The following is a 72,089-nucleotide window of genomic DNA, read 5'->3' on the forward strand; positions in this document are numbered from 1 at the left end:
ACGCAACACGCGGGTGGAGGCAAGTTAGATACATCCACACGCGGCACGCGAGTGGAGGCAAAGTTAGAAACGTCCAAACGCGGCACGCGAGTGGAGAAAAGGTAGATGCATCCACACGCGGCACGCGAGTGGAGGCAAGGTTAGAAACGTCCACGCGCGGCATGTGAGTGGAGAAAAGTTAGATGCATCCAAACGCGGCACGTGAGTGGAGAAAAGGTTAGAAACGTCCACGCGCGGCACACGAGTGGAGAAAAGGTAGATGCATCCACACGCAGCACGCGAGTGGAGGCAAGGTTAGAAACGTCCACGCGCGGTACGCAAGTGGAGACAAGTTAGATGCATCCACACACAGGACGCAAGTGGAGAAAAGGTTAGAAACGTCCACGCGCGGCACGCGAGTGGAGGCAAGGTAGATGCATCCACACGCGGCACGTGAGTGGAGGCAAGGTAGATGTATCCACACGCGGCACGCGAGTGGAGGCAAGTTAGATACGTCCACACGCGGCACGCGAGTGGAGGCAAAGTTAGAAACGTCCACACGCAGCACGCGAGTGGAGAAAAGTTAGATGCATCCACATGCAGGACGCGAGTGGAGGCAAGTTAGATACATCCACACGCGGCACGCGAGTGGAGGCAAAGTTAGAAACGTCCACACGCGGCACGCGAGTGGAGAAAAGGTAGATGCATCCGCACGCGGCACGCGAGTGGAGGCAAGGTTAGAAACGTCCACGCATGGCACGCGAGTGGAGACAAGTTAGATGTGTCCACACGCGGCACACGAGTGGAGAAAAGGTTAGAAACGGCCACGCGTGGCACACGAGTGGAGAAAAGGTAGATGCATCCACACGCGGCACGCGAGTAGAGGAAAGGTTAATACATCCACACGCGGCACGCGAGCGGAGGCAAGGTAGATGCATCCACACGTGGCACACGAGTGGAGGCAAAGTTAGATGCATCCACACGCGGCACGCGAGTAGAGGCAAGGTTTGTACATCCACACGTGGCACGCGAGTGGAGGCAAGTTAGATACGTCCACACACAGCACGCGAGTGGAGGCAAAGGTTAGATGCATCCACACGCGGCACGCTAGTGGAGGCAAGGTAAAATGCATCCACACGCGGCACGCAAGTGGAGGCAAGGTTAATACATCCACATACGGCACGCGAGTGGAGGCAAGGTTAATACATCCATACGTGGCACGCGAGTGGAGGCAAGGTAGATACGTCCACACGCGGCACGCGAGTGGAGGCAAAGTTAGAAACGTCCACTCGCAGCACGCGAGTGGAGAGAAGGTAGATGCATCACACGTGGCACGCGAGTGGAGAAAAGGTTAGAAACATCCACGCGCAGCACGCGAGTGAAGAAAAGGTAGATGCATCCACACGCGGCACGCGAGTGGAGGCAAGGTTAATACATCCACATGCGGCACGCGAGTGGAGGCAAGGTAGATGCATCCACACGCGGCACGCGAGTGGTGGCGAAGTTAGATGCATCCACACGCGGCACGCGAGTGGAGGCAAAGTTAATACATCCACATACGGTACGCGAGTGGAGGCAAGTTAAATATGTCTACATGCGGCACGCGAGTGGAGGCAAGTTAAATACGTCCACACGCGGCACGCGAGTGGAAGCAAAGTTAGAAACGTCCACATGTGGCATACGAGTGGAGAAAAGGTAGATGCATCCACACGCGGCACGCGAGTGGAGGCAAGGTTAATACATCCACACGCGGCACGCGAGTGGAGGCAAGTTAGATACGTCCACACGCGGCACGCGAGTGGAGGAAAAGTTAGATGCATCCACACGCGACACGCGAGTGGAGGCAAGGTTAGATGCATCCACACGCGGCACGCGAGTGGAGGCAAAGTTAGAAACGTCCACGCGCGGCACGCGAGTGGTGAGAAGGTAGATGCATCCACACGCGGCACGCGAGTGGAGGCAAGGTTAGATGCATCCACACGCGGCACACGAGTGGAGGCAAGGTTAGATGTATGACAATGTGAAGTATTGAAATGTATAACAATGCAAATGAGACACGCATGACAATGCATGAACTGAAATGCCTGATAATGCAGATGAGGTGAGCGTGACAATGCGTGATAAGGAAATGCATGACAATGCATATGAGGTGCGCATGACAGTGCGTGAAATATGAAAGATGCATGACAATGCAAATGAGGCATGCATAACAATGCATGAACTGAAATGTAGATGAAGGATGCATGACAATGCGTGTAATTGAAATGTAGATGAAAGATGCATGACAATGCGTGTAATTGAAATGCATGACAATGCATGTTTGTTTTTTTTTTTTTTTTTGCTTCTTTTTTTGAAATTTTTGACAATGCAAATGAACTCAAATGCGTGACAACGTACGTTTTTTGAAATGCATGACAATGCAAATGAACTCGAATGCGTGACAACGCATGTCTTTTGAAATGCATGTCAATGCAAATGAACTTAAATGCACGACAACGCACATCTTTTTTGAAATGCATGATAATGCAAATGAACTTAAATGCTCGACAACGCACGTTTTTTTTTTTGAAATGCATGATAATGCAAATGAACTTAAATGTGCGACAACGCACGTCTTTTTTGAAATGCATGACAAATGCAAATGAACTCAAATGCGCGACAACGCATGTCTTTTTTGAAATGCATGATAATGCAAATGAACTTAAATGTGCGACAACGCACGTTTTTTGAAATGTATGACAATGCAAATAAAGAAATGCACGACAATGCATGTTTAAGGAAATGCATGACAATGCAAATGAAATGCGCATGACAATGCGAGATAAGGAGAATGCATGACAATGCGAAATAAGGAAGATGCACGACAATGCATGTAAGGTGCACATGACAACGCATGACAAGGATCATGCATGACAATGCATGTGAGGTGCGCATGACAATGCTACCTAAAGAAGATGCATAACAATACAAGTATGGCGTGCGCGACAACGCACGAGGTGTGTGCATAACAATGCGAGTGAAATGACGTATAACCAACGCGCGCTTACGACAAAACGTTGTAATGTAACGCATGTAAAGTAATTTTTGGGTCTCTCAAGAGACAAAAGGATACGAAAAGGATACACCTTGCACGTATTCGAGGATCGCACACAGAAGACACGGTCCGAGGTCAAAACGGAGACCGGTTAAGCTTCAAAAATGCATTCGCTTGCACTGTGTTGAGCAAAGAAGGTCCCAAACCATATATATGACCCAAACAAGCGTGTAAGAGATGCACCGGCCACTAGGGAAGATCACCGGCCATCCACCCGGCCATCCACCGGCCGCGAAAAAAAGTCATCGGCCATATATTTGGCCGACCGGCCAACAATGTGGCCGACTGGCCAAAAATGCCAGTATCAGGGCAGTTTTGACAATTTGCTACGGGTCTTTAAATATAGGGCTTCAAGCCCTATATTTCCACTTCTCACAAGCTCGAAAAACACTTCCCATTCTCTCTAGGTTATTTTCCAACCCTCATTCCTCGTTTTTGCCACGTTTTCGACACTTTTTCGTCGTTCGATTTGCGAAACCCTCCTCGTTTTGCACGTTTTGAACTGAACAAAACTTGTTTTCGATGTACTTTTCTCGATTTCCACCACCTAGGGTTCGTTTCCCCCAAGTTTACCTTGATTCTCGTGCCTCTTTCGGGCTTCGACCTTTTCGTCCATTTTTGAACCTCTCGGGGTTGACTTTTCACATTCTTGCCCGGTTTTCACACTTCTGGCCATTTTCACACCATTCTTGAGATGGCGGACGATATTCCAGGTGGTGGGGTTCCTCCGGAGATGGACGTGGACCCCGAGGTTGAGCTCCTATCTCTCCACATCCGACCATTCGATTCAGCCGCCTACAGGCCGACGATACACATGCTTCCTTCTGAGGGACTTCGCCAATTCAGGAGTTTTGCTAGGGCTGTGCCACCAGAGCTTCTGCTGTGCAAGCTAGAGTCACATCTGTCCTATGGCGCTTCTGAGGTACACTCTTCCCTGCTTCGATTTTCGCAAAGTAGAATACATAACTGCAATAGTCGATTCTGTTCTTTAACTGCTTGGCCCGGATACACCGATACACCACATGCTGTAGTTCACTGTGAACACACCTGCACCCGATATCTGTTTGAATCTGAAAACGTGCACACACACTGTATTTTCACTGAACCACTCAAACACACTGATACCTCATATGCAGTAGTTCACTGCGAGCACACCCGCACCCGATATTTATTTAAATCTGAACACGTGCACACACGCTGTATTTTAATCTATTCTGAGCTCATCCAAACATGTGCACCCACACTGCACTTTCAACTGAAATGACCCAAACAAACTGTTACATCATATGCTCAGCTCGTCAAAGTCTATGTACTCTCGAACATATGCACCCTTACTGCATTTTCACCAATTCTGAGCACACCCAAACACATGCACACACGCTGCATTTTGCAAATTCTAAAGGCATCCGAACACTGTATATCTAACACAGCTTTGCATCTGTTTGCTTTGAAAACATGGAGATTCCTATGCCTTCCGTGGGTATGGGAATGTTGTCGCTCGAGGATGGTACATGGAGTTACCTAAGGCGGTTCGCCGTATTATCGACCAGGCCGGCTTTGGCACTTTCTGCATGGGACTCTCGCACCTCACTGTGAGCAGGCCCCTTCTTGCTGCTTTGGTGGAGAGGTGGTGGGATACCATTAACTCCTTCCACCTTTCGGCCACGAGAGACATGACGATGACTTCCTTTGACTTCTCCATGCTTACAAGCATCGGAGTAGGGGGTGATCCGATCCCCTTCGATACAGATATGGATGAGTGGGAGGCCGCTCAGATGTACCTGCTTGGTGACCTACCGCCTCTTGCTCGGTCAGGATTTGTGAGGTACTCGTGGTTCAAGGACCACTTCAAGATCCAGGCACCTACGACTCGGGATGAGGAGGAGCAGTATGCATGCGGCTTTCTTATGCTCCTGCTGGGAACCACTCTCTTCGCCGACCGGACGAACACTGTGCCCCTTTGTTTGTTGAGCGCATTGGTGGATGTGACCAGGATCCGCGGCTACGACTGGGGTGGCACCGGCCTGGCCACACTTTATGGATATATGAGCTCATCCTCCCGCTGCAGTGGACAGTTGCTCGGAGGCTACTAGCAAGCTTGGGAGGTACATCTTCCTCTCTTTTTTTTACATTGCTGCTTTATATTATCTGTACTCTGTATATTGCACACACTGCAGCCTGCTTCACACTGGTCATATACTGCACATACGGTACACATATAATCTGCTTTACTTACTGTACACATTGCACAATGCACCTTATATACTGCACAATCTGCTGCCAACTGACTGTACACTACACACACTGCAAACTTGCAATTTGCTTTACACTAACTGTATACTGCATGGACTGTACACTCTGGACAATGCACTGCACAATACACGGTTCTGCGATTTCTGCTTTATTCTACATTCTGCTTTATCTGATAAGCATATTGATATTTGCTCTGTTACACTCTGTAATTGTGGGTATATGCCTACTTCCTGAGGCTTGCCCCTATGCCAGACGAGGAGGTCCCCCTCGGCGTTCCATTCTCTCACCGCTTTGACGTGAGATGCGAGCGAAGACCATGGGAGTCTTTCATATTCTTCCACCGATATTTCGATACCATCACCGCCGCAGAGGTATTTTACAATTTGCAGTTCATTTAAGCCTCGCTTTACGCTGTTCTTTCGATAACAGTAGATAACAAACTGTATCTCATTTACAGATCACCTGGCAGCCCTGGGCTCCATTGCCAGCCGTGGTGAGAGATCGGTATGGGGGCGCTGAGGAGACCGCCCGATTCAGGATTCTATTGGAGGGCCCGGTCTGTCGGGGTTGGTATTTGGGCGAGTGCTTCCTGCGCCAGACCTTGGGTTTACCGGAGCAGATAGTCCCAGGTCCGCCTCCTACCCACATGAGGCATACTGAGAGGTTCTCCCTTGAGCATATGAGGGACTACACGATTGGCTGGGACTCGGAGCGTTTCAGAGGCGAGGGTGACTATGCGGAGTACGTTTGGACCTACATTATGCGGCCTTTGAGTAGTGCTCGCCGAGCTGAGAGGGAGAGGCCTGCGGCGCCAACGGCTGGAGTAGGAGCAGGAGCGGGAGCAGGAGCAGGAGCAGCGAGGATGGCTCGGGCCCGTGGCAGGAGTGTGCCCCGGAGAGGGCAGAGAGCTGGGTGGCCATCGCTACCTACGATGATGACATGCCAAGGGCAGGGTGGGAAGACTTATCAGATCCCCATCGCTCCCCCTCTGGCTGATCATGAGCTAGTCGGGTTCTACGACTTGCCCCCGGTATGTACTACTGCATTTTGTATTTTGCACCATCATTTCATTTCATTCCGTTTGATATTCCGTAGAATACTGATACTTCTAACTCTTTTGCAGGCTTCCTCCGAGTATACTCGCCAGTCCATAGAGTTGACCGCCTCTGTGATGGGGATGCTACAGCGGAGCCTCGACCTGTTGGCTATTTACAGTATCCCGCTAAACTCTTTCAACCACAATCTCAAACTGTGCATAATCCGTTTCACACAAAATCTGATGCATCGCATTATCAACACAGTACTTGATACACGGCCCTCACAGCATCTGGTACACTGTAACTCATAGACTGCTCACAGCATTTTTTCACGGTATTCATACACTGCACTCAGTCACTGCATTCTGTAGTAATACATTGCTCACATCATTCATACACTGTACCCAGTCACTGCATTCTGTATTGATACACTGTTCACAGTATTCATGCTCTGCTTTGCGTAGCATACTGATGCATTACCATTTGCCCTTTTCAGGCCCCATTCCAGATACCGACTGCAGGGGGTGCTCCAGCAGGACCATCTGCACCTGCCCGAGGAGCAGGGAGAGCAGGGAGGGGGACCACAGTATACCCTCGCACTAAAGTGGGGCGTACTCATGTTAGGAGTAGCTCATGAGCACCGGTTCCCGATGATGAGTCCGAGTCCGAGGCAGAGGCAGAGGCAGAGGCAGAGTCATCTAAGGAGGGGACTGGAGATGACTCGGGCTCGGGCTCTGATGGTGGAGCTGGCAACGATGCTCCTGGACCTTCGTCCAGGAAGAGGATGAGGACAGACTCTCAGGCCTGAGACCAGTTGGCGTGGATCTAGACTTTTGTTGCCTTTCTTTTTTTTTTGTTCAGACATTCTGTTGTTTTTTCTTTTTCTTTTGTTTTACTTTTTTCTTTGTTGGTAGCTTGAGCACACTGTACTGCCACAGGTAGGTTTTATTTTCTTCAAAACTATGTACTTGAAAAGATGGTGGAATGAAACAAACTTTTTGTTTGAAAAAGTGTTGCATTTGTACATCACATTGCATCGCATCCTATTACAGAACACTGTAAATGAGATTGAGCTTTTGTCTGAAAATCAAACACTTGTATTGTAATAACCAGGTAGTGAACCAGCTAACGACAAAACAACTTATACAACCTGCTGCTCATTCTGAACACACAGCCCATTCTGAACACTGCTCATTCTGAACTCATAGCCCATAGCACAACATTCTGTTTATTCTGCACACGGCGGATTCTGAACAAACAATTCAATCTTGAAAAGACGGGATGCAAAAAATGGAATTGGCAGAAGTTAAAACACCCTCAGTCGCAATCCGGAGCCCGTATGTTCACTGTTTCAAGTGACCTGGGTTAAACCCCTGTGGTTTTATGGAAGAAAGAAACATATTTTGCACAAATGTGGAGAATGGCATAGCACTCTGAGCACAAAACAAAAACACATTTCTCTTTTTGAATTTGAGAATGAATTTTTGACCGGGTATTGAGCCTACGACTGGACACAGTGCATTAGACTCAACAACGGAAAACAAAAGGTAAACAACCTAAACATATCGAGTAACACTCGAAAAAGACTCAAAACAAGAGTTGGGGCAAATAAAACAAAAGACACGATACACAGACGTGTTACAAAAATGAGAGACCTCATATCATGAGGAGCCAGTTTCTCTTGTTTCCTACCCTCTTTCATTTGTGATTCTCACATCACTCGGCCCTCAGGCTCTGTCTTTCTGAAAAAGCCCTTTTCTCACTTTTTCTCTCAACGCACATCTCTCTATTCTTTAATCTCTCATTTTTTTATCCGTCCCCTAGGTGATCGATGGATAAACAGAAAGTTGTGGGTTCATGCCTAACACTGTTAGCTCGTAGCTATTTCCTCTGGTGGCGTCTAGCCGATGCCTCAGATGAGGGAGTGGAGTGTCTTGATCCATTCCAATTCGTGCTTCGCACTCGGTTTGATGCCTCGTTGCTTGGAGGATGAGAGAGCTTTCAGCCTCTTTACTAACAGCCTCAGTTGTGCCCTTTTTTCTGGCGAATACGGTGCCCTTCCCAACAAGTAGAGTGCCCTTTCTGGCAAGTATGTTAACAACGGGGAAAAGACAGAACACCTGACTCAACTGTGCCCCTAGTTCATCATTTTGACCATTTTTTGGTTTTGGCTTTCTACTAAAATAATTTTGACCAATATGAGAGTTAGATTAACATACTTGTTCAATTTTCTGCTTTAAAATCATGCAAGTCAGGCTATGAGCACTGAAAATTTTCCTTTTTTGGGTCCAAGAAATGGTCTAGTTTTGGAAAAGATGGAATAATTTTCGAGAGAATTAGTCAACCTCAGTAAAAATTCTCAAAAACCATTTTTACAAACGGCCACTGCTCAACGAGCACGGAACTTACTCTTGAGATGCACAACCTCAGATTCGAAGGAAAATTGCCCCTTGCTTGAAGGGAGCTTCCTGACAACGGAAAGTTGCCCCTTATTTGAATAGCACCGCAGCACATTATATAGCAACGGAAAGTTGCCCCTTGTCTGAATGGCACCACAGCACATTGTAATCAATCCTCAGAGTGACGATCACAGCCGAATCCTCGGATACAGAGAAGGCAAAGATGATCCAAAACCATTACATGGACACACTTGATTTGAAAGTGTTTGTGGCTGGACTTCGGAATGAAGTTGCCTACATATCCTGAACATGGGAATCAAGCCTTACGTAGTTCTGGGGTTAAGGTACACTCAGGTATTAACCTCTTCTTTTGAGCTCTAACTTTTGCCAAGGCCGCCCTTTCGGGTTTTCAACCTTGCGAGCTATGTTCTTTTTTTTTTTTTTTTTCTTTTCATTTCTTTTCTACTTTTTCCTTTTTCATCTTTTCCTTTCTTTTTCTTCATTTTTCTTCTTTTTCTTTTTTTCATTCTTTGTATTTTTTCTTTTTTCTTTTTTTCTTTTTTTTTCTTTTTCTTGCTTTAACTTTTGCCGGGGTCGCCCTTCCGGGTTTTCGGCCCAGCGAGCCTCTCAAGGATAAAAGTGTAGCTTTGTCCATGTCAAATGGTTTTGAGATCCTGAAGTCATCTGAATCCAGGAGAATGGCTATTGTTCGCTGACAATGCAGGAGTCCATCCAATGGGGGGCTGAATTTGTCCCCTAGTGTTGTGGATAGGAACTCAGTTATCCTTCAGCAGTAAATTCTTCTTTCCTCCCTTTTGGGATTTGGCATTCTTGCCGATCTTCATTAGCTTGAGAAACATCCCAATTTTTTTTTGACTCTTCGAGCACATCTGACATTTTTGCCCCTAGTGTGAGGGCTTTTGATCTAGCTTCACAAGCTTCCCTTGACTTTATTGCCCCTGGTTCGTGGGCTGCTTCAAATCTGGCCACACAGGCCTCGCATTGTGGTTGACTGTTGAACATTCTAAATCCAAGTTCAAGGTTTGAAAGAAAAGGGGTCCAGTCTCGAGGATGAGAGCGATCCTAAGTTGCACAATCTCAAGAGCGATTTCACACAGGTCTTCGCAGGACTGCGCAAAATATTTTTTTGAAATCTTTTAAGAAAGTGACTAATCGCTCGCGCTGAAGACAGTTGTAGACAAGCCCGCGGGGGACCTCGCCACAGCTCGGACTCGACTTTCGTCAGTCATGGTTCTAAATCTGAACCAAAGAGTCCAAATCCGGCAAATCGTTTTTGAGAAAACAGATTTTTTGAAAGAAGTGCCAAACATGCACTGCTTTTCCAGATACAGAGTCGCCACCTAAATATTTTATTTTGGGAAATTTAGGAAACCCTGACTCGGTGCCAAAAGGCCACGTGTCCGTCATCACCAAAGTTGCCTCGGCTCGGGAACTTGGGTACGATTGGGGAAGGTCACTTCGTGAGCACCCCCGCTCGCCCGATCAAAGATCGGCCTCTACTAATCATGATATCTATTTTTGAAAACATTGTGAGTTCTTATTCCGGTTATTAGCCTAGGTTACTATGTGATGCGCACAGCATACAAGTATAGACTGGATCGCCTGAATTGGAACAAAACATTTCATGTTTAATTTTGGAAGAGGTTTTGCTACCCGCAGGTAGGCTTGAAACATTTGATGATTTATTCCAATTCGGATAACCCAGCCTTCACCCACAGGCATTCAGGCAGTTATATCATATAAGCACATAGCCTCATGGTAAGCATGCTATTCATGGCAATCACCCACACACATGCAAGGATACTGAAGCATAAAACTTACCGAGTACTCCAAGCCAAAATAGAAACCTCATTAGAAATCATGCATGATCCTAATTATACAAAGATGCCTAATGCAACACATGCAAAGATGCAACTTATAGCAGGCTCGGCTATTCTAAACATGGTATGTGAAATGCTACAACTAACATGTATTCAACTTTGAAATTGAAAGACAAATGCAGTTAGTATGATGCGCCGAGCCCGGTGCATACAAAACAGATGAATGATGCAAACATGCTGTCATACTGTATGCTAAATGAAATATGCCCTAATCTAACCATCATAAACGGATAAATAAAAGGGAGAAAGACGTGGGGTTGGAAGACATACATCACACTCACGCACACTTATTACAGTTGTGCCCTCGCGCAGAGGGTCCGAATAAATAATACAGTCCAAATATTACAGTCCCGAATAAAAGAATATTACAGTCCAAAATATAGTCCAAATAATGTACAAATTCCTAATTAATTTACAAATTAACTAAGAAAGCTATAAACTGGCATGCAAGCCAGGGACTGCCTTGCTTCTGATGGATGATGCATGTCCGGGTCGTCTTGCACGGAAATCCACCGGAATGCCCCAATTAGCCTCTGTTTACATCTGTTCTTGAAATGCGTGCCAATCCCCAAAAGGTTGCTGATTCTTTGTTTTGCTGCAATAGAGAGCAGGAAAGGGGCATAGCAATGTATTTGCACAGATATATGCATGTCCCGATCCTCATGCCACTAATCACGCATACCGAGGCATGATGGCCGAGGAGTCGAAATGCACAACTCAATATAGAATGAATACACATGAAACTACAGCTAAAACCTAACTCCATCATGGATAATCCGGAGTGTCGGTGACTGGGGAATTGAGACACATTCCGTCACTCGGAGTACGAAATGTACCTCATTTCCCGTGCCCGGGCTAACTCCTATTCTGGACACGATGCAATATGCATGATATGCATGAAATGCAACTAAGATATAATCCTAACATACACAATGCTATGGAAATGATATGCCTCGAAGTGCGTGCACACGGGCACGCAAACCGAGAAAATGACAGAATGCAATCTAAGATACAACCTAGTATGCACTATGCTATGAAGATGATATGCCTCGAAATGCGTGCACACGGGCACGCAAACCGAGACGATGACAGAATGCAATCTAAGATACAACCTAGTATGCACTATGCTATGAAAATGATATGCCTCGAAATGCGTGCACACGGGCACGCAAACCGAGACGATGGTATACGCAATGTAAATGACATGGAAATATGATATGGGCTTATACCAACATGAGTGAGCCTCAGCCACACTCACATAGGATGCCGACGGATAAAAATGAAGTGCCTCGAAATGCGTGCACACGGGCACGCAAACCGAGGCGATGGCGGAATGCGATGTAATGACATGAAAACATGATATGGGCTTATACCAACATGAGTGAGCCTCAGCCACACTCACATAGGATGCCTATGCTATGAAAATGATATGCCTCGAAATGCGTGCACACAGGCACGCAAATCGAGGCAATGACAGAATGCGATGTAATGATATGGAAACATGATATGGGCTTATACCAACATGAGTGAGCCTCAGCCACACTCATATAGGATGCCGATGGCAGAAAAATGAGGTGCCTCGAAATGCGTGCACACGGGCACGTAAACCGAGGCAATGACAGAATGTGATGTAATGATATGGAAACATGATATGGGCTTATACCAACATGAGTGAGCCTCAGCCACACTCACATAGGATGCCGATGGCAGAAAAATGAGGTGCCTCGAAATGCGTACACACGGGCACGCTAACCGAGGCAATGACAGAATGTGATGTAATGATATGAAAACATGATATGGCCTTATACCAACATGAGTGAGCCTCAGCCACACTCACATAGGATGCCGATGGTTAAAAAAAGAGGTGCCTCGAAATGCGTGCACACGGGCACGCAAACCGAGGCAATGGCAAAATGCAATGCAAATGACATGATAACATGATATGGACTTATACCAACATGAGTGAGCCTCAGCCACACTCACATAGGATGCCGATGGCTGAAAAATGAGGTGCCTCGAAATGCGTGCACAAGGGCACGCAAACTGAGGCAATGACAGAATGCGATGTAATGATATGGAAACATGATATGGGCTTATACCAACATGAGTGAGCCTTAGCCACACTGTCATAGGATGCCGATGGCAGAAAAATGAGGTGCCTCGAAATGCGTGCACACGGGCACGCAAACCGAGGCAATGGCAAAATGCAATGCAAATGACATGATAACATGATATGGACTTATACCAACATGAGTGAGCCTCAGCCAAACTCACATAGGATGCCGATGGCTGAAAAATGAGGTGCCTCGAAATGCGTGCACACGGGCACGCAAACCGAGACAATGACAGAATGCGATGTAATGATATGGAAACATGATATGGGCTTATACCAACATGAGTGAGCCTCAGCCACACTCACATAGGATGCCGATGGCTGAAAAAAGAGGTGCCTCGAAATGCGTGCACACGGGCACGCAAACCGAGACAATGACAGAATGCGATGTAATGATATGGAAATGGCATGCAATCATTCTAATGGAATTTCAGCACTAAAATATGGGGGAAAACAGTCCCGAAATGAGGCGAAATGATATGAAATGCAAGGAATTGTCCCGAAATGCGAATTTAGGCACCCGAAATGGCTTATAGCTATGCCAAACATGCACAATATGGACATGCAATGCAAAGACAGAAGCTAGGCAGTCCCAAAAAAGGCACTTTCACAGTTATAAACATGGCCAAACAGCAAGCATAGGTATGGCAAAAATGGCATGCAAGAATAGGGGCCAAAAGAGGGGTAATGAAGCAAGTGATATAAGCAAAACCCAAACTGAAAAATTTCCTTCTACAACACTGAAGAGGGACCAAAAATATGAATATTTACAGTATATGACAGCCTCAAAATCAGTATACAAACATGATAGAAATGTGATGCAAAATGAGGCTCAAAAGTGGCTACAACATGAAGTATGCAAGATATTCACCAAACAGCCAAAGACCCTTAATAAAACATGTAGAATGGGCCAAAATAGGACTATTTCCAGAACTGTAAAATGGCCAAAAACAAAAGCATGATAGGCTAACTAAACATGCAAGAATGGGGAATAAAAGAGAGATATAACATGAAGTGGCATATGGAGGTCCCAAATCATGAAAGGACCTAAATGAAACATGAAACATGGACCAAAATAAGCACTTTTTCAGAACTGTAAAATGGCCAAAAACAAAAGCATGGTAGGCTGCCATTGCATGCAAGAATGGGGAAGAAAAGAGGAGTATAAAGGTAGGTACAACATGGAAGTCCCAAATGGTATTGAGCCCTTCTTCAATGTTGAAGAGGGGCTCAAAATAAGCCTAATATCAGTTTACAACATGCTCGAAAACAGATTACTCACGGGCCAAAAATAGCATGCAAGATTATGACATATAAGAGGATCAATGAAGCAAGTGTATCATGGAGGGCTCAAACAGGGTTGAGCCCTTAATGAAAAGTGAAGATGAGCTCAAAAGAGGGCCCTTTTCAGTTAGGGCCGGAGCTTGAAACAAAAAGCAAGTGGGGCTTACAAATGGATCAAGAAAAAGGGTCAAAGTGAAGAAATGTTACTTACCCTTGAAGACTAAGACTTTTGTTGCTTCTTGGATCAATTTGCAGCTCCTTTGGCCTTTGAGAAGCCTTCCTTGTTGCTGGAAATGAGGTGGTGGTGGTAGAGCTTGGTGGTGTAGAAGAAATGGTGCTTAGGGACTTAGAGATTTTCAAGGAAATGAGAGGTATAGAGATGGAGTTGTGTATGGAAGCTTGAAGGTGAAGTTTTCTAACCCCAACAAATGATCTAGCTTGCTTGCTATATAGGCCAACAAGGGGGTGTAAAGGTGGGGGAAAAGGAGAGCAACTTTCCCCCACAAAATATCCCCCGGATAAAGATCTTTTCTGGGGGATAAAGCTCCACAGCTGTAAAGTGCACAGTGCCAAGATCTCGGCCGGCCAGTTACTTTTGCTCCAGGTGGCCGGCCTGCCACACCCCCTAGCCGGCCGGCTAGGGGTCAAAAGGGTCAATCAGATTTTCTGGCCGGCCACCAACTGATGGTGTCCTCCTATGTGTGTACAACACAACCCTGTGGTTAGAATTCCAAGAAAGTGGGTCCAAGGGGTTCAACATTAGCTCGGAAAGAGGGGGTCAAAAGGGTCAAGTAACATTAATGGCCAGCCACCAACTTTTAGGGTCCTCCCATGTGTGTACATCACAAATATGTGGTTCAAAGTTTGAGAATGTGGGTCCAAGGGGTTCAACATTAGCCCGGAAGGAGGGGGTCAAAAGGGTCAAGTAACATTAATGGCCGGCCACCAACTTTTAGGGTCCTCCCATGTGTGTACATCACAAATATGTGGTTCAAAGTTTGAGAAAATGGGCCCAAGGTGTTCAACATTAGCCCGGAAGTGCGAAAAACGGGCGCCGGAGGGCGTCGGAGGATGTATAACTGGTTGCTGCAACAATTGCTGGCCTCCCACCCTTCAGTGACCTCCCCGGTGATAAAACAGAGGTACCTGCCAAAAATGAACGAAAACCGTTGCAAAACGAATGCTCGGGGACCAAAACGCGTAGTTCGGGGTCCCGAAAATGGGCTGTTAAGCACCGAAAGTGGCGTTCGGCCACGAAGTGGGTTTCTCAGACCCCAGTGTCTCTCAAAAGGGAGCAAATAAGGAGTATGCCAAAAATCGGAGCAATAGGAGATGGTTAAGCGGTCCCGAACCGAGGCACACGGCCTGACGGCTCCGAAAACCGGAAACCGGACTCCGAAATGGGAAAAATGGCCTACGGCCACCAAATGTAGCCTACGGCCACTGAGAGATGGTCTACGGGACCTCTCCCTTCCCTCAGGAAAAGAAACAAAGAAAACTGAGCCTGGTTCGCAAACCGAGGCAAAGTACAGAAGAGGGTTCGGAAGTCCGGAGGCAGGGCTCACGGCCGCGACTCTGAAACTTCTGAACAAGCACATTATGCAACATCACCAAGCGCTCAATCGGTGATGTCTGAGTCTTAAGGTCGGTCAAAAATGGGGTGTCTACAGTTGCCCCTCTTTGACATAACTCGGAAGTCACAAGTGACGGGAGTGAATGTCAAAGCCCAGAGACGACCCATTTTTGACAAGGCCGAAGACTTAGACAAACGTACAAGATAAACAGAAATGTGCCCGCAGGCATGCCCGCAGGCAGGGGGCAAAATGCAAATGATATGCAAAGAGCCGGAGGTAACCCAATGATCATGCAAATGCAGCAAGCTGTAATGAAGCAAGTATTCGCAAATAGATGCAACAGTTTTAAGCAAGAATGCAAAGCAACAACTACATTTCATGCAGTTAAGAATGCGGAGGATTATTCAACCCCCGCCACGTCTCACACGGAGAAGATACGATACCTGCGCGATTCGTCTGGTCGCACCAGCCTCAATTGAACCGTACATACAATATCGTGCCTGCAAAAGAGAGAAATTGCAACAAGTACAATATGCTACCAACATATATCCAATGTGATTTTGGAAGTTCGACACACGCAGTGCCGGTGAGTGAATGCATCGCAATGCAAGAGTGGAACATGCGTGACAACGTATGCTCAAACATAGAGGTATGCCAATATCAAGAAATGTGCATAAAAATGTGAGTATGCTCATGAGAATGCAAGTTATGTGCACGATAGTACAAAATGAGCATGAATCAGGGTGCCCGTTTGTCATGAAATAACGAGTACGGAAACGCGTGTTTCGGCGAAGGTAACTCGATCACGGCCTCCGATCCGCTTCCCGGAAAGGCTACAACTCATTCAAAAAGGATATACTTCGATTTCGATGAATGATGATGAGACATATGTCAGAACTTGAAGCTGAAGTCCCGGCGGAGCTAATTCGCGACCGGAAGTGTACTTTTCTTGAACTTTTTCAGGTCCCGGGAACTCCGATCTTCCTCAAAATTTGCAGGGAGTTAGGTGAGCATGTGGGGGACATGGCTGGCCGGTTATAGGGAAAGGGGGAGGTGGCCAACCGGTTTTCCATAAAGTAGATAGCTGGCCGGCCAGTTATCCAAAAAGCAGATAGCTGGCCGGCTAGAAAAGGGGGCCGGCCGGCCATGTGCCAGACCCGAGGGCAGTTTGGTCTTTTTCACCTCCTTTTTGCATGCTTCTTCAACCAAGACCTTGAGCCTATATAAGGCAGCCGAGGCCCCTTCCTTTCTTGCCTCCTATACCACTTTCTTCTTCAGATCTGAGTTTCACACGCGTTTTCCAACGCCCCGTGCAAATTGTTTTCGCAAAAACATTCAGTTCCAAGCACTTTGAAGCGATTAAATTTCGGTTTCGGAGCTTCTTTTTGCATTTTCGCCACTTGAGGTAAGTTTGTCTCAATTTTTGGAAGATTTTCTCGGGAGTTGACTTTTGTTGACTTTTCATTTCCCGAGAGTTGACTTTTGTTGACTTTTTCCAATTTTGGCTCGTTTTGCTCATTTTTGCTCCCTTTTGCAGATCTTCTGAAAAATGGCGGGTAATTCTCCCCACGGCGGAGGTTTTCCAGGTGCCGGAAATGATTTTGATCCCATGACTTTACCCCCGAGGACCCGACCTTTTATTCCCGGGAGGTACCGTCCGCCAGCACATGTTCTCCCTCGTGCTGTCTTCCGTCACTTTACTAGCTTTGACGAGCGAGCACCCGGGGATCTGCTTCTCCGAGAGCCGGAGCATCACCTCTCTCATGAGGCCTGAGAGGTATTTACTTCATTTTCTGTATTTTTCGTACATTTCGCATCTTTGCCATGCTTGAACACGCAGTTTAGCTTATGACATAGTACTTTGCTTGCATCCTGAACATGTAGTTTCAACACTCGAATTTCTGAACACTCGGCTCATTAATTAATTGCGAACGCACAGCACACATTAGTTAAGAGGCGAACACACGGCTCAAACACTGATTCGTCGAACACACAGCCCGAATCCGAAAGTGAACACACAGCCCACACTTTACATTTTCTGAACACGCAGCCCAGATTAGATAGTGAACACGCAGCCCACACTAGTTGAAATTTGAACACGCAGCCCAAACTTTAAATTTTCTGAACACGCAGCCCAGATAGATAGTGAACACGCAGCCCACAATTTAACTGAAAGTTGAACACGCAGCCCAAACTTCAAATTTTTCTGAACACGCAGCCTAGATAGATAGTGAACACGCAGCCCACAATTTAACTGAAAGTTGAACACGCAGCCCAAACTTCAAATTTTTCTGAACACGCAGCCCAGATTAGATAGTGAACACGCAGCCCACAATTTAACTGAAAGTTGAACACGCAGCCCAAACTTCAAATTTTCTGAACACGCAGCCCAGATAGATAGTGAACACACAGCCCACAATTTAACTGAAAGTTGAACACGCAGCCCAAACTTCAAATTTTCTGAACACGCAGCCCAGATAGATAGTGAACACGCAGCCCACAATTTAATTGAAAGTTGAACACGCAGCCCAAACTTCAAATTTTCTGAACACGCAGCCCAGATAGATAGTGAACACGCAGCCCACAATTTAACTGAAAGTTGAACACGCAGCCCAAACTTCAAATTTTCTGAACACGCAGCCCAGATAGATAGTGAACACGCAGCCCACAATTTAACTGAAAGTTGAACACGCAGCCCAAACTTCAAATTTTCTGAACACGCAGCCCAGATAGATAGTGAACACGCAGCCCACAATTTAACTGAAAGTTGAACACGCAGCCCAAACTTCAAATTTTCTGAACACGCAGCCCAGATAGATAGTGAACACGCAGCCTACAATTTAACTGAAAGTTGAACACGCAGCCCAAACTTCAAATTTTCTGAACACGCAGCCCAAACTTCAAATTCTCTGAACACGCAGCCCAGATAGATAGTGAACACGCAGCCCACAATTTAACTGAAAGTTGAACACGCAGCCCAAACTTCAAATTCTCTGAACACGCAGCCCAGATAGATAGTGAACACGCAGCCCACAATTTAACTGAAAGTTGAACACGCAGCCCAAACTTCAAATTTTCTGAATACGCAGCCCAGATTGGAATTTGCATGTAGCTTATTTCACTTCATCGGCACACAGCCCATTTCATTCCATTGGCACACAGCCAAGTTTATCTCATTGGCACACAGCCCAGTTCATTTCATTGGCACACAGCCCATTTCATTTCATTGGCACACAGCCCATTTATTTCATTGGCACACAGCCCATATTATTTCATTATTGACATATGTATTCATTCTGAATGCAGGTTGGTTCCCGCAGTGTGCGGGGGTATGGTTCTACCATCGCGCGAGACTGGTATGCTGAGCTCCCGGAGGGTGTCCGAGACTTAGTGGACTTGGCAGGATTCGGGCCCTTCTGCGTCGGGTTGTCACGTTGTCCTGCCAGGAGGACACTGATGGCAGCCTTGGTAGAGAGATGGTGGGACACCACTAACTCCTTTCATTTCTCTGCCACTGGAGATATGACCATGACGCCCCTAGACTTCGCTGTGTTGACTGGCTTAGACATAGGAGGTTGGTCCATCCCCTATGATGAGGATATGGGCGAGTGGGAGGCCGCTTGGATGTACCTATTGGGGGCTCGCCCGCCTGTTGACAGGGTTTCTGGGAGAGTCCGATACACTTGGTTCTCTTCCCACTTCCGGCGGGCGGAGATGGTGCCTGAGACTCCCGAGGAGATGGAGCAGTATGCCCGTGGTTTCCTTATGTTCCTCTTTGGGACTACCCTGTTCGCCGACAGAGGGAACACAGTTGGGTTATATCTGCTGAGCGCTCTGGTTGACCTATCACAGGTCCATCGATATGACTGGGGTGGCGCCGGCCTGACTACCCTTTACTTTTATATGAGCGCGACCTCCCGCGGGCGGGGCGATTTACTTGGCGGCTACTGGAGAGCCTGGGAGGTACTTTTCTGTCCCCTTGATTTACATTTCTGCTCTTCATTACTTGTACATTGCACACACAGCGCACTTTTACAGTCTGTATTTTGCTCTCAGCATTTCGTACTTACATTCTGCACTGCTTTTCTCAGCTATGGGTCTATGTATACTTCCCATCATTAGCCCCAGAGCTGGAGGTGGCAGGGATTCCCATGACCCCATATTCATTGGTGTTCGAGGGCCCGCACCGGCCGAGGCCTCGAGAGACCCTCCTTTACCTGCGACAGTACTTTGACATTGTGCGACATTCAGAGGTACCTCAGAACTTTCAGTTCCTTTCATTCTCATCTTTGATTTGCTCTGTATATTCTCGATTTCTGATTGGTTTATGCATTTATCATCCGCAGATCGCATGGCAGCCCTGGGCGCCCCTGGGTGATGGTCTCCGACTTCAGTATACCGGAGGGTCGGACATCTCCCAGTATAGGGTCCTGCTCGAAGGGCCGGTCGGCAGGGTATGGTTCCTGGGGGAACGCTTTCTGCGCCAGGTATGGGGGTATCTTTCTCAGGATCTTCCCGCAGTACCCCCAGCCAGTATGCGGACTGCTGACAGGCTCTCTTACTCGGAGGTGGTCGGCGCCATGCTGGGTAGTGATGCTTTACTACATATTGAGGAGGGGGACTACGCCACTTACCGTCACATATACTTGATGCCTCCATTGATGGGAGCTCGTATTCCGATGATGAGGCCTGCCAGTATGTCATCCTCGGGCCAGGCTCAGGCTCGGGCTGCAGACGCCCCTTCTACTAGCAGGGCTGGTACATCTAGAGGTGGGAGTAGACCGGTTCCTCCGACTCCGTCGATTTATCCTCATCCTGGATGGCCAGATATGCCCACTGAGTTGATGGCATGGCAGTATGGGGCTATCTCTCCGACCCCGATCCCACTAGAGCCTCCGATGCCCAGTGATCGATACGCCATTGATCCTGACTCACCGCTGGTATGCTCCACTGTTTTTCATTCATCATTCAGATGTTTAGATATTCTTTGTTTACCGATGATTATGAATTCATTTTTGCAGCCACTACGAGGGTACATGGAGGAGGTGGTTGGACTGGTGGCCACACTCGAGGGCATGGTCCTGCGTAGGGAGGCACAGTTGTCTGTCGCGGGCATTCAGGTACCCTTCAGTTTTCTGGCATTTATCATACTTCTGATGACATGCTGATTTCTACTGCATCGATAGACTACTTGTGTAGAGCACATCTGACACACACCCCACTTGTACACTACATTTACATGCACCCACTTCACGTAGCCTTTGCTTGTATCTGCATATGATGTATATATTTGGACTGATGTATTTGAATTGAACTCTTTGTTTTCAGATGCCTTCATGGTCCGGTCAACCGCAGGCCAGGCCACCTGGGCCTCCTTGGGGAGCTGGGCCATCTGGGCCTTTTCAGGGAGTTGGGTCACCCGGGCCTTTTCAGGGGGCGGGGCCATCCCGGCCTTCCCGAGGATCTGGGCCATCTAGGCCTTTTCGAGGAGCTCGAGGAGGGCATGTCCGCAGACGCAGGGCTCACGTTGTAGAGGTGGAGCCTGATGAGGAGGAGGAGGATGCTGAGGAGGAGGAGGAGGCTACCGATCGTCAGTCAGAGACATCTGCTGAGGAGGGGGCTCCGGTTTTGGCTCGGGGAATAGAGGCGGGGCTGAGGGGGATCCTGAGGATGACAGCTCCGACTCAGATGATGATGATGGTGCGGAGGTTGTCCCGCAGAAGAGGATGAGGAGTGCTTCTCGTTCCCGCTCCCGAGGACATTGATGCCGCTGTTTCCTGCTTTATTTTTCTTTTTGCTAGTAGTTTGTAGCACTTTGCACATTGTTAGGCAGTTTTATTTTTTGTAAAACTTGTACCTTTGTTTGTTGTAAAGCATGATGGAATGAAATAGCTTTTGAAAAGGTGTTTGTATTTTAAACTTTTAGCATCGTATCGCATCAATTTATTTCGCACAAAGATGGAATTGAATGGAAATGTGCATTGTGTAATCACCAAGTCAGGTAGTGAACCGACGCAACAAACTAAGTAACTCAACCTACTAAGATATAACAGAACCTTAGGAAGTTTACAACTCGATAAGCAAAATGCAACAATGTTGACAACGCAAATAAACAAGACTTTAACAAAGATTGCTTAAACAGAGCGCAATGACTCAAAAACACGAAACACGTCCGCTCGACAAACAACTCGATAAGCAAGACAACAACTCGATAATCAAAACTACAACTCGATAATCAAAGCTTAGCAATAACAGAGTGTACTTCGGACGATCTGGGCATCGGAACGCATCCGAAACGGAGGCCTTTGACTCTCCCGTTGCATGGAAATGCTTGAAACTTCCCCTCGAAGAGTAAAACAGGGCCAAGGAGATACACTGCAGCATTGCCGGCCACCTTTGGGAGCCGGCCGGCCATTTTTGTGGAGAGAGACAGCTGGCCGGCCATTCCTGAAAAAGTAAATGGCTGGCCAGCCAAAAAAAGTGGCCGGCCGGCCACTCAGTCCTGCAGCCTCCTGGTTTTTGACACGTGTCCCCGTGAATAGTGTTTTTCCTTCTATAAAAGCCTCAACTTCGGGAACATTCATTTCATCTTAGTTTTAGCCAAAGATGGAGGCGTTTCTCGCAGAAAATGTCACATCTTGGATCTCTTCTCTAGATGGCTCGGAAAAGCTGAATTTCCGGGGTTTCGGCTTGAATGCACTATTCACGCTGAGCCGTACTCCGCTACAGCTTCCTTTTCTCTATGCCGCGGCAAGGTTCTGGAATCCAGTGACGCATGTTTTTAGCTTTGGCGACCAAGAGATGTGTCCCACTTTCGAAGATTTTCAGGTTTTGATGGAGTCTGAATGCTCTGAAGTGATCTTGCCCCAGCTCCGTTTTGGCCACGCTCAGGCTTTAGGGCGGATGTGTGGGCTCACGGCGCACGACGCTCAATCTCTGATCTGCAGTGGGGAACTGGACATCCTCGGGCTTGATCCATCGTTTTTCCGACGCCGGTGACCGCAGCAACCATTATTGGCAGGGTTTCCGGCAACACGCCCTCTGCTTATGTTTGTTGTCTCACTTTCTACTTTCCTCGGGCTTCGGCGGGGCTAGCATTCGCCTGATTGAAGTCGCCCAAGGCTTGAGAGAAGGGAAGAGCTGTATTGCCATGACCTTGGCTGAGACATTGATGGGCTTAGATTCTGTCTATCGCTGGGAGGCGACTAGGTTCGCCGGGAGTCCACTGCTGCTGCAGGTAATGTTTCCCACCCAACCTTACATATATATTTGCTCACATCACTCGACCCTCAGGCTCGGTTTTTCTCACAAAACCCTTGTCTTACTTTTCTCTCATCGTACATCTCTCTGTTCTTTATTCTCTCATTTTCCATCCCTCCCCTAGGTATGGTTAATGGACAAGTTGCAGGTTGTGGACTCTTGCCCGGCCTATTCAGCTCGAGGCTACTTCTTTCGACAGCGCCTAGTCAATGCTCTTGACGAAAGGTGGTGGTTCGATTGGATGTGCAATTTGTCCGCAGACGGCATTGCTTGGCGTTGTCCTTGGCTCAACCTCCCGGCAATGAGCTATAGTATGTCCCGGCTGATTGGGATCCAATTGATTGGTCTAACCCACTGCGTATTCTATTTTCCGTTCCGGTTCCTGCGTCAGTTTGGTCAAGATCAGACCTGCCCACCGGAGGGGATTGAGTATCCAGCTGCTTTCCCGGTCCGGGGTGCACAGCTTGCCCGATATGCCACGGCATGGAGGACTAGAGAGCTCCTGGCCCCTGCTTCTACTTTCAGTTGTACTTTGTCCGATGAGTGCTTGGATTGGCTCAATGAGGAGGCACAGGTTGGGCCTAGCTTGGCATCAGATGCTCCGTCCAGCTCTGGGAGGGGACGCAGAGATACTTGATTCAACTATGCCCCAAATTTATTGCTTATTTAGCATTTTCAAGTTTTCGTTATGAATGTACTAAAAAAAAAAAAAAAAAAAAAGCAACCTCGATTGTAATGCAAGAGCAGGAGAACTCGGTTTTGAAATCAATGAAATTGAAAGTTGTGGTACTAAAAATTTTCCGCTTTTGGTCCAAAAATGGTCTTAGTCGTAAAAAGATTGATTTGAACAAAGTCAACTTTTATTAAAACTTTTCAAAACTATTTTCGATGTGGATCAGAATTGGACACGCCAAAGATCTGTCACTGAGATGCACAACCCCAGATCCCCGCAATTGGAAAGTTGCCCCTAGTCTGAAGAACAATGCGGCACTTCATAGCAACGGAAAGTTGCCCCTTGTCTGAGTAACTTTGCACCGTCGCGGCAACGGAAAGTTGCCCCTAGTCTGAACAGCACTGTACCGGAGATCACGATAAATGCTGATGGATAAAGATGACTGAGATGATCAAAATGGACAGAGTTGATCGGGGAAAAGTTTATGGCTGAACTTCAAGGTGAAGTTGCCTACGTATCCCAAAGATGGGAATCAAGCCTTACGTAGTTCAGGCTGAGGTTCACTCGAGTATTTTCACTCTCCTTTTGCGCTCTAACTTTTGCCAAGGCCGCCCTTTGCGGGTTTTCAACCTTGCGAGCTCAGTTTTTATATTTTCTAATTTTTTTGTGCTCTGACTTTTGCCTAGGTCGCCCTTTCGGGTTTTCGGCCTAGCGAGCCTCTCAAGGATAGTATTTCTTCAACTTGTCCATATTGATCGGTTGTGAGAACTCCAAGCCATCTAGATCCATCAGAACCACAGCCCCACCTGACCAGATAGCTTTGATGATGTAAGGACCAGTCCAGTTGGGTTTAAACTTGCCCCTTGGGTCGTGGATGGAAGCTCAGTTGTCTTTGAGCACCAAATCTCCCTCTTTCAGATTCCTGGACTTAACCTTCTTGTTGAAAGCCCGGGCAATTCTGCGTTGATAGCCTTGGATGTGGTACAGTGCTTTCAGTCTTCTTTCATCAAAGAGCATGAGTTCTTCGAATCTGCTTTGCTGCCAATCTGCTTCGGCTATCTGGCATTCAGCCAATACTCGTAACGACGGAACCTCAATCTCAATGGGTAGAACAGCCTCCATTCCATAGACCAATGAATATGGAGTTGCTCCAGTAGAAGTTCTGATTGAAGTCCTGTAGCCCCACAGAGCAAATGGCAGCTTGTCTGGCCAATCCCAATAGGTTCCCACCATCTTCTGTAGTATATGCTTGATATTCTTGTTGGCGGCCTCAACCGCTCCGTTGGTCTGCGGCCGGTATGTAGATGACTTATGGAAAGCCACATTGTATTTCTCCAACAAGTCTACCACTTCTTTCTTGAAGTGGGAACCATTATCTGAAATTATCTCGTTTGGCACCCCGTAGCGACAGATGATGTTGTTCCTGATGAACTTTGCGACATGCGACGCCTTCAACACCGCGTATGATTGGGCCTCGACCCACTTTGTGAAATAATCTATCGTTACTAGGATAAACTCATGCCCCTTTGACCCCTTCGGGGTAACAGCTCCGATCACATCAATTCCCCAGACTGAAAAAGGCCATGGCGAAGTCATGTTGTACAGTTTTGACGGCGGGATGTTCATGCGGTTTGCATGGATTTGACACTTGTGGCATCGCCGAACAAAGCTAATACAATCCTCCTCCATGGTTGACCAGTAGTAGCCCTGTCTGAGGATCTTTCTGGCCAGCATTACTCCATTCATGTGTGCACCGCACTCCCCCCCATGGATGGCTTCCATTAGGCGTCTTGACTCTTCAGCTTCTACACAGAGCTTATGCATTCCCAGATAGGCCCTTTTGTACAGCTTACCCCCACAGATAATGAACTGAGCAGCCATTCTTCTGATGGCCCTCTTATCCTTGGCATTTGCCCCTAGTGGATATATCTCCTTTTCCAAGAAGTTCCAGATGTCGTAATACCAGGGGTTGTCATCTTGAACCTCATCTATGGCGGAAATCGACTCGTATGCTGGCGCGAACTTTTGATCAATAATGACTGGACGCATCCGGACTCCGGACGGGATGTCTATCATAGAAGATAGAGTTGCTAATGAATCTGCAAACCTGTTGTTCTCTCTTACGAGGTGGGTGAAATTTAGCTTCTCAAACCGAGGAATTAACAGATCCAAGGTTTGGTGGTAAATTATCATCCTTTCCTCCTTGACCTTCCAATCCTTGAAATTTGCTTGAGACACAACAAGGTTTGAGTCCCCAATGACGTCCAACCATCTTGCCCCTAGTTCTAGGGCTGCTTCCAGGCCAGCAATACATGCCTCATACTCCGCCTCATTATTCGAGACTTTGAACCGGAGCTTGAATGCTAGAGGGATACGGGAATCGTCAGGCGCTATCAGCAACACCCCTATCCCATACCCATACTGGTTTGACGCTCCGTCAAAGTACATCGTCCAAGTTTCATCTTCGACGTGCAGAATGGCTTCATCTGGGAATAGATACTCAACCGCTTCATCCCCCTCAACCGGGTGGTCGGCAAGGAACTCCGCTACCGCTCTCCCTTTTACTGACTTGCGCGTTACATACTTCAAATCAAATTCGGAGAGCAACAGCAGCCAGCGAGCTAGCCTACCCGTAAGTGCTGGTTTCTCGAAAAGATATTTAATGGGATCCAAACGCGAAACCAACATTACAGAGTGGGCTAACAGGTAGTGCCGCAGCTTCCTGGTTGCCCATACCAAGGCTAAACAAGCCTTCTCCAGCGGTGTATAGCGGGTCTCGTAATCCAGCATCTTTTTGCTCAGATAGTAGATGGCTCTTTCCACTTTGTCTTCTGACTCCTGCGCGAGCATGCAGCCCATGGTAGTCTCAGTTACCGAAAGATACAATATCAACGGCCTCCCCAGCTCTGGTGGCGACAACACGGGCGGGTTCTGTAGATACTCTTTGATCTGCTCAAAAGCTGCTTGACATCGGCCATCCCATTGGAATTTCTTTCCTTTCTTTAGGAGACCAAAAAGTGGTTCACAAGTCAAGGTTAATTTAGAAATAAACCGTCTTATGAATTGCACTTTACCCAGAAAGCCTCGCACCTCCTTTTCAGTCCTTGGTGGTGGCATTTCTAAGATGGCCTTGATTTTGGAAGGGTCGACCTCGATGCCCCTTTGTGTAATCAGAAACCCTAGCATCTTCCCTGCTGTAACACCAAACGTGCATTTCTGGGGATTCAGTCGCAGCCGAAACTCTTTGATCCTTTGAAAGAATTTTTGTAAGGCGGTGTAGTGGCCCTCTCTATCTTTGGACTTGACAATCATGTCGTCCACATACACCTCGACCTCCTTATGGATCATATCATGCAATATTGTAGTTGCTGCCCGTTGATACGTAGCTCTAGCATTTTTCAACCCGAATGGCATCACTCTATAACAATATGTACCCCACGGGGTAGTGAACGCAGTCTTCTCCCGGTCTTCGGGTGCCATTACTATCTGATTATAGCCTGAGAAACCATCCATAAACGAAAGCAAGGCGTGTCCTGCCGTGAAATCCACCAATTCGTCAATGTGCGGCAAGGGGAAGTCATCCTTCGGACTGGCCCTGTTCAAATCTCTGAAGTCTACACAGACCCGAATTCTGCCATCCTTCTTTGGCACCGGAACAATGTTGGCCAACCAAGTTGGATATTCAGATACCAGCAGGAACCCTGCGTCAATTTGCTTGGTGACCTCTTCCTTAATTTTGAGGGCCCAGTCCGGGCGAATCCTTCTGAGTTTCTGTTTGACAGGGCGGGCCTCGGGGTCAAGAGGGATCTGGTGTTGTACAATCTCAGGATCGATTCCAGGCATGTCTTCGTAGGACCAGGCGAAAACATCTTTGAAATCTTTTAATAAAGCGACTAAGCGCTCGCGCTCCTCCGAAGACAACGTGGACCCGATCTGGACCAGCCGCGGGTCCTTCTCAGTACCAACATTCACAGTAGTGATTTCATCCATTAAAGGTTTAACAAATCTTTCCTGCTCTTGATCAATTAATCGTTGCAAAGCTGGGGGAATTTCTCCCTCGTTGTTTTCATCAAAATATGAAAATCCTGATTTAAGCAATAAATCAAAGGCACAGAAAAATACTCGGAAACCACATCCACATCATTCTCATTAAATACTTCCAAGCCGTCAGATTCCTCTGTTACAACAGACTCAAAAGAAAATGAAAATGACGACCTAGACAGGACTGTGGCATCCGGGTTATCATCCCCAGGAATACCGGACTCAGACTCAGTCGAGCTGGAATCTGATTCCGACGCACAAGATTCGGTAGAATCAGATTCTGGCTCACTACCTGACCCGGAGCTGCTAGATAAAAAGCCTTCTTCATATTGCCAGATGAGAGAAGGTGCGATAGATGCATCCAAGATCGGCGCTGAAAAGCCCGCAGCTATTTCATCTCCAATCACAGAAACCGAAGAGTTATCTCCCAAGCACTCTTGGCCGATCGGAGGATCTGATAGTAGACTCGCCAGTGCTACCCCCATTTGAAGCTCTGTGCTCTCAGGATCCACTGCTTCACATTGCTCAACCTCAGTTGGTGGGTCTGTCTGCGCTTCGGCAACGTCATCCCCAGATAATTGTATGTCGAAGAAGATTTCAAAACCAGGCACGCGCTTCCCCTCCGCGTTTAGCCATGGCTCCGGGAAGCCGCAGAATGGAAAATCTTCCTCCTTCCGGACGAAACGTCCGTTTAGGGTACCCCAGATAGGCCTGTGCATTAACTCAAATGGCTTCCCGGCCTTCTTTGCTCTGGCCCTTCCGGCCATTTCTTTTCCTTTCCTCACCCAATCCTCCTTGGTGGGCAGATAACCCAGTCCAAAGGCGTGGGGGTTGGGTGGCACTTCGGCCAATACTGAGACGCCCTTCCGGCCGCTTCTCCCTAATCCCATCCCAGGGGTATGTTTTGGCTTGTTCATGAGGTAGATAGATTGAGCACTAACGTACATACCTTCATTCATAGCCATGACATTCTGCACCACTTGAGCCTCGGCCAAAGTGAACCCCGACAAAAACACATCCTCCGTGCCGTGCTCGATCTCCAAGACAGGTGTGGACACTTCCGGCGGGGGATGGATTGATGAATTCCTAAAAACGATCGCTACCTCTTTCCCGTGAGGGTACTTTAGCATCTGATGTAGAGTGGAAGAGACTGCTTTGACCTGGTGCAACCACGGTCGCCCCAAAAGTAGGTTAAAGGTTGCGGGAACGTCCAAGATATGAAATTCGATGCTGTGTTGTCCTGGACCAACCTTGGTTTGAATTTTAACAGTCCCCATCACTTCTCTGCTGGTATTGTCGTATGCTCTGATCACTTGGGTAGTTGGGACGAAGTCCACGGGTTTTAACCCAATTGCATATGCCGTTCTGGTCGGGCAGACATTAATTGCAGACCCGGTATCAACAAGTACCACCGGTATCCACTTATCTCTACATTCCACAGAAATATAGAGAGGTTTGTTATGACTTGTGCCCTCAGGCGGTAGTTCCTTGTCCGAAAAGGTTAATGCCGGGGAACCTCCTCCCGGAAAAACCAGCCCAACCAGCTGTTCAGGCGTGGTGTCTATGGAGAGTTTGGACTTGTCCATAGCAGATAGGACAGCTTCTCTGTGTACTCGTGATGCCATTAGCAGTCCCCAGATGGAGATGTCTGCTTGTATCTTCTTTAATTGTTTCAGCACAGCTTCATCTTCAATCTGCTTCTCCTTCTGTTTCTCCGCTTCTCTATCTTTCCCGGATGCCTCGGGTTGGTCCAGGTGTGGGGGTTTGAAGTACCGCCTACTTCTCGTCATATGGTTAACCTCATCGAGGTACCAAGTGTCATCCGGTTGATTATTCCCCCGATCTTCATCCGTGTGGGCAAGACATAAGTCATCATCTTTCCACCACATTCCATCAGCAGCCAACAGACACCTGTCTGGCTCTGGTTTAGTTGTACTCACAGTATTCTCTGTCCACATGCTCACAGCATTCTCCATCTTCGTGCACACAGCACTTTCAGTCCCCTCAGGGCCTTTAGCTTTCCTAATTCTCTCAGCCTCCTCGAACTTCTCTCGTTCCAGCTGCGTCAGTACAGCTGTTTGTTCAATAATTCCCGTATCAATAATGTCCATGTCTCGAGCGGAATTCTTAGCACCGGCGCTCTCCGGCGATACAACTTGACTTTCGGCCATTCCGGCCACAACTGATACTTCCGCCCCTGCCGGGCTCTGTTCTGGTTGGGCTTCCCCCACTGCATCTGGTTGATCCTCGAGCCATCCAGTGGCCTCCTCTGATCCCTCATAATCGTACCAATTGATTGACGCATCCCCCAGTTCCTGGTCATCGAGAAATTGCAGGTTGGCAAAGTCCTCCTCTACGGCTGTCAGATTATCTGCCCATAGCCCAGATCCATCCCCCCGGATCATGCATAGCTCTCCTGTCTCTGGCAATTCTATACCTAGCCCAATTCGGCTCGTTGATAGGATATACTCGCTTGGATCGTAGGCTCCCCCAGCAAAACTCTGTCCAGTCCCCGATTCAACAATCTCATTCTCTCCCAAAATCTGCCCTGCCCTATCTTCGACGGTCACCACCATCGGTTCTGGTTGGGTTTTGGAGATGTCCATCATGCACAAGAAATCTGTGCAGTCGGGGAGGAGCACCTCCGGCTTGGGTAGGTGGGTGGGTGTAATATAGACGCTAGGATCGTAAGATGCGACCCCAGTCTGGATAAAATTAATTCTTTTGGGAGGGGGAGGTTGGTTATGTGGTGGGAGAGGGTTGGTTGTGACATTGGGTTTATCAGGAGGCGCGATCACCTGTTTGTCAATAAGATCTTGGATCTCATGACGCAAGCTGTAACAACGGTCGGTGTCGTGACCGTGTTGTTGGTGATATGCGCAGTACTTTGACGGGTCATATGAGGGGGGGAGTGGATTCGGTAATGGCTTTGGCTCCAGGGGTTTTAAATGATTTTTTCTGATCAATATTCCCAGAACTTTGGTCAGAGGCATATATAGTGGGGTAAAGGTTCTTTGGCCTCGCGGTTGGAATCTGTTGGCTTGTGTGTTGCTTCCGGACGCGCCGGAGAAGGGTGTGGCAGTCATGAGCCTTGGAGGGGGAGGGGGAGTGGTGGTGACCATACTAACTTCCGAGGCTCTTGTATTTGCAGCGCCACTTGGGCCCGCATTGTTGTTACGATTGAACGTCCTCGTCGGTTGTTCTCTGTCGTGGTCAAACAGACCTTGTTTCATTGCGTCTTCGATTTGCACCCCCATCTCATGTAAATCTGCGAAAGTAGGGAAGGGAACTACAATCATTCTCTGCATCAGCTTTGGGTGGAGATTGCGCACAATCATCCGGATTTGATCTTTGTCAGTGGGCCTTAAGGTCATCATTGACGCCTTCGCCCTCCATCGGATCACAAAGTCCGAGAAAGTTTCCTTGGGCTCTTGCCTTGTCGTTTCAAGATCTCGAGTTGTGATCTCGATCTGAGTGTTGTATGAATATTGCGCGACAAAGGCCTCAGCCATCTCATCCCAATTCTTCTTCACTTCATCTTGTAACTTTGCGTACCAATGGGAGGCCACACCCGACAGGGTTCGGCCGAATAATGAAAGCTTCTGTGGTCGTGTTAGGCCCATTGGCCGCAAGATGTCTGCAAACAGTCGGATATGGACCATGGGGTCGCCGAACCCATCAAAGCGGTCGATTTGTGGCATTTTGAACCTATCGGGGAGTGTTACGGCCTCCTCGGTATATCCATCTTCGATATCCGACATAGCCTTGACCCCTTGGGATTTCTTGAAGAGCTTCTCCAGTTTGCTCAATTTCAGAGCTGTATGATCAACCTCGACCTCGAATGGAGAGTCCGGGTGATTGGATGTATGGACCTTGGACAATTGTGGCGGAAGCGGGGGCGGAGCTGGCCCCATTGGAAGATTTGTGTCCTCTTGCGGGTTCTGGATAGTTGGCACAGTATTCTGGATGTTTGGAGGAGCGTTCTGAACAGCAGGTGTCTGCTCAGGTAATGGAGCCCTCGCCGGAGGAGGAATTTGTTGTGAAGCAGATGCTGTATTCTGTTGTTGCAGTCTGGTAATCAGCTCAGCCTGTTGGGTCATAATCTCAGCTTGCTGCTTAGCGAGTTCATCTCGGCGAACGGCATCCTGCTGCATGGCCCGCATGGTTTCCCGCATTTGGCGCATCATCTCCTCAACTCCTGTTGGTGCCGTCATACTGTTTTGATTTGTCTGAACTACTGGCAGATCTGTCTCAATGGGGATCTCAATCCAACTGTCCACTGATGGGGGAAACCACTGTTCTGGTGATCTCTGTTCAGATACACTGCGCTTTTTCTGCTTCCTTCTGGTAACAGGGGGTAGAGAATGGAACACTGGCTGTCCGTCGATTAGATCCTCAGATCGATGGAGTCGACGACCTCGTGTCCAAAGTGCTTGGGAAATGCCTGCTGGGTTGGAAGCAATTGTGCTAGAACTGTCCTAGCAAAAGATAAATAAAGCGAAAAGGAAATAAATAAACAGATAAACGGACAGCATAATAGCTTAAAATAAAATGCATGACACACAGTCGGGCATAATCAACACACAGTCAATAAGCTGAATACACACCGTCCTCAAACACTGATTATTATCCCTGTATCACTGTCCCCTAAAACAGAATCTGATATCCGCAGATAGCTGATTTTCAAATGCTGGCTGATGCCCGCAGGCCTGATACCCATAATACCGAACTGATGCCCGCAGGCCTGATGTCGACAATACTGAATTGATGCCCGCAGGCTTGATACTCAAACTCATATACTGATCTGATGCCCGCAGGCTTGGTACTGACAATACTGAACTGGTGCCCGCAGGCCTGATGCCCAAACTCATATACTGATACATGCATTCCTGTAGAGACGCACTCTAAAGCACATAACAGATAAGTGAGAGCCAAAACACCCCTATGTTGGGGTAGGGTTTCCCTGTCCTATTTTGTCAGGAGCTAGGGTTTCACTACACACGCAGCGGTTTTAAACAACCTATGAACGGGTAAGCAACCTGTCCTAATTTGGAATGGTCACTATGGATCCGAATATGCACTAGGTCGAAATGGTCAAAGAGGGTGCCCCGGTAAAACCGGGGTTTGTGTTCCCATACTGGCAGAGCCCACAACCGGTCAGCCTTATGGTCATGCCTTGACAAGACAAGCCTCCGGCAAACCGTTCAGGAATAGCAGATGGCAAACACGGTGTCCTAGGCGCACCAATGCAAATGCAATGCAAAGAAACACACAAGTGTAGTCAAAAACAGATATCATGAGTTCGAGTCAAGTTCTCTAAATCCCCAGCAGAGTCGCCAGAAACTGTAGACAAGCCCGCGGGGGACCTCGCCACAGCTCGGACTCGACTTTCGTCAGTCATGGTTCTAAATCTGAACCAAAGAGTCCAAATCCGGCAAATCGTTTTTGAGAAAACAGATTTTTTGAAAGAAGTGCCAAACATGGACTGCTTTTCCAGATACAGAGTCGCCACCTAAATATTTTATTTTGGAAAATTTAGGAAACCCTGACTCGGTGCCAAAAGGCCACGTGTCCGTCATCACCAAAGTTGCCTCGGCTCGGGAACTTGGGTACGATTGGGGAAGGTCACTTCGTGAGCACCCCCGCTCGCCCGATCAAAGATCGGCCTCTACTAATCATGATATCTATTTTTGAAAACATTGTGAGTTCTTATTCCGGTTATTAGCCTAGGTTACTATGTGATGCGCACAGCATACAAGTATAGACTGGATCGCCTGAATTGGAACAAAACATTTCATGTTTATTTTTGGAAGAGGTTTTGCTACCCGCAGGTAGGCTTGAAACATTTGATGATTTATTCCAATTCAGATAACCCAGCCTTCACCCACAGGCATTCAAGCAGTTATATCATATAAGCACATAGCCTCATGGTAAGCATGCTATTCATGGCAATCACTCACACACATGCAAGGATGCTGAAGCATAAAACTTATCGAGTACTCCAAGCCAAAATAGAAACCTCATTAGAAATCATGCATGATCCTAATTATACAGAGATGCCTAATGCAACACATGCAAAGATGCAACTTATAGCAGGCTCAGCTATTCTAAACTTGGTATGTGAAATGCTACAATTAACATGTATTCAACTTTGAAATTGAAAGACAAATGCAGTTAGTATGATGCGCCGAGCCCGGTGCATGTAAAACAGATGAATGATGCAAACATGATGTCATACTGTATGCTAAATGAAATATGCCCTAATCTAACCATCATAAGCGGATAAATAAAAGGGAGAAAGACGTGGGGTTGGAAGACATACATCACACTCACGCACACTTATTACAGTTGTGCCCTCGCGCAGAGGGTCCGAATAAATAATACAGTCCAAATATTACAGTCCCGAATAAAAGAATATTACAATCCAAAATATAGTCCAAATAATGTACAAATTCCTAATTAATTTACAAATTAACTAAGAAAGCTATAAACTGGCATGCAAGCCAGGGACTGCCTTGCTTCTGATGGATGATGCATGTCCGGGTCGTCTTGCGCGGAAATCCACCGGAATGCCCCAATTAGCCTCTGTTTACATCTGTTCTTGAAATACGTGCCAATCCCCAAAAGGTTGCTGATTCTTTGTTTTGCTGCAACAGAGAGCAGGAAAGGGGCATAGCAATGTATTTGCACAGATATATGCATGTCCCGATCCTCGTGCCACCAATCACGCATACCGAGGCATGATGGCCGAGGAGTCGAAATGCACAACTCAATATAGAATGAATACACATGAAACTACAGCTAAAACCTAACTCCATCATGGATAATCCGGAGCGTCGGTGACTGGGGAATTGAGACACATTCCGTCACTCGGAGTACGAAATGTACCTCGTTTCCCGTGCCCGGGCTAACTCCTATTCTGGACACGATGCAATATGCATGATATGCATGAAATGCAACTAAGATATAATCCTAACATACACAATGCTATGGAAATGATATGCCTCGAAGTGCGTGCACACGGGCACGCAAACCGAGAAAATAACAGAATGCAATCTAAGATACAACCTAGTATGCACTATGCTATGAAAATGATATGCCTCGAAATACGTACACACGGGCACGCAAACCGAGACGATGACAGAATGCAATCTAAGATACAACCTAGTATGCACTATGCTATGAAAATGATATGCCTCGAAATGCGTGCACACGGGCACGCAAACCGAGACGATGGTATACGCAATGTAAATGACATGGAAATATGATATGGGCTTATACCAACATGAGTGAGCCTCAGCCACACTCACATAGGATGCCGACGGATAAAAATGAAGTACCTCGAAATGCGTGCACACGGGCACGCAAACCGAGACGATGGCGGAATGCGATGTAATGACATGGAAACATGATATGGGCTTATACCAACATGAGTGAGCCTCAGCCACACTCACATAGGATGCCGATGGCAGAAAAATGAGGTGCCTCGAAATGCGTGCACACGGGCACGCAAATCGAGGCAATGACAGAATGCGATGTAATGATATGGAAACATGATATGGGCTTATACCAACATGAGTGAGCCTCAGCCATACTCACATAGGATGCCGATGGTAGAAAAATGAGGTGCCTCGAAATACGTGCACACGGGCACGCAAACTGAGGCAATGACAGAATGTGATGTAATGATATGGAAACATGATATGGGCTTATACCAACATGAGTGAGCCTCAGCCACACTCACATAGGATGCCGATGGCAGAAAAATGAGGTGCCTCGAAATGCGTGCACACGGGCACGCAAACCGAGGCAATGACAGAATGTGATGTAATGATATGGAAACATGATATGGGCTTATACCAACATGAGTGAGCCTCAGCCACACTCACATAGGATGCCGATGGCAGAAAAATGAGGTGCCTCGAAATGCGTGCACACGGGCACGCAGACCGAGGCAATGACAGAATGTGATGTAATGATATGAAAACATGATATGGGCTTATACCAACATGAGTGAGCCTCAGCCACACTCACATAGGATGCCGATGGCTGAAAAAAGAGGTGCCTCGAAATGCGTGCACACGGGCACGCAAACCGAGGCAATGGCAAAATGCAATGCAAATGACATGATAACATGATATGGACTTATACCAACATGAGTGAGCCTCAGCCACACTCACATAGGATGCCGATGGCTGAAAAATGAGGTGCCTCGAAATGCGTGCACACGAGCACGCAAACCGAGGTAATGACAGAATGCGATGTAATGATATGGAAACATGATATGGGCTTATACCAACATGAGTGAGCCTCAGCCACACTCACATAGGATGCCGATGGCAGAAAAATGAGGTGCCTCGAAATGGGTGCACACGGGCACGCAAACCGAGGCAATAGCAAAATGCAATGCAAATGACATGATAACATGATATGGACTTATACCAACATGAGTGAGCCTCAGCCACACTCACATAGGATGCCGATGGCTGAAAAATGAGGTGCCTCGAAATGCGTGCACACGGGCACGCAAATCGAGGCAATGACAGAATGCGATGTAATGATATGGAAACATGATATGGGCTTATACCAACATGAGTGAGCCTCAGCCACACTCACATAGGATGCCGATGGCAGAAAAATGAGGTGCCTCGAAATGCGTGCACACGGGCACGCAAACCGAGGCAATAGAAAAATGCAATGCAAATGACATGATAACATGATATGGACTTATACCAACATGAGTGAGCCTCAGCCACACTCACATAGGATGCCGATGGCTGAAAAATGAGGTGCCTCGAAATGCGTGCACACGGGCATGCAAACCGAGGCAATGACAGAATGCGATGTAATGATATGGAAATGGCATGCAATCATTCTAATGGAATTTCAGCACTAAAATATGGGGGAAAACAGTCCCGAAATGAGGCGAAATGATATGAAATGCAAGGAATTGTCCCGAAATGCGAATTTAGGCACCCGAAATGGCTTATAGCTATGCCAAACATGCACAATATGGACATGCAATGCAAAGACAGAAGCTAGGCAGTCCCAAAAAAGGCACTTTCACAGTTATAAACATGGCCAAACAGCAAGCATAGGTATGGTAAAAATGGCATGCAAGAATAGGGGCCAAAAGAGGGGTAATGAAGCAAGTGAAATAAGCAAAACCCAAACTGAAAAATTTCCTTCTACAACACTGAAGAGGAACCAAAAATATGAATATTTACAGTATATGACAGCCTCAAAATCAGTATACAAACATGATAGAAATGTGATGCAAAATGAGGCTCAAAAGTGGCTACAACATGAAGTATGCAAGATATTCACCAAACATCCAAAGACCCTTAATAAAACATGTAGAATGGGCCAAAATAGGACTATTTCCAGAACTGTAAAATGGCCAAAAACAAAAGCATGATAGGCTAACTAAACATGCAAGAATGGGGAATAAAAGAGAGATATAACATGAAGTGGCATATGGAGGTCCCAAACCATGAAAGGACCTAAATGAAACATGAAAAATGGACCAAAATAAGCACTTTTTCAGAACTGTAAAATGGCCAAAAACAAAAGCATGGTAGGCTGCCATTGCATGCAAGAATGGGGAAGAAAAGAGGAGTATAAAGGTAGGTACAACATGGAAGTCCCAAATGGTGTTGAGCCCTTTTTCAATGTTGAAGAGGGGCTCAAAATAAGGCTAATATCAGTTTACAACATGCTCAAAATCAGATTAATCACGGGCCAAAAATAGCATGCAAGATTATGACATATAAGAGGATCAATGAAGCAAGTGTATCATGGAGGGCTCAAACAGGGTTGAGCCCTTAATGAAAAGTGAAGATGAGCTCAAAAGAGGGCCCTTTTCAGTTAGGGCCAGAGCTTGAAACAAAAAGCAAGTGGGGCTTACAAATGGATCAAGAAAAAGGGTCAAAGTGAAGAAATGTTACTTACCCTTGAAGACTAAGACTTTTGTTGCTTCTTGGATCAATTTGCAGCTCCTTTGTCCTTTGAGAAGCCTTCCTTGTTGCTGGAAATGAGGTGGTGGTGGTAGAGCTTGGTGGTGTAAAAGAAATGGTGCTTAGGGACTTAGAGATTTTCAAGGAAATGAGAGGTATAGAGATGGAGTTGTGTATAGCTTGAAGGTGAAGTTTTCTAACCCCAACAAATGATCTAGCTTGCTTGCTATATAGGCCAACAAGGGGGTGTAAAGGTGGGGGAAAAGGAGAGCAACTTTCCCCCACAAAATATCCCCCGGATAAAGATCTTTTCTGGGGGATAAAGCTCCACAGCTGTAAAGTGCACAGTGCCAAGATCTCGGCCGGCCAGTTACTTTTGCTCCAGGTGGCCGGCCGGCCACACCCCCTAGCCGGCCGGCTAGGGGTCAAAAGGGTCAATCAGATTTTCTGGCCGGCCACCAACTGATGGTGTCCTCGTATGTGTGTACAACACAACCCTGTGGTTAGAATTCCAAGAAAGTGGGTCCAAGGGGTTCAACATTTGCTCGGAAAGAGGGGGTCAAAAGGGTCAAGTAACATTAATGGCCGGCCACCAACTTTTAGGGTCCTCCCATGTGTGTACATCACAAATATGTGGTTCAAAGTTTGAGAATGTGGGTCCAAGGGGTTCAACATTAGCCCGGAAGGAGGGGGTCAAAAGGGTCAAGTAACATTAATGGCCGGCCACCAACTTTTAGGGTCCTCCCATGTGTGTACATCACAAATATGTGGTTCAAAGTTTGAGAAAATGGGCCCAAGGTGTTCAACATTAGCCCGGAAGTGCGAAAAACGGGCGCCGGAGGGCGTCGGAGGATGTATAACTGGTTGCTGCAACAATTGCTGGCCTCCCACCCTTCAGTGACCTCCCCGGTGATAAAACAGAGGTACCTGCCAAAAATGAACGAAAACCGTTGCAAAACGAATGCTCGGGGACCAAAACGCGTAGTTCGGGGTCCCGAAAATGGGCTGTTAAGCACCGAAAGTGGCGTTCGGCCACGAAGTGGGTTTCTCAGACCCCAGTGTCTCTCAAAAGGGAGCAAATAAGGAGTATGCCAAAAACCGGAGCAATAGGAGATGGTTAAGCGGTCCCAAACCGAGGCACACGGCCTGACGGCTCCGAAAACCGGAAACCGGACTCCGAAATGGGAAAAATGGCCTACGGCCACCAAATGTAGCCTACGGCCTCTGAGAAATGGTCTACAGGACCTCTCCCTTCCCTCAGGAAAAGAAACAAAGAAAATCGAGCCTGGTTCGCAAACCGAGGCAAAGTACAGAAGAGGGTTCGGAAGTCCGGAGGCAGGGCTCACGGCCGCGACTCTGAAACTTCTGAACAAGTACATTATGCAACATCACCAAGCGCTCAATCGGTGATGTCTGAGTCTTAAGGTCGGTCAAAAATGGGGTGTCTACAACAGTGTAGGACCAATCTGGATCAAGCCAAGATTCTTCTCAGTACTCACGTTAACAAGCATGATTTCATTCATTAAGGGCTTAGCACGCCTCTCTTTCTCTCAATTGATCAAATTTTTGCAAATCCTGAGGAATTCCTTCCTCTTCATTTTCATCACAATATTCAAAAAGTTTTTGAAAAACTTAGGTCAATGTAATGATTTCAAGGCACAGAAAAGACACAATTTCTTAGTCAAATACTGCCATCTCATTCAGAACTCCTGACACAACTGGCGCAAGGCAGAAGTAGACTCAAAGGCATGAAAATTACTGCTGCTTCATTTAGATCTTTTGGCGTAACTGGCTCTACGGCGGAAACAGACTCAAAAGAAAGCAAAAAGATAGACACAAAACAAGATAGTGATGTCCGAGGTAACATCCCTGGACTCACCCGACCTTTGTACAACAGGACTGACTCGATACAACAAGATAGACCCTTAACCAAAAAGACTGACTCAAGACAATGAGACAGACTCAAAAGAAAACTACAGAACTGACTCAAGACCCAAGTCAGAAACTACAAAACTAGTATTCGCAAATGCTCAAAATAGTGCGTGCCAAACGCCACATCTGAGGTAAACCGAACGTCGCCCGCAGGTGGTCCGACCCCTAATCACATACTTGCATGATCCTCGAGATCCACCAACCCGGTGATTACAGACTTTGCCGAACTTGGCAGGAGGATGACTTCATTGTCAATCAAATCTTGCACTTCGTGGCGAAGACGGAAGCAGTTGTCGGTGCTGTGACCGGTTTTTTGATGGTATGCACAGTACTGGGTACCATTATGTTTAGCTGGAAGGGGATTCGGGAGAGGCCGAGGCTCGAGGGGTTTAAGATGCCCTTTTTCGACAAGGATTTGAAGAGCCTTAGACAAAGGCATGTAGAGGGCATGGAAAACCCTGCGACCTCGGGGCAGATACTTCGAAGTCGGGGAGCTTTTGCGGGACGCACTAGCGAAGGGATCGGCAGGTGCTGCCTTGGTTCTCTGATCTCTTCCGGGCGTAGGGTTAGGATTGGCAGGAATAGTTTTGGTGCGACGATCCCTATCCCGATTTTCCCTCTGGCTTGAACTACTCTCGGTCTGAGTGGGAAGATGTCATCCACAGTCTTAGCCACAACCGCGAGTACTTGTTGCTTATTCAACCCTCCAGCTTTTAGAGCCTCAACAGCTTGCTGGAGTTGTTCATAGGGCCAGTGTCCACCTTCATCTTGTTCTTTTCTCCAGCCTCAGCTTGGTGGGAGGTTCGGGTTGCTGCTTCGGTGCGAAGCCCCGTTGTCGTCGACACGTTATTGCTGAAGCTTGAGACAACTTCAGGTTGGCTGAGCTCAATTACAATTTGCCCCAGTAGCGGGGGCTCTTGCGGCATGAAATTCTCGGCATACGATGCGTTTGGTGGCGGAACCGACATTCCATAGGCTAGATCAGCCACAGATCTTTGAAGGTCGCCAATCATTCCCATCAACTCAAATGTGGTGGGCTCACAAGCTTGAAACGACTAGGGTCCCCAGATCGGGTGTGCGGCAGGCGACCTGGGCGGGTGCAGTACTTCAGCGTCGGTCTCACCCTGCAAGACGATTCCTTGGTTCAACGCGGCTGTCATAACCACAATTTCCTCTGAATTCTGTGCCATCGCAAGTCCTCTGAACAGAATGGAGGTGACGTGACTGGTGACTGACGGATCAGATGTCTGCCTTGCCTCAGCGAAGGAGAACACTAGCTATTCTGAATTAAATCTCTGAACCCTCTGAAAGAGAAGACAGGCAACATTTCAGCCCAATCAGAACAGACATAGTCATAGCTGAATAAATGTACTTTACTACTGATCACTCTTCCCCAAATCACTGCCCAAAAACTGAATCTGATACCCGTAGATATAACTGATTCTCAAAACACTGATGCCCTCAGGCCTGATACCCAGCCTTGCATATTGATATATGCATTCCTGTAGAGGCACACTCTAAAAGCACATAGCAGGCAAGTGAGAGCCAAAACACCCCTATGGAGGGGCAGGGTTTCCTTGTCTTATTTTGTCAGGAGCTAGGGTTTCACTACGCACGCAACGGTTTCAAACAACCTAAACTCGGGTAAGCAACCTGTCTTAGCTTGGAATGGTCACTATGGATTCCGAATAGATTTTTGTTGGGTATATATATAAGTATATTTTTTATCTTTTTATTTTTTTAAGTCATATCATCTCTCAATTTTTTTATATTTTTTTCATAAAAAATTGAAAAATATATTTATTTAAATTATTCCAAACAATCCAATCTGGATTGGATTAGGGTTCACTGATGTGACCTTTCCGGATGCCCTAGATGACAACATTTCCAGCGCTTTGCCTATCATTGGTCAAAAGACAATTAGATAATCCAATGGCTGCTGTTGATCATTCATCAATTTTTATTTTTTTATTTTTAAATAAAAAAGTCCTCCAATGGCTGCTATTGATCATTGATCATTCATCAATTGGCTGCCACTTGCAATGGAAGGATTTAAAATATCTAAATATATACCAATAGACAAAGGTGGTCTCAGCCCATTTAATAGCTTTTCAGGTTTTTAAATTTGAGGCCTCACGTTGTCCCTTCTCTTATTATTAGGGTGTGAAAATTTTTATTTTAGTTTAACAAAATTGAATTATTGGTGCTAGTTGGGTTATAAATTAAAAATAAAAACCATAACTTGGAGATTATCAACATTAGAGCTGTTTGTTTAGTGCTGCAAATTCATACTAAAATGTTTGACGCAGATTCTATTAATATTTTTTGAGGTAGAAATTTGAATTTTTCTTCTTTTTTTTTTTTTTTCTTTCTTTCCAGAAAAAAAAGAAAAAAAAAACAACTTTCATAACGTAAGCTACATCATTTGGGAACTGGCTCATTGATAATATATATGAAAAATAATTATTTATGTCTCAGGTTTGAAACCTCTTGAGTGTTATCAATTTCTGTGTTGGCATAGCTTATGCGGATCTCTACTATGTCTTTAATTTGGTCCTCTAGAGATTAGTCGAAATGCGCATAAACTAATCCTGATATCATGAATTATAAAAAAATAAATAAAAAAAAAAATATCAATCCATGTTCAATTTTGACTTAATTGGTCAATTCAAATATATATATATATATACTCTGGCACCAGTGTAGCAGATTGCTGGAGTGCATTGACATGATGTTATGCAAAGCCACAAATCAGTAGCTTCGAGGGGTACCAGCTGAATCTGTATTGTTTTTGGGTTGTGCCTTGGTATAAACAGGGCCCATTGTCTTGCTTTGTGTTGGTTTTCCTTTCTTGTGTTGTTTTTCCCTTCCTCTCTTTTTGGTTCTTTTGATTGATTTCTTTCTAATCTCGGGTTAAGTGCTAGCAAAGGATTGCGCTTCTTTATCGATGCCAACCTAGTTAGGATTGATAAGTTTAATTATGATGCTCTTTGCACTTTCCTTCTTTGTTGATGTAAGTTTTCGCATGTATCTTGCTTTCTTCATCAATAAAGTTTCCTTTGCTGATCAAAATATATATATATATATATATATTATAAAGTTGCTTCAACAGGCCATGTCGATTTTGACTTATTTCGTCAATCTAAACACATACATATAACAAAAATATATAAAAAGAAATTGCACCAATAGGACGTTACCTCTTCATAAGGGCAATGAGGCAAATTGCATAACACATTATTTGCGTGGATATTGACTTTTCATAAGTTGTATATATAGAATTTTTATTGTTGAATCCAAGTTGGTTGGTTTAATTGCACTATGCATGATATGTATTACCACGCGTTGTTGACTACTTTGTTCTACTCATGCAGCCATAGCTATTTTACTGGCCTTCTCCCTCTAAAAACCTCCTACCACGGCCTCTTTTGGGCTGGCCAGCCGCCGCCTTTGGCTATGGCGGTCGGCTGGCCTAGCTCGTCTCGGCGACTGACTTGTTAGTTTTTTTTCTTTCAATAAACTTGAGTCTTCCATCTTCCCACCTAGGTGTGTTTTTTGCTGCTGTGGGAGAGTTCTTTGGTGAGTAGGAGTTCCAGGTTTGTCTTCGGTTACCTTATTGTGTTTCAACCTTGCCGTTTCAGCTGATTCACCAGGGGAGTCCAGGAATTTCATTCGAGCGCTTTTGAAGAGTAGGAGCTTGAGGGGTGCACTCTGGTTCGTAGGCGTTGCAGTTCGTTCCGGTTTTCACTCGAGCGCTTCTCCTCGAGTGAGAGTTTGAGGGGTGAAATCCTACCAAATGTTTGGAGGTGTCCCAGTGGGTGGTCGGTGTTCGGTGGGTGTGGAGTTTGGCAGTAGTCTTGGTGGCTATGGAGTTTGGCAGCAGCATGGGTGTGGGCTGCAGCTGAGGCCTTGGCGTGGGTTCTGGGTGTGAGTTTTGAAGAAAACCTGGTGGGTGTTTTGTGGGTTTGTAGGTGTTGAGCAAGGGAGTTGTAGTAGCTTGCTGATGTCCAGCCATGGTGTTCGGCTACGAGGATGCAGAGGAGATGTCCTGCCATGGAGATGTCCAGTCATGGAGATGTCTCGGAAGGTGCAGAGGTGCGTGCACAGAAGAGGAGCAGGTAGCAGGTGGGCGTGGTGTGCAGCAGGTGGGCGTTGGAGCAGCGTAGGCCTGGGCAGTAGCTGCAGGTGTTTAATTTTTGGGTTGCTGATTAGTTGGGTTTTCAGTTCGGGTTCAGTGGGAGTTGGTTTAGTTTTCTAGTTCAGTTTGGTTTGGGTGTTTTGGTGGGTTATTTTTGTGGAGATTCATGTATTTTAATTTTCTAGTTAAGTCTTTCTTAACTTTTTTTAAAAAATTCGAGAGGCTTAGGGGTTGGTTGTATGAATGCGAGTAGCAGTAGTAGGGGTATTTTTATACTTCTGAATTTTTCTCGATGCATGTCTTCTTCCTGTACCTTTAATTTTATGTTGTTAAATGAAATTTTTCTTTGCTGATCAAAAAAAAAAAATGTATTACCACGCGTTATTTTAACAAGTTATCAGAAAAGATACGCATTTAGAATTTGTGCATAAAAAAATATTTAAAAAATTATAATGTTATTTAAATTTAATTTATGTAATATAAATTTTGTGTAAGTAGTCTTGTTAGATATTGATATGATATTGCAATATGCGTTAGTCGCACAGCATTTGGTACGTAAGGACTAATTATATTATCGACAATGCTACGTAGCTCAAATTTTGTGGCTCAAAAGTGGCTCAAATGGCCAAAACGACGTCGTTTTGAGTACAGAACAACATAAAAATGGCCAAAACGACGTCGTTTTGGCCATTTGAGCTACTTTTAAGTCACAAAATTTGAGTTACGAGACATTTTCCTTATACTATTCAAGTCAAGGTTTTTGAAACCCAAAAGATATCAGGGTCAAGATTTCCTGCATAGCTTAGCCAACGTATTGTCGCCGCATCCATCCCATGGAACTTGTTTACATTTGATTTAAAATTTGGCTTGTTGAACAGTTTTTTTTTTTTTTTTAATTAGAATTTTGTTCTTACTTTCTAGATCTTTTTATGATGAGTTTATTTTTTTATTTTATCATAAGATTAAACTAAGACTATGTTTTGAATCCTATGATTCTAGCATTTGGATTGAAATAGAATGGTTCTTTATTTCGGTAAGAATTACATTTGATGTAGTCATTGTATAGTCACTACAAGAAAATACACAATTGGCGACCACTTTTGCCGACTAAAAATATTTTGGTTGCCAAAAGTTGTGGAATTGGCGACCAAAAATTATGTTAGTCGGTAAAAGTACAATATTTACCTACTAAATTTTTTTAGTCGGGGTATATTAATTTTTTTTTTAATCGCCAAAAATCTCACAATTGGCGACAAAAAAAAATTTAGTAGCAAAATTTGCCACAATTGGCGACTAAAAAAATATTTTTGTCGCTGTATATATAGTTTTGGCAACTAAAATAATTTAGTCGCTAAAATAAAAATAAAAAATTATTTTTTATCTTTCGCGACCAAAAGTTTGGTCGGCAAAACCTTAATTTCAACGACTAAAAATTATTTTGGTCGCGGTATATATAGTTTTGGCAACTAAAATATTTTCGTCGGTGAAAGAAAAATAAAAAATTATTTTTTATCTTTCGTGACCAAAAGTTTGGTCGGCAAAACCTTAATTTCAGCGACTAAAAATTATTTTGGTCGCGGTATATATAGTTTTGGCAACTAAAATATTTTCGTCGCTAAAAGAAAAAAATAAAAAATTATTTTTTATCTTTCGCGACCAAAAGTTTGGTCGGCAAAACTTTAATTTCAGCGACTAAAAATTATTTTGGTCGCGGTATATATAGTTTTGGCAACTAAAATATTTTAATCGCTGAAAGAAAAATAAAAAATTATTTTTTCTCATTCGCGACCAAAAGTTTGGTCGGCAAAACCTTAATTTCAGTGACTAAAAATTAGTTTGGTCGCGGTATATGTAGTTTTGGCAACTAAAATATTTTAGTTGCTGAAAGAAAAATAAAAAATTATTTTTTATCTTTTGCGACCAAAAATTTGGTTGGCAAAACCTTAATTTCAGCGACTAAAAATTAGTTTGGTCGCGGTATATATAGTTTTGGCAACTAAAATATTTTAGTCGCTGAAAGAAAAATAAAAAATTATTTTTTATATTTCGCGACCAAAACTTTGGTCGGCAAAACTTTAATTTCAGCGACTAAAAATTATTTTGGTCGCGGTATATATAGTTTGGGCAACTAAAATATTGTAGTCGCTGAAAGAAAAATAAAAAATTATTTTTTATCTTTCGCGACCAAAAGTTTGGTCGGCAAAACTTTAATTTCAGCGACTAAAAATTATTTTGGTCGCGGTATATATAGTTTTGGCAACTAAAATATTTTAATCGCTGAAAGAAAAATAAAAAATTATTTTTTATCTTTCGCGACCAAAAGTTTGGTCGGCAAAACCTTAATTTCAGCGACTAAAAATTAGTTTGGTCGCGGTATATGTGGTTTTGGCAACTAAAATATTTTAGTCGCTGAAAGAAAAATAAAAAATTATTTTTTATCTTTTGCGACCAAAAGTTTGGTCGGCAAAACCTTAATTTCAGCGCCTAAAAATTAGTTTGGTCACGGTATACATAGTTTTGGCAACTAAAATATTTTAGTCGCCGAAAGAAAAATAAAAAATTATTTTTTATATTTTGCGACCAAAAGTTTGGTCGGCAAAACTTTAATTTCAGCGACTAAAAATTATTTTGGTCGCGGTATATATAGTTTTGGCAACTAAAATATTGTAGTCGCTGAAAGAAAAATAAAAAATTATTTTTTATCTTTCGCAACCAAAAGTTTGGTCGGCAAAACTTTAATTTCAGCGACTAAAAATTATTTTGGTCGCGGTATATATAGTTTTGGCAACTAAAATATTTTCGTCGCTGAAAGAAAAATAAAAATTTACTTTCACTCATCACTCTTTCTCTCTCTTTCTATCTATCTGTCTCTCTTTTTCTCTCTATGTCTCTATCTCTGTCTCTCTTCTCTTTCTCTCTCTCACTCATCACTCTTCTCTGTCTGTCTGTCTCTCTTCTCTTTCTCTCTCTCACTCATCACTCTTCTCTATCTCTCTCTCTGTGTCTCTCGCTCATCTCTCTTTTCTCTATCTCTCTCATCTCTCGTTTCTCTTTGTCTCTCTTCTCTTTATCTCTCTCGCTCATCTCTCCCTGTATCTCTCTCGTTTATCTTTTTCACTCTTTTTCTCTCTCTCTCTCTTTGTCTATCTCTTTTCACCTATTTTTTTTATCTTCCTCTCTCATTTCTCTATCTCTCTCTGTCTATCTGTCTGTCTCTCTCTCTGTGTCTCTCACTCATTTATCTCATCTCTCTTCGCTCTATCTCTCTCATCTTTTTTCTTTCTCTATCTCTCTTATTTATCTATCTTCTCTCTATCTCACTCTCTGTCTTTCCTACTCATCTTTCTTCTCTCTTTACCTCTTTCTTTTTCTATGTATTTCTCTCGATCATCTCTTTTCCCTCTCTTTCTCTCTCTTTGTTTATCTCTTATTCATCTCTTGTTTCTCTCTGTCTCTTTCTCTTTCCTACTCTGTCTCTGCCTCTGCCTCTGTCTTTGTCTCTGTCTCTCTCTTTCTCTCTCTCTCTATCTCTCTTCTCTCTCCGTCTCTTTCGTTCATCTCTCTTCTCTCTATCTATCTTGTTCATCTTTATTCTTGAGCTCTCTCGCATCTCTGTCTCATCTCTCTTCTCTTTTTGTCTCTCTCGTTCATTTCTTTTCTCTCTATCTCTCTCTCTGTCTCTCTCGCTCATATCTCCTCTCTATCTCTCTCTCTCTCTGTCTCTCTCATTCATCTCTCTATTTCTCTCATTCATCTCTCATCTCTCTCTGTCTCTTTTTCTGTCTCTTTCTCTCTTTGTCTATCTCTCTCTATCTCTCCTCTCTCTCTATCTCTTTTTTTTGTCTCTCACTCTCTATCTCTTTTTCTCTTTGTCTCTCTCTCTCTTCTTTTTCTCTCTCTCACTCATCATTCTTCTCTGTCTGTCTGTCTTTGTCTCTGTCTCTTTTTCTCTTTGTCTCTCGCTCATCTCTCTTCTCTTTATCTCTCTCATCTTTTTTCTTTCTCTATCTCTCTCACTCGTCTCTCTTCTCTCTCTCTGTCTCTCATGCTCATCTTTCTTCTCTTTCTATCTCTCTCTTTTTCTATGTCTTTCTCTCGATCATCTCTTTTCGCTCTCTTTATCTATCTCTAACTCATCTCTTATTTCTTTCTGTCTATGTCTCTATCTCTTTCTCTCTCTGTCTCTCTCTCACTCATCACTCTTCTTTCTTACTTTCTCTCTCTATGTCTGTCTCTCACTCTTCTCTCTCTCTTTCTCTCTGTGTCTCTGTCTGTCTGTCTCTCTCCCCTATTGTATTCACTTTGCTCACTCTCTCCTTCCCCTCTTCTCTATTTACCGAGCTCTTCACTACAAGAAAATGCACTTTTACCGACCACTTTGTCTCTCTCTCACTCACTCATCTCTCTGTCTGTCTCTCTATCTCTTTTTCTCTCCCCCTCTATATATATATATATATCTTTCTCTCTCTCACTCATTACTCTTCTCTCTCTCTTTCTCTTTGTGTGTCTGTCTGTCTCTCTCTCACTCATCACCATTCTCTCTTTATTTCTCTCTGTGTGTCTGTTTGTCTCTCTCCCATCTTGCCCACTCTCTCCCTCCCATCTTTTCTATTTACCGAGCTCTCCACTACAAGAAAATGCACTTTTAGCGACCATTTTGTCTCTCTCTCTCTCTCTCGCTCGCTCATCACTCTGTCTCTCTCTCTCTCTATCTCTCTTCTCTATCTGTCTCTCACTCATCTCTCTCTCACCACCCATCTCCTCTACCACCTTCACCACTACTGCAAATGTCATTCCACTACCACCATTATTACCAATGTTGCCACTCCATCTCTACGACTACCATTAATACCACTACTAGTACCATTTCACTACCACTACCACTACCACTACTGCTACCACCACTACTACTACTATTACCTTTCCTGCACCACCGCCACTCCATCTCCTCCACCATTACCACAATTTCACCACTAATCTTCTTCGCCGTCACCACTACCACAACCACCACCACCACCTCACCTTTTATCCACCACCTTCACTACTACTACCGCTTCCTCTCATCTACCACAAAAAATTAGCTCTTGATTTTTAGTAATAAAAAAAAAAAAAAAATGGGTCACAAAAAATATTTTTCATCGACCATAAAAAATTAATTTTATTTTAACGAAAAATATTTTTCATTAAAATATTACCCCTACTTCTATCAAATAAAAAAATATTTTTAAAAATTAATAAATACACAAAATACGAAAAATATATTGAATTTTAGTATTTTTGGTATATAGGGATTTTTTAAAAGTTTTTTTTACGAAAAGTTCTAGCTACAGGAAGTTTTAGTCATATATGCGTTATTTGGCGACAAATAACCAATTTAGTCGCTAAATTGGTCTAAAACTTTGCGGGGGAAATTACTTTTAATATTCGCGCCCTCTTCCATTCTCGTTTTGAACAAACACAAAAGTCCTCTCTCTCACACATCACCACCAAACCTCACCCCACCTCATCTCAGCACAGTCCCTCACCACAGTCGCTCACCGTACGTCGCACATCACCACCGCCGCAGCCGCAAATCACCACCGCCACCGCCGCAGATCACAGGTTCTCTCTCCCTCTCTGTCTCGCGCTATCAGTCTGTTAGTCCTTCACAAGCAAGCAGGTTCTCTCTCCTTCTCTCTCTCTCTCTCTCTCTCTCTCTCTCTCTCTCTCGCTCTCTCTGTGTGTGTGTTTCGAAATTACATACACACATATACACAACTTCTATTAGCAGATCTAAGATCCACAATTTACAGATCCCGAATGTCTCTGCTTCGTTCGCTGATCTGAAGGTTACTTCATTGATTCAATTGTTCTGTTGAATTTTTTTGTTTAATTGATTCAATTTTTTATTCGCATCGCTCTCATTTGTTTAATTTCTTCGTAATTTGAATAATTTTTTGTATCCGATGTGTTTATTCAATGTGAACATTCGGAAGAAAACCTTTCCAGATCTGGGTTCGATTCGTAATTTATTACTGTATGTGTTCCATGTTTTGAATTTCGATTCTTGTTCGAGATTTGTATTTCGGTGCAGATCGATACATTTTTCCCAATTGACTCCCTGAGCAATAATGACTACAGGTTTCTTAGTTTTGCAGAATTTTATTGCTTGTAATAACTTCTCCATGTCGGGTTCTTAATTTTTACAAATCAACACTCGTTTGAAATTAATTTGCACAAGCACCATGTTAGTTTTTCTCATCTATACTGCTTTTCATCTGCTCTTGTTTCATTCTCCTCTACTCGGCTTAACTTGTTTCATATCATTCTCTTTTTACCTTCTAAAATCACTACAGAAAATCAAGGATTTAACGGCGTGTGATAGTCAAATGATAGTCACTCACAGATTTGCTATTTTCAAATGATAGTCACTCACAGATTTGCAAATGATAAAGATTTATTCTGTGAGCTATGAAAGCTCTTCCATAGCATGAATTATATTTGAATTGCGAATCTGAAGTCATTATAGCCTTATTGGCAGCTGCTACACTATATATATGATATTTTTCAAACAGATTTACAAATGACAACAATTTCCTTTGTGGGACTGTTATAATTCTTTCAGAGCAGCATGTATGCAGTCAAGTCATTTATTGTCAGATATATGTTGTTCTTTAGTAGCTGGATTTTTATTTAGAAATGGAGTTGATCTTCATGGTGAATGCTGTGTGTTTTTTGCTCTTTCATCTTTCCTTCAATTTGTTTTCAGTGTCTTACAGAAAGAATTGTTATGGCTTTAAATGTTTTGAACAGAACACTTAGTAATGATATGGCTGATTATTGATTTGATACAGTGAATACATTATTGATCTAATGGGTGCTCCGGGCACACTAATTCCTGCTGAGGTTCCCAGTGATCATCTTCAAAATTCTGGGTTAGATACGAGGAGCAGTGCAGATTATGCTGAAACTATCAACAATTTCTGTCCGATGCTTGAAGAAGGGACTGGGACGCTGGCAGTTTCACCTGATCTTGGTGGACTAGTCAAAGGTGGCAGTTCAGATTCAGTAGAAGCATCTACTTTAGGCATTCAGCCAAAACGTGGTGAAGGGAATCTTAATAAAGAAAATCAAACCCAGATGTTTGAGAATGAGTTTGGGAAGCTTCTTCCTGCACTATGTAGATCACGTGCAGAATCGTCAGGCACTAGTGGGAAGGGGTCACAAGCACAAAAGATGTAAGTTAAAGATGTTTCCAAGTACGTCATCAGTGCAACAAAAAACCCACAATTTGCTCAGAAACTTCATGCAGTTTTGTTGGAGAGTGGTGCATCACAACCTCCCGATTTTCTTCTGGATATGAATCCTCGTGATCTCAGAGAAGTGGAAATGCATGAAAAAATACGTCTGTTAAATGGGGAAAAAGTGGGTGATGGGGCTCAAGATTATCCATATATGTTCTTATCAAACAATAAACTGTTGATTATACCCTCAACTGGAGTGGAGTCCTATAATGGTGCTCATTATGACAGCAAACAAAAGCACTCTGTTGAGGATTTGACGGCAGAATGACTGGAGTTGGGTTCTACAGTCATTAATACGACACATCCATTACTTTTTGATGCTACAAGTGAAGGATCTGTTTTGCTTGTTAATTGTGGAACTCACGCAATTAACTGTACTGATGATGATGCTTCTGTGCCTTCTGCAACCGGCAATTACGAAGGACAACCTGAAAGGGCCCTCATTTGTGATGGTGGATGGTTTGTTAAAGATAAAGTAAGAAACGTACTTGATAATGTTGAAGCTGTGAGATTGATGGAAATGGCCAATAGTAGCCTGCCTAGTGCTTGCAGTATTCAGAATGAGAAGATTAACCCAGTGCTTGGTGAAGTTGCGGAGTGGGAAATTCCATGGGAGGATCTTCAAATTGGAGAATGCATTGGCATTGGTAAGAATTGATGTTACATAAATTTGTGCACTCATCCAAGAACTAAAATCAGGCGATGCACCAAGATATATCAGGCGATGCACTTGTTCAATTCAAATGTGAAGTACCAAATCTGACATCTTGCATCATGTGCTGTTATTAATGATCCAAGTGGTTTTCTTTTTAAGAATTGAACTAGACGACTGCTTGTTTGCTTTGTGCAGGTTGAAATCATGTTGAGGTTGAGACATCCTAATGTTGTTCTTTTCATGGGAGCAGTCACTCATCCACCAAATCTTTCTATACTAACAGAGTATCTTCCAAGGTTGATGTTTACTTTAAAGTCTTGTTAGAACTTATCGTTTCAAGAATTGATGCTTTTGTTCCGTTTTCATCAAATGTTTGCCTTCATATTTTTAATGGTAACATAGTTTCAGACTATCATTCTTACATAATAATAAGAAATGACAACTGGGTATAAATATTGCCAAGCTTTTATGTCTAAAGAAGAAAATAATTTGTTTTAATTTAAGTTTTTTGTGGGTTGATTTTTAGAAGAAGATATTTCACCTGAAAAAAATTTCAGTTAATTTTATCATTGTCCATGCAGGAAAATAGAATTTGATTTCAGCCTCAATTAACTATTTGTTTGTTCAATTTGGTGTTTCTCAGCCCTGTTTATTTGTATGCACGGGAAGTTTATACAAGCTGCTGCATCGACCAAATAATCAACTCGATGAAAAGAAGCGACTGTGGATGGCTCTTGATGTGGTATGAGTTGGAGAATGTTGAATGTTGTTGCCTTCCGTTTCTGCTATCTAGTTTGGTTGGTTTAAGTAAGTTTGCTAATTGCTTGCAGGCCAAGGGGATGAATTATTTGCACACAAGCCATCCTATTATTGTGCATCGAGATCTTAAGACTACAAACCTTCTTGTTGATAAAAACTGGGTTGTTAAGGTTTGCTGAAATTAGAACTTGGCATTTGAAATCTCCCATTCCTTCCTTGATTATCCAATTGTTGCTGTATTTAATGTAATCTAGAAAATGCGTAGTTAACAATGCCGTGACTCACCATGGACTTCGTCTCTTTTACTAAGATCTAGACTTTTTCATGCTTAAGGATGTTTTTTTGAAACTTCTCTAATTTATTGTTGTCTCTACAGGTTTGTGATTTTGGCTTATCACGAATGAAGCACAATACTTTCCTGTCTTCAAAATCTATTGCTGGAACGGTAATTGATGTCAGGATAGAATGTTATAGAATGTTATATTATATCAATTATACTGAAGCTGTGCCATTGAACTACAGGCGGAATGGATGGCCCCTGAGGTTTTGAAAAATGAACCATCCAATGAGAAGTAGGTTTATTTTTTGTATTAGACTTGAAAGCCATGCTAGAGAGTTTAATTCATTTTTTAATGTTTCATTCAAGTCTTGCTGATAAAATAATTGCGGACTGGTTTGCAGGTCCGATGTGTACAGCTTTAGCGTGATATTGTGGGAGTTGGCAACTTTATGTGTGCCATGGACTCTGCCCATATGCACTGGTTCAGTTTGTTCCTTGCATTGTAATTCCGATAATGGCTATCTTGTTGCCTCCAATGCACACACATTCCACAAACTGGCTTTGGGCTGCAGGTTTGTATATTTCATCATGTGGGCTCTTCTGTTTACTAAATCTGTTAGTTTTTTGTGCCATTCTGAGTAACATTTAATTGCATAACATGCAGGATTTTATCTTTTAGCTAAGGTTGAAGAAGCTGCAGATAAACCAATTTATAAATGGACATATCATATTGTCAGTGGGCACACTCTTAAGCATTTGTGTGCTGCAATGGTTCCAGTCTTCTTGACACTTATGCTTGCAAAGAGGACTATTGAAACAGAGAGGTATTCTTTTTTTTATTCTTCAACTTTGTTTGACTTCCTTCTATGACACTTGGTTTTGAAGAGATTTTAGGATAATTATGTTTATTCTCTAATATTTTTGGGCACAATAATTAGGGACATTAAACTACTTAAAGATCATCTTGTTTGAAAACTATTTTTGATTCAATTATACGTTCTTAAAACATATCAACTCTTTGTCTCTCCCTTGTAGTTTATCTACTAGTTACATACATTAACCCTGATGCTGAATGGAATCTTATAATATTATAACTATTGGCTCCATTTCATAAATTTATTGGGAAAAATTCCAAGTACTTGGATTTGTGCACTTATTTTTGATGGGGGGAATAAACTATTATTTTATTGACACATTTTGCCTATAGTATCAAGTTTGATGAAGTCAATAATATTAACAACTTTCATTTTATCATTTGCATTATCTTTTACCATGGCGTGGAATGAGAGTAGTTTTTGTTTTATTACATCAATTGATTGGTCCATGGACATGAGCAGTATAATTTTGTCATCTAAGCTTCTCCACTATCAAAAATTTATTTGTAAATGATATGGAGCATGATTTGTTGTCATCTGGCCTGCTTTGGTATCACCCACTTGTTGAGATATTTCTCTCAATATCAAATCTGTGACAATCTAAATTGAACTGATGGTAAAAACAATAGTAACCAATGTTTTATTGGTCAATACTTCAAGTAAGGATATTGTGGTGCATGGTAAACTAGGAAATCTGCTAATATGCAGTAGCGAGATGGTGCATTTAACACTAAAATTTGCTTCATCAATTTCTGTAAGTCAATGGATAAGTGTGCTTTTGTGACCTAATTTGATGGAAAAATCTTTTTAGGTTGACATTTTTATAGGACCTGCAGATGTGCATGTGATAGCATATTTTTAATAGAAAAAAATTGTATGCTAGAACAAATCCACATATACATGGCATAAATATGATTGTCCAACCAACTTTCTTTTTGTTCTGTGCTCAGGGTCAAATATTTTGGATTCTATTGTTAATTCAATAGTAACTTTGCTTTTTATTTATTTATTTATTTATTATTATTTTTTAATACACTCTTCCCCACTGCATGCACACACAACATATAAAAAAGGACAAAAGTCAGCAATCCTAATTGTTGAGAAGGAACTAAAAGGACAGAGTAACATATTAGGGCTTGTTTTTTGTTGGTAAATATGCAATATATTGTTTGAGAAGGAACTAAAAGGACAGAGTAACGTAAAAGGACAGAGTAACGAATCATCACAGTTAATTAGGTGGTAGTAAACATATATTGTTGACAAGAAACACATTGAAAACATAATGAGAAACAAGATCTTGAAAACTATATATGTTTCTCATTATGTTTTCAATGTGTTTCTGAATTTGAAGGCAATCACCTAATTAACTGTGATGATTCAAATTTGTTCATTTCAGCTTTAGCTTTCTTTTTATTCCCACTTCTTTTTTCCTACTTTTATTAGGTGTTATATCTTTGTTGGAGGTTATAATAGTAAAGTGATGATATTGTTTTAAGTTGTGTGTAATGTTGGTTATCTCACCAAACAAATCAATGTTCAGTGTCCACAGCATTAAGGTAACAATATGGTGAAGGGTCATGTTGTGCATTTATTTTATATATAGGATCTGAATTGCCTCTAGTTTAGATTTGAATTGGAGGATATTAATTGTGGTATAGTCATCATCAAATGTTTGTAATGTAATCATATAAATTTTTTTCCATATGGTTAATTTTTTTTTATGAGAATACTTCATTTTGGATATGTTTCTAGATTCTAACTTTTCTTATTTTATTTGTAGGTGACTTCCAAAAACGATCAAGCACAAGGCTGATGCTTCAAAACCATATATATTCCTTCCTGTTGTAGAATTTTTTTTGGATTCCTTCATTGATTTTCCTTTTAATTTTTGTTCAATTACTTACTGGTTTTCAAGGGATGGATGTTTAAAACTTGTCTCAATTAATGTTTTGAATGGAATGATTGTAAAGTTTGGGATTGAGTAGGAAAATATGATGAATTTTAATGTTATATTTAGGTTGGGTTGAATGAATTTTGTTCAATATTGGATTGAATGTTTATAAACAAAAATTGATTGTTCAAAAAAAAAAAAATTGGATTGAATGTTGGATTGTGTCGAATGTTAATGAATTATGTATTGTGTCGAATGTTAATGATTCAGTTGATTTGTATGATGCTTTAAAATTATAAGTTTATTATGGATTGAATGAATTATTAGGAATTACAGGTGTATTGTTTTCTTGCTTTTGGCGACCAATTTATTAGTCGCGACAAATAAATAATTTTTTTTCGCAAAAAATGACAATTGCCGACCAAGAGTTTTGGTCGCAAAAAATACATCTATTGCCGATCAAAACAACACTTGGTCATGGAAACTCACTTTTGCCGACCAAAAGTTTTGGTCGTGGAAAGTAACAAATAGCGACCAAATTTTTTGGTCGTAGAAACTATTATTTAGCGACGAAGAAGTTTTGGTCGTGGAATGTAATTTTTGCCGACCAATTTTGTTGGTCGTTGAAAGTAATTTTTGCCGACCAAATTAGCGACTAACATGTATGGTCATTGAATGTAATTTTTGCCGACCAAAGTCTTTTCGCGACTAAATAGGTTAGTCGCGATAATTATATGTTTAGCGACCAACAATTTAGTCGCCAAATAGAATGTTTTGCCGACTAAAAATCTTTTTAGTCGCTAATTACTTTCCGCGACCCTCAATTGCCGACTAACTTGGCGACCAAAAAAATTGGTCGGGAATATGTTTTGCCGACCAAAAATTAGACTTTTGCCGACCAATTTTTTGGTCGGCAAATGTGTTAATTCTTGTAGTGAGTACTGTTTTGTGGTGTGAGGTTGCAAGTTTAACATCAAAATTCTTTGTAATGTATAAATTATTTGAAAACCATTAATTGGTGAATGAGAAATTGACTACAAAGTGCACCATTTGAGAATGGTTTTAAGTCAAAATTTATTTAATATAAAATTTGGTTTTTATTTAAATAAATTCGTTTTTTTTTTGGGTCAAAATTGAATCGGATTTGATACAAAATTCGTACCCGTTTGCGAGAACAATCGTGTCTGTTCAATTTAATTACACATATTCAGTGGAAGAGGTGTGTCTCTTCATCCAAAAGTCACCATGACTATTCGAAGGACTACCAATTCATCTATATAAATAGGCCCCCATTGCATTCATTTAGCATCGATTTCATCTTGTATTTCTTTCCTTCAACTCTATCCTTTCTATAAGAGAATTCTTCTGCATATCAAGGTTTGCCAAACTTGCAATTATAGTATTGCTTCTGCAAGGTTCGATCGTTATATTCTGGGAGACGAACGTCTAATAAAAACTCGTAAGCACCGTAGCGGGGGACAAATTTGTCTTAAAGGAATTGTGTCCAACATAAGCCTCGATCACATTTGGTTTCGTTTTAGGATTTTTACAATCTGTTTATAAGTTTTCTATTTCTCTGTAAGTATTTTTAATTATCTATATATGATTTGGTTTTGTTTTACTCAAACAATTTACGTTATATTTAGCTTATTATTTTTTTAATATATAATGTGATAATATATTTGGTGCGATGATTACGTGTTTCACATCGTACAAATAAGAAAATGTTCGAACAACCTTAAGACAAATTTACAGTAATTCTGCTTTATCTAGAATTGGTTTTCAATCTTTTTTTCTGTTCTAGTTAAATACATATTTTATATTCTGTACTTCGATTGATTTTTTTTTTTTTTTTTGTATACTGTTATCTGTGGTATATATTGTGAGAGAGAAATGTTTCTGTTTCTTATTTTACTCGAATCTGTGTTCGAGTCCGATTCTATTTCCTGTGTTAAAATTATTACAAATTCATTGTATGATTGTATGTATCAAAACTGCTTTAGTGAAACAAAATTTCTGTTATGTTTTAATTTATTTATTAATTGAACAAGCAGGGCCGGCCCTGGCCAAAGGCCAGTAGGGCTTGTGTCTTAAGCCCCAAAATTTTGGTCTAAAAATAGGACTCCCAAATTTAGTAAAATGTTATAGGCCTAATGTTTTGTTTTTTTAATTTTTAGGATCAATTTAAACGGTCCCAAAATATTTTATTGGATCTATGTATGGTTTAGCCCATATTTATTTATAAATGTAGTTTGGCGCATATTTATTAAAATGAAAATATATATCAAAAAAAAAAAAGTGTTTGGGCCCAAGAAAAACAATACATACAATATATGGGACCTAATTTTTTCTTTTTTATTTTACCTTCTTTATCTATTAGATTTTAGTAGAATAAATAATTTTGCCCTAATTTTTTTACTTAGGTCTTTATCAGTTTTAATTAAATATTTTTTTTCTAATTTTTTGTCTTAATTTTGTTTCATTAAATTGTTTTGTTTATAATTTTAATGATTATATGTGCAAGTAAATTTTTTTGTAGCTACAAACAAATAAAAAATTTGTAACATATTGTTTTATCAATGAATTTTTTTTTTTTCAATGTAAGAGAGGCCCTCATTTCTGAAATTTACCTTAAGCTCTTTAAATCTCAGGGCTAGCCCGGTGAACAAGAAAGAGGATGGGTATATAACTGGTATAAATAAAATTTATATTTGGGTTTGAATCATTGAAAACCCAACGTAAAAAAAATAAAAATAAAAAGTTCTCGCAAACCATTTTAACGTCTCATTCCATCACTTTGATTCAATGCTTTAGGTTCTCCATAACATAATTAATTATTTTCATATATGGTTGCTGATAATGGTGAAGATGTGCAATTCATATGAATGCTTATTAATTATATGTAGTGCATGATAACCTTCATTTTTTCAGAATTTGTTTCTGTAAAATAGAACGTGGTTTATCTCATGATTGTATGTATCAGAATTTGTTTCTGTTCATTTTATAATTGTACGTATCAGAATTTGTTTCTTTTGACGGATTTCATTTACTGTTTTCAATTCTGTTTAATATAGAAGTTTTATTCTATATATTACGAGTTTGTTTGTGATTAATAGATTTTTGTTGGGTATACTATATAAGTATATTTTTTATCTTTTTATTTTTTTAAGTCATATCATCTCTCAATTTTTTTATATTTCTTTTCATAAAAAATTTAAAAATATATTTATTTAAATTATCCCAAACAATTCAATCTGGATTGGATTAGGGTTCACTGATGTGACCTTTCCGGGTGCCTTAGATGACAACATTTCAACCTTTTTTTTTTTATTTTTTTTTTATGTATATATATTTTCACCGATTTCTTGAATAATGTATTTTTTTTTTCAATTATGTTTTCACAATGCCGTTTGATTCTTTTTTTTTTTTTTTTTCTTCTTCTTCTTTTTATTATTATTATTATTATTATTATTATTATTATTATTATTAATTCTTTTAAGTTATCTTTTCAATCTGTAGTGCTTGCATGTAAAAAAATAAAACTTTGCTTGGTTTGGATTTTCTAAAAATATTTTTTAGAAAATTATATTTTCTTGTTTTTCATATTTTTTACTTTTACTGAATCTTTTTAATATTTTAAGATTTTTTTTTTAAATTTTAGACACACCTAACATAAATACACTTAAAAAGTATAATTTTTGTGAAAAAAAAATCTTTACAAATTCACAAAAAAATAAAAAAAAAAATATGAAAATTTAATATATTTTTCATATTTTTGTGTATTTATTAATTTTTTAAAATATTTTTTCACAACTATTATATCTAAATAAGTTTTTAAAAAATGCTTAAAATCTTAAAGATATACACTAAAAATAAAAATAAAAAAAAAAACAAAAAATTTATTTTTCAAAAAATTTAATTAAGAAAACTCAAACTAAACACATTGACTTTTTTTTTTCTTATTAAAATAGAATTTTTTTTTTAAGATTCTTGATATTAAGATTTTATAAGATAAACGACATACAATATTTTTATAGTAGTTAAGATCCCTCAACATTTCCACAGAGAAATTTTGTCCGACTCAGAAAAATTTTGCTTCGACTCAAAAAAATTTCAATTTTCACAGAGAAATTTTAAAATTTCTCTGAATCGGGGCCAAAATTTCTTTGAGTCATGTGAAATTTCTCTAAATCGAATTTTCTCTGTAAAAATGTTAAGGAACCTTAGCTAATAAAAAAATATTGGAACTCTTCTACTACACAAAGTTAGATAGGGATGTTTCACTAATTTTCTCATTAAAATAATGTATTTTTTTTTAATTTAGGATAAATTACAAATATGCCGCTTGAGATTTGCCTAAAATATAAATTGCCTCATGTGATTTGAAAAATTACAAACATCTCCTTGTAAGAAATTTGTATTTAACAGAATAAACTGAAAAAATGAAATTCCTAACTACTCTTCTATATATAATAAAATTACATGAATTGCTAATTGAAATATATTTATGACATCATTAAAAACTATTAATTGACTTGATAATTTATTAATAAAATAAGTCATTTGTTATGAAATTAAAAATTTCAAGGGGAGGGATGTAATTTTCAAACACATAGAGAATTCATATTTTAAATAAATCTCAGGAGGTATATTTATAATTTATAATTTATTATTTAGAGTCAATCTACTAAACCAAAATAAAAAGGGTATACTAACATTTACGTTTAAAGATAATACATGGACACTCATAACATTTTGGATATATCATAGATACCCTTAGACATTTGAAATTTATATCACAAACACTTATTGACATTTAGTTAAATACAAAAACCCTTATCATTAGTAAAAATACATGCTTAATATTTTGCGAAAAGATCACAGACACTTCTTTTAACTTAAATAAATATATGTAATAATATTAATTAAATGATTTAATTTGATAAAATTAAAAACTCAAGATTTATTTTATTAGAATGCTCAAACCTTGAGATTTTTTTTTTTTTTGTAATTATCCAAATAATTTTGTATCTATTCATATATAGAAATACAATTTAATTAATGTTATCACATGTATTTATTTAAATTAAAAGAAGTGTCTGTGATGTTTTCCACAATTTTTGTGGCAACAATGGCTCAAAACTGTCAAAACGATGTCGTTTTGTGTATTTTTGCTAAATGATTAGGGTGGTTGTGATTCAACTAAATGTCAGGAAATGTTTGTGATATAAATTTTAAATGTCTAAGAGATATCTATGAAATATTGAAAATGTTAGAGGTGTCCCATTAAATGTTAAGAAATGTTAGTATACCATTTTTATTTTGATTTAGTAGATTGACTCTAAAATAATAAATAAAAAATATTACATTATTTTAATTGGGCACAAAAAAATTAAACAATTTTATTTTTTAAATGCAAGCAATATCGATTGAAAAGATAACTTTAAAATTTAAAAAAAAAAAAAGGTTAGCATAAAAAAGAGAAGCAAACAGCGTTGAAAAAAAAAAAAAAAAAAAAAAAGTTATAGGGAGGAGTTTAGAAGGTCTCCCCCCTCCTCCTTCTACCCCTTTATTTTTTCCTTTATCTTTGTTGTTTGATTCCAATAAGTTCTTGAAGCTATATCTTTCCATCTTCTCGTCCTTTGTAAGGTGCTCTTCCTCTTTTAGTGGAATCTAGATCTGTCTCCCATCTCTCCCTCCCCTTTGCCTTTTCTAGCTATGGCTTTCTTTGAACACTCCATCTCTCTCCTCTTCTATCTCATGCCAATGCCACCACCGCTACCACCATATCACCACCAAATCTACCATCACTCACCAGATTGGATGCCTCTACGAACCCACAACTACCAGATCTACCATCATTCACCAGACCGACACCCTCCTTGAACCCGCCTCTACCAGATCTATTGGTACCGCTACTACTCCTCCATTGCCATGGCTAGGGATTGAGGTCTGGGTTTCTTTTTCTCTTGCATTGTTGGGTGTTTGCTTGTGTAATGAGTCCATTGGTGCTTGATTGTGGCTTACCCTCTTTGTGGTTGGAAATCTATGTTTTATGCTAGACTTGCTCTATTGTTGAACTTGTATGATCGGCGTATGTTTTGCAATGCGAGCTTTGCGTTTGGATATTTCCATAGTTTTTCTCCTGGGCATTTCTTTGTTGATTTTTTACTTTGTATGGTGCAAGTTAATTTGGTTGAATGGACTCATTTTGTAAGTGTCATGTGGTTGATCTTAACGGAAATTTTCTCATGTTCAAAAAAAGAAAAAAAAGAGGAGTTGAGAACAGAATTTAAAAAAAAAAAAAAAGACTAAATTACACTGACACCCCTGAGGTTTCTTTTTAATATAGATTCTCTCCTTACATTTGAAAAATTGCATTCCCCTCCCTGAAGTTTGTAATCTCATTACAAATTGCCCCTGGATTGTTGATGTCATACCCTAAAAAAATTTAAATGTCCATTTTGCCATTTTTCCTACCATTTATTATTTCCATCATCATGACTACATTGTATAACTTTCCATTATTAAATTATACCCAAACATATTCTTATTGAGTGATGATATACAAACATAAATTTTATATAAAATTTTCTAACACAATGATATAACTTAATGATGACTTTTCACTTTAAAACAAAACACCCATAAACATGATTTATATTTACAATATCACTATCACAACATTTTTATGATATTTTTGTATAAATTTTTATGTCCACCATCATTTTTCTTTCTTGTCTATTCACCCACATTTTATTACTGTATTTTTTTTAATTTTTTTTGTATTTGGTGAATTTAAAAAAAAAATCACAAAATATAATATACTTCTTAAATATATCTAGATTGGGTGTATCTAAAAAATATAAATAAAAAAATACTTGAAATATGAAAAAATCAGTAAAAATAAATAAATAAATAAAAAATAAAAAATTTAATTTTTTTGGTATGAGTTAAACCAAAGAAGATGATTGTTATTCCTCTTGAAATGACATGAATAAATTATTTTATTATTTTATATGTATAAAGATTAAAGGGCAAATATGTCATTTTAATCTGACAATGAGAAAGTATAATTTTTCAAACATGAGGGGAATCTATATTAATCAGAAATATCAGGGGGTGTTAGTGTAATTTACCCAACAAAAAAAAAAAAAGTTAAGTTGAAACGGTGCCGTGTACCACACCGCAGGAGGTAGGGAAAGGTCACAGGAGTGACACCCATTCGGTCAGATTCGAGGATCTTGTTGTGGCTAAAGTCACAGTAGGGATGTGTAGTATTTCGATGGGGGGTTTTTCTGAATCTTTTTTTTGATAATCTGAACAGTTCATGTTATAAAGTTTGTCAAGTATATTATTCATACAAAATATTAAGTTAACCAAAAAATCGCAACCCTATTCAAATTGTTTTACAAAAATTGTCAAGATCATATTAACCGTTTATTTTTTAAAAAAACACATGTTCTTGTTATAAAGTTATAGATTTCCAATCAATTTGATTTTTTGGATAGATGATCTATTCAACGAACCCTATAATATGAACGGTTCGGATTATCAAAAAAGAATAAGAAAAAACCTCTACCAAAGTACCACAGATCATTATTGTGACTTAGTCACGGCAACATCACAACAGCATCCCTTAGTTGCATCCGGTCCGTGTTATGTCTGTTTTATTACAGACATAATGGATTCTAATTTTGTTCACAGAGTTCTAGGTTAAGTTTATTTAGACATAACAACAATGATAGAGACCACTAATTTTAGAATTCTAAAAAGATCACTAATGATATGACATTCAATAAAAAAAGAAAAAAATACAACACCAAGGCCAAAACATCAAATCATTCATGGTGGGGCCCACTGCCACATCATTAGTGATAGCACTAATTAGTCCTCCCACTCATTTTCCTAGACATAATTCTATTATGTTTAAATTTGGTGTCTAAAAGAATTTGTTTCCTGTTTTTTTGGGTATAATTTATTTGATATTAATGTGTAATTTGTTATACAGATTTTTGATTATTTTATAGTATAAAAATTGTTTTATTTAAACCAAAAATTCTAAATTGTGTATTTAGTCTTTTCTGATTTTGTTTAAATTATTTGCGGTAATCGATTTGACTGTTGTTGATCTGCAATTATGAACAAAGTATAAAGCCACATAAGTAATGGTGTAACAGTTGCTTTGCCTTTATAAACACTAGGCAGTGTTTTATACACATGAAGAAGTGACTTCTATAACGTTTAATTCATGGTGATCGGAATTTCAAATTTCGAATTCCTTTTAAATCCATTTTTGTGGTGTTTTGGCTTCTCTACTTTTAAATTAAAAATAATTGTTATTTTAATTTCAATATGTATTGAATGCAAGGTACTTAGGGTAAGCTATGCTTTTAATGATCACTTATATCTTGAAAATCCTAACGGGTTATCTTTCAAAGTGAGTATTTAAGAGACTCGAAATGAGAATCACATCTATGTAAGGGGCTATACTTCTATGAAAATTGATAAGGCTAAATTCTCTAAAGCACTCATGAAAAACCAAGATATGTCCAAGGCCAAAACGGGTACAACCGTGAGAACTAAACTATGTTTGGAGATATTTGGTATGAATTCTATATAAGGAATTTTCTGTAGATGGGCCTACATAGATCAAATAATTATACATGGTATATGTAGACGTCCCCGAACGCCCCGGGAGAAGGAACGAGTCCCCCTCCCCCCCCGGTTCCGTTCGATATTGGGCTCACTACAGCTCAGGACTCTCAAATTGTCACGGTTCTAAATCTGAACCAAAGAGTCCAAATCCGGCAAATCGTTTTGAGAAAACAGATTTTGAAAGAAGTGCCAAACATGGACTGCTTTTCCAGATACAGAGTCGCCACCTAAATATTTTATATTGGAAAATTTAGGAAACCCTGACTCGTTGCCTAAGGCCACGTGTCCGTCATCACCAAAGTTGCCTCGGCTCGGGAACTTGGGTACGATTGGGGAAGGTCACTTCATGAGCACCCCCGCTCGCCCGATCAAAGATCGGCCTTTACTAACCATGATATCTAGTTTTGAAAACATTGTGTGTTCTTATTCCGGTTATTAGCCTAGATTTACTATGTGATGCGCACAGCATACAAGTATAGACTGGGTCGCCTGAATTGGAACAAAACATTTCATATTTGTTTTTGAAAGATGGTTTGCTACTCGCAAGTAGGCTTAAAATGCAGATTTTGTCACCCTCGGGTGGGCTTAGAAAAGATGGTTTTGCCACTATCTAGTGGGCTCAAAACTCAGAGTTGATGATTTGTTCGAGTTCGAATAACCCAACCTTCACCCACAGGCATTCAGGCAGTTATATCACATAAGCATATAGCCTCATGGTAAGCATGCTATTCATGGCAGTCACTCACACGCATGCAAGGATGCTAAAGCATAAAACTCACCGAGTACTCCAAGCCAAAACAGAAGCTCATTAGAAATCCATGCATGATCCTAATTATACAGAGATGCCTAATGCAACACATGCAAAAATGCAACTATAACAGGCTCGGCTATTCTAAACATGGCATATGAAATGCTACAGCTAACATGTATTCAACTTGGAATTGAAAGTAAATGCAGTTAGTGCGATGCGCCGAGCCCGGTGCATGCAAAACAGATGAATGGATGCAAACATACTATCATACTGTATGCTAATTGAAATATGCCCTAATCTAACCATCATAAGCGGGTAAATAAAAGGGAGAAAGACGTGGGGTTGGAAGACATACAACACACACACGCACACTTATTACAGTTGTGCCCTCGCGCAGAGAGTCCGAATAAATAGTACAGTCCAAATAACACAGTCCAAATAATACAGTCCGAATATAAACAAATTCCTAATTAATTTACGAATTAACTAAGAAAAATAATAAACTGGCATGCAAGCCAGGGACTACCTTGACTCTTCTTCAGATGATGGATGATGCATGTCCGGGCTGCCTTGCGCGGAAATCCACTGGGATGCCCCAATTAGCCTCTGTTTTACAATTACTCTTGGAAAGCACGCCAAGCTCCGGAAGGTTGCTAATTCTTGATTTGCTGCAACAGAGAGCAGGAAAGGGGCATAGCAATGTATTTTCACAAACGTATGCATGTCTCGATCCTCGTGCCACCAATCACGCATATCGATGCATGATGGCCGAAGAGTCGATTTGCATGACTCAATATGGAATGAATGCACACCTAAACACAACAGGGCCTAGACTCCATCATGGATAATCCGGAGTGTCGGCGACAGGGAATTGAGACGCGTTCCGTCACTCGGAGTACAAAACGTACCTCGTTTCCCGTGCTCGGGCTAACTCCTATCCCAAGCACAATGCAATATGCATGACATGCATGAATGTGACTAATATACAACCTAACATGCACAATGCTATGAAATGGCATACACGATGCACGAGATAACATGGCATACACAATGCGCTAACATACAACCTAGCATACGCAATGCTATGAAATGAAATGGCATACACAATGCACAATGGACTTACACCAACACAAGTGGACCTCAGCCACACTCGCATAAGAGGCCATACGATGAAAATGAGACACTCGAGATGTGTGCACGCATGCACGCAAACCGAGGACCGATCCTAAGGCACAAAATGCCACTCTAACAAGACATAGCAAGGCATGGAACATGGTATGCAAACATGCAAATTTCAGGGGCAATAAGTGATGCAAAATAGCCCCGAAAGATGGAAAAATGGCACCCGATGCAAGACATGCGACTCGAAACATGAAATTAGGCACGTGCATTGGCCTATAGCTGTACAAAACATGCATTATTTGAACATGGAATGTAAAGATAGAGTCAAGACAGCCCTAAAATAAGCACATTTACAGTTCTAAGCAAGGTCAAACGGCGAATGCAAATGGGACTAAACTAGCATGCAAAAATGGCCCTAAATGTGAGATAAAGAAGTGAGTCACAGCTGCAGGCCTCAAACAGATGAGGGCCCTTCAACAATATTGAAGAGGGGCCCAAAATATGATATTTTACAGTTTATAACAAACCACAAAAACCAATACAGGTATGGCTAAGCTCTCATGCAAGAAATGGGCCAAAAGAGGGACAAAGAAGCAAGTGGTGGTTTCTGGCCTCAAACACAAAGGGGCCTTTCAACAATGTTGAAGAGGGGCACTTTACAGTTGATGGCCAGACCCAAAACAGTATGCAAGCAAGCCTAAAATACTATGCAAAATAAGGCCAAAAAGAGAGATATAACACAAAGTATATAAAGGATGCCTCAAACAGTGAAAGACCCTTAATTAAACATGAAGAGGGGGTCAAAATAAGGCCACTTATAGTTCGGACCAGAGCCCAAAAATAGAAGCAAAAGAGGCTAACAAATCATGCAAAAATATGGCCAAAAGAGAGATATAAAGGCAAGTGGTAAATGAAAGCCTCAAACAGCAATGAGCCCTTCAACAATGTTGAATAAGGGCTCAAAATACGCCACTTTTCAATTCATGACAGAGCTCAAAACAGTTTATACATAGGCCAAAAATACTATAAAAGAAGATGGCATACAAGGGAGATAATGAAGCAAGTGCAACAAGGAGACCTCAAATAGGTAAATACCCTTAAAAAAACATGAAAAATAACTCAAAATAAGCCTAGTTCCAGTTAGGGTCGGAGCCCAAAACAGCAAGCAAGTATGGCTAAGAAAGCATGCAAAATATGGACCAAAAAGGGGGAAATGGAACTTACCCTTGTAGACCAATCTTTTGGAAACTCTTGGCTTGAGTTTGGTGGCTCTTTAGATTTGGAGAACAACCTCAAGCTGCTAGAATGAAGGATGGAAGGGTGGGGCTATGGGTTGGTGAAGAGATGGTGTAGGGTTTGAGAGATTTGAAGCTTGGAAGTGTAAAGGGAGAGAGATACAATGGAAGGGGCCTAAGGCAAATGTTGTAACCCTCAAACCAGCAGCTGGAGCTGCTGTTATATAGACAAAAGGGGGGAGAAAAGGGGGGAAAAATGGAGGGAAAACAATCCAAGTTTCCCTCCAAAAATGCACCCCCACCGGATACACAATCTGGGGGGAAACAGAATATACAGTTGTAAGGAACAGGGTGCAAGGATCATGACCGGCCAGCTATCTAGGGTTTAAGTGGCCGGCCGGCTACCTCCCATGGCCGGTCGGCTAGGGGTCAAACGGGTCAAGAAGCATTAGTGGCCGGCCACCCCAAAAAGAGAGCCTCTGATGTGTGCACAACACAACCCTGTGGTTAAACACTGGAAATAGTGAACCAGGAGAGAGAACAACCCACTTTTCAAAGGGGTTCAAAAGGTTCAACAAATATTACTGGCCGGCCACCAAATATTGGTGGCCTCCCAGATGTGTACATCACAAATATGAGGTTTAGGGTGCAAGAAAATGGCTCAAGGGTGGTCAACATTGGCTTTGAAGTGAGAAAAAACGGGCGACAGAGGGCGATGAAGGGATAAAGTTGTCTGACAGGGCAATTACTGGCCTCCCGCCCTTCTACGACCTTCTCAGCAATGAAACAGAGGTCCCTGCCAAAAATGAAACAAAACCGATGCAAAACGAAGGTTCGGGGGCTGAAACGCGCAGCCCGAGGCCCCAAAAACTGGCTGTCAGGCACCGGGAGTGGTGTTCGACCACGAAGTTGGTTTCTTTAGCCACAGTGTCCCTCAAAAGGGAGTAAATAAGATGCACGCCAAAAATCGGAGCAAACAGAGGCAGTTAAGCTGTCCCGAACCGAGGCACACGGCCAACGATTTCGAAAAAAATCGGAAACCGGACTCCAAACGGGCAAAAATGGCCTACGACCACGAAACGTAGCCTACGGCCACTGAGAGATGATCTACGAGACCTCTCCCTCCCTTCGGGAAGAGAAATAGAAAAAACCGAGCCTGGTTCGCAAACCGAGGTAAGGCGTGAAAGAGTCCGAAAGTCCGAAGCCAAGGCTCGCAGCCAAGACTCTGAAACTTCTGAACGAGCACGATATGCAACATCACTAAGCGCTCAATCGGTGACGTCTGAGTCTTAAGGTCGGTCAAAAATGGGGTGTCTAAGTTGCCCCTCTTTGACAGAACTCGAAAGTCATAAGTGACGGGAGTGAATGTCAAAGCCCAGAGACGACCTATTTTTGACAAGGCCGAAGACTTAGACAAACAGGCGTGATAAACAGAGATATGCCCGCAGGCATGCCCGCAGGCAGGGCCAAAATGCAACTGATAATGCAAGAAGCCGAAGGTAACTCAATGATCGTGTAAATGCAACAAGCTGTAATGAAGCAAGTATTCGCAAATAGATGCAACAGTTTTAGGCAAGAATGCAAAGCAACAACTACATTTCATACAGTTAAGAATGCAGAGAATTATTCAATTCTCGTCGCGTCTCACACGGAGAAGATACGATACCTGCGCGATTCGTCTGGTCACACCAGCCTCAAATGAACCGTACATACAATATCGTGCCTGCAAAAGAAACTCAACAAGCACAACATATCTAACAACATATGTTCAATGTGATATCGAATGCAGACAATCATGGTGTTGATAGAAAAGTGCATCGCAATGCGGGAAGAAACGCGCATTTCGGCGAGGGCGACTCGATTGCGGCCCCCGGTCCGCCTCCCGGAGAGGTTACAACATGTTCAAAAGGATACATCTCACTTTCGATGAGTAAACGATGAGACATGCATTGGAAGTTGAAGCTGAGTTCTGGCGGAGCGATTTCGTGACAGAAAGTGCACTTCTCTTGTACTTTTTCAGATCTCGGGGACTCCAATCCTCCTCAAAATTTGCAGGGACCTTGGAGGGCATGTGGGGAACACCACCGGCCAGCTTTATTGGGAGAGGGAGGCCACCAACCATTTCTTGAAAAGTGAATGGCCGGCCTGCCAGAAAAAGTGGCCGGTCAGCCACTTTGCCAAATCCGGGGGCAATTTTGTCCTTTTAGCCTCTTTTCTATAAATACACTTATCCAAACACTTTGAGCTCATAAGTGCAGCTCCGAAATCCTCCTCTCTAGCTTCCCAAACCATTTTCTCCCTCAGATCTGGGCTCTATACGCGTTTTCCAACGTCCCACGCAAGTTGTTTTCGCGAAATCTTTTAGTTTCAAGCACTTTGAACCGATTAAATTTTGGTTTCGGGGCTTCTTTTCTCATTTTCGCCACTTGAGGTGAGTTTGTCTCAATATTTTGAAGATTTTCTCGGGAGTTGACTTTTGTTGACTTTTTCACTTCCCGAGAGTTGACTTTTGTTGACTTTTTCCAATTTTGGCTCATTTTTGCTCATTTTTGCCCCTTTTTGCAGATTTCTCGAAATGGCGGGTCAATTTCCCCACGGCGGAGGTTCTCTAGGCGCCGGAGGCGAGCCTGACATCATGTCTCTGCCTCCGAGGGTTCGCCCTTCATACCCGAGAGGTATGACCCACCAGTACACGTTCTTCCGCGGGCTGTTTTTCATCATTTCACCGAGTTCGACGAGTGAGCACCCGGGGATCTCCTCCTGCGGGAGCCTGAGTATCATCTCTCCCATGAGGCACGAGAGGTATTTACTTCGTTTTTACCTTTTCTGGAACGTATCATGAATTTTTCTTGTATTCTGTTTGCACTCTGAACACACGATTCAATTACTTGAATTTCTGAACACTCAGTCCATAAATTGATTGTGAACACACAGCACACACCGGTTGAGGGTTTGAACACGCAGCCCGCACACTGATTTTCTGAATACATAGTCCGATCTTAAGGTGAACACTCAGCACACACTGATCGAGAGTTGAACACGCCGCCCAAACACTGATTTTCTGAACACACAGTCCAAATTGAAGGTGAACACGCAGCCCACACTGATTGAGAGTTGAGCACGCAGCCCATACACTGATTTTCAGAACACACAGTCCAAATTGAAGGTGAACACGCAGCCCACACTGATTGAGAGTTGAGCACGCAGCCCAAACACTGATTTTCTGAACACACAGTCCAAATTGAAGGTGAACACACGGCACACACTAATTGAGATTTGAACACGTAGCTCAAATTGATTATCTGAACACACAGCCCAAATTGATGGTGAACACGCAGCACACACTAATTGAGAGTTGAACACGCAGCCCAAACACTGATTTTCTGAACACACAGCCCAAATTGATTTTCTGAACACACAGCCCAGACTGATTGAGATTTGAACACGCAGCCCAAATTGATTTTCTGAACACACAGCCCAGATCGATGGTGAACACGCAGCACACACTGATTGAGAGTTGAACGCGCAGCCCAAATCACTAATCTTTTGAACACACAGCCCAAGTTGATATTCTGAACACACAACCCAGACTGATTGAGAGTTGAACACGCAGCCCAAAACACTGACTTTCTGAACACACAGCCCAAGTTGATTTTCTGAACACACAGCCCAGATCACTAATTTTCTGAACACACAGCCCAAATTGATTTTTCTGAACACCCAGCCCAATTTGAAAGTGAACACGCAGCCCACTTATTGAGAGTTGAACACGCGGCCCAAAACATTAATTTTCTGAACACACAGCCCAAGTTGATATTCTAAACACACAGCCCAGACTGATTGAGAATTGAACACGCAGCCCAAATACCGATTTTCTGAGCACACAGCCTAAATTGATGGTGAACACGCAGCCCAATTTGAAAGTGAACACGCAGCCCACTTATTGAGAGTTGAACATGCAACCCAAATTGATTTTCTGAACACACAGCCTAGATTGATATCCTGAACACACAGCCCAGACGGATTGAGAGTTGAACACGCAGCCCAAAACATTGATTTTCTGAACACACAGCCCAAATTGATGGTGAACACACGGCACACACTTACTTTACTTTGCACGCAGGCTATTCATTTTATTCGCACGCAGCTTTATTCGTTTCATGCTGAAACATGTATTCATTCTGAATGCAGGTGACTTCTCGCACCGTGCGGGGGTATGGCTCTACCGCGGCAAGAGACTGGTATGCTAAGCTCTCGGAGGCCGTTCGGGATTTGGTCGACTTGACGAGGTTTGGGCCCTTCTGTGCTGGGCTATCTCGTTGTCCTGCTAGGAGGACGCTGATGGCCGCCCTGGTGGAGAGATGGTGGGACACCACCAACTCTTTCCATTTCTCTACCACTGGGGACATGACTATGACCCCTTTTGACTTCGCTGTATTGACCGGCCTTGATGTGGGACGCTGGGCGATCCCATATGATGAGGACATGGGCGAGTGGGAGGTCGCTTGGATATATCTGCTGGGGGCTCGCCCGCCTGTTGACAGAGCTTCGGGGAGAGTCCGATATACTTGGTTCTCTTCCCATTTCCGGCGGGTGGAGATGGAGCCCGGGACTCTTGAGGAGGCAGCACAGTATGCCCGCGGCTTTTTCATGTTCCTCTTCGGGACCACTCTATTTGCTGATAGAGGGAACACCGTTGGGCTTTATCTGTTGAGTGCCTTGGTGGACCTGTCACAGGTCAGGCGGTATGACTGGGGTGGTGCCGACTTGGCCATCCTTTATTGTTACATGAGCGCGACCTCACGCGGACGGGGGGACTTACTTGGCGGCTATTGGAGAGCCTGGGAGGTACTTTCTGCCCTTTTGATTTACATTTCTGCCCCTCATTACCTGCACATCGCACACACGGCGCACTTTATACTCTGTATCGTGCATTTTGCCCTCAG

General features: G+C 42.4%; 1 protein-coding gene and 1 pseudogene across 1 annotated transcript; both read left to right on the forward strand.

Moving 5' to 3' along the window:
* Nucleotides 1-3,767: 3,767 nt before the first annotated feature.
* LOC145805314 (putative serine/threonine-protein kinase SIS8) lies at nucleotides 3,768-51,185 on the forward strand (annotated as a pseudogene).
* A 427-nt stretch (nucleotides 51,186-51,612) lies between these two features.
* On the forward strand, nucleotides 51,613-57,181 carry LOC145805315 (putative serine/threonine-protein kinase SIS8). Its single transcript, XM_082900428.1, has 8 exons — nucleotides 51,613-51,667; nucleotides 51,768-51,874; nucleotides 52,242-52,314; nucleotides 52,403-52,501; nucleotides 52,708-52,776; nucleotides 52,854-52,903; nucleotides 53,013-53,078; nucleotides 57,133-57,181. Exons 1-8 carry the CDS (start codon nucleotides 51,620-51,622, stop codon nucleotides 57,179-57,181), a joined length of 561 nt encoding a protein of 186 aa, XP_082756554.1. The 5' UTR covers nucleotides 51,613-51,619.
* The last annotated feature ends 14,908 nt before the right edge of the window (nucleotides 57,182-72,089 follow it).

This window comes from Camellia sinensis, chromosome 13, assembly GCF_055761805.1.
Source record: "Camellia sinensis isolate YWXY chromosome 13, ASM5576180v1, whole genome shotgun sequence".
Classification (NCBI taxonomy): domain Eukaryota; kingdom Viridiplantae; phylum Streptophyta; class Magnoliopsida; order Ericales; family Theaceae; genus Camellia; species Camellia sinensis.

Bases quoted from the DNA above. Each gene is read 5' to 3' on its own strand.
- LOC145805315 (XM_082900428.1), top strand. From the start codon at position 51,620: ATGCACCAAGATATATCAGGCGATGCACTTGTTCAATTCAAATGTGAA. The intron at 52,904-53,012 runs GTAGGTTTATTT...ACTGGTTTGCAG, and splicing joins AATGAACCATCCAATGAGAA to GTCCGATGTGTACAGCTTTA. The intron at 53,079-57,132 runs GCCCATATGCAC...ACAAATTTACAG, and splicing joins TTATGTGTGCCATGGACTCT to TAATTCTGCTTTATCTAGAA.